This window comes from Lathyrus oleraceus, chromosome 2 (assembly GCF_024323335.1).
Source record: "Lathyrus oleraceus cultivar Zhongwan6 chromosome 2, CAAS_Psat_ZW6_1.0, whole genome shotgun sequence".
Classification (NCBI taxonomy): Eukaryota; Viridiplantae; Streptophyta; class Magnoliopsida; order Fabales; family Fabaceae; genus Lathyrus; species Lathyrus oleraceus.
Genome location: NC_066580.1, coordinates 58,279,301 through 58,351,389, shown reverse-complemented (window position 1 = coordinate 58,351,389; position 72,089 = coordinate 58,279,301).

Sequence of the window (72,089 nt, the reverse complement as noted above, 5' to 3'; positions counted from 1 at the left end):
TGGTGCATATTTGTTCTTCTGCAAGTTTGAGCTCTCACCGGAGCTAGCCGGAGAAGACGGTGGCGCTGGCCACCGTCTGGTCTCCAAATCCAATCGTGGCCATCCATTTTCATTTCCAGATTAGATCTAGGCCTCTCATTGTTATGACCTTTTAATAAGCAGCGTATTTTCCATTGACCTAGATGCATGGTGGATGCGCGCCTGAGAGCCATGTGATATGCCAGCTCAATTAATGAGCCATCATCCAACGCCTCTCCTTTTTTCTAATTTTTTATTTCTGATTTCTATTTTCTTTTATTTCTTTTAATTCCATTTTATTTCTAAAATCCATATCTGTTTCATTATTGGTCCAAAAATTATGGGACCAATTGTATTATTTCTCTTTTATTTTCTAGTTTCTAAAAATGATTTTTAATATTTTTTATTCCATCATTTGCTATTTTTTAGTAATTTTCTCTTTTCATATTATTTTTAATTCATTTTAAATAGTTTTTGATATTAAAAAAAATACAAAAATATTTTCTCAACCTCTTTAAATGATGATAGATCTATGAAAAATATTCTCATCAATTTATTAATTGATTTGAGATTTATTTGAGATTTTAGTTCAATTAGGTTATTTTTTATGCATTTTTAATTGATTTAAAATAGTTTCTGATTTCTAAAAATGCTGAAATTTTTTGTCAAACTTTGTTTGACCTTGTTGAACTTGGGATAATTCACTTGGACTTTTCAAAGTTGATTTGAAGTGAGTTTGAAGTTTGACCTTTCTTTAATATCTTAATTCAAGTTTTATTTTAAATATTAAAAATGCCAAAAATATTTTGTTTATTTCTTGACTTCTAATCTTCATTTTGCTTCTGTTTTCTATTGTTTGACCTTGATCTTCTCTATCTTTGGTCGTAGCTTGTTGATTATCTCATTCCATTTCATTTAATGCACTTTAATTCTTCATTTCTATTCTTCATCTTCTTCTTCTTCTTCTTCTTCTTCTTCTTTTTTTGATCAATGAGTTAAAGGTTGATGGTTAGCATTGATTAGGGAGGTTTAATCTTCCTTGATTCAAATCTAATTCATCTTGATTAATGATCAAGTGAATGGCTTTGCATTAAGGATAAATTGCTTTCTAAATCATGCAAAGGACCTAAATCAATACAAGATCATTTCTCATCTTCTTTTTGGCATGGCAAGTTGTTGGAGTTTGATTCACTAATCAAGACCTCTAACTTGTGTTGTTGCCTACATTATTATTGACCGGCCTCAGATAGTTGTGACTTCTGCATAAGTCCAATTACGATTGCTTAACATAGCGTTAAATTTGCCTTATGGCACACTAACTACTAACACTAACCATTAACCACTAACCATTAACATTTACTTCTTGCTCTTTACATTTATGCGATTTATTATTCTTGTACATATTATTCATTTGCTTTTCCCCCTTTGCTCACTTGAGCACATGTTTATGTTAATGCAATTTGCCTTTTGCTCACTTAAGCACATAATTGTGTATATATCATTGTGCTTGTGTTTTGTTTTGATTCTTGTGGACCAAATGCAAAGAAATGGACAAATGGACTTAGTTTCTAGGACTTTCCCTATGCAAATTGGAGTAAAAAGACCCTAATGTTGAAGATGGATTAGAAGGACCAAACCTCTAAACTCACTATAGTCCATTCTTGATTTACTTCATGGAACTTTTGATGTGTGTGCTTTTGTGCTAGGGGATCCTTTGAGAGCTCAAATTGAAGAACCATTGCCATTGTTCATCCAAAGTGAAAGATACAAGATACATTGAGGATCTCCTAAGGAGCTTGTTTGATTATGTTGATTGCTTGAGCTTACTATTATTTTTCTTGCATATTCCAAAGGATGGGAGCTACTTGGATCATCAATATGATCTCAAGAGAGGAAATCCAGTTGTGGTATTGTTTCTTATCCCTTATCTCTTGTATGATTAGGACTTTAGCCATTCTTCTTCTTCCCTCCAATCTAACCCAAGCCAAAACTTTTGTGCAAACATTTAACACTTGTTTTCAAATATTAGAAACCTAAGCCTTATGCTTTTGATTTTCAAAAATTTCTTTCATAACACTTATTTTGAATTGAACTTCTAAATCAACTTTGACCATATTTTGTAAATACTCTTCATTGGTAAATACCACTCATTCCAATACTTTTGTGGTTTCAATGGCCACTTTCTTAATCAATTTTTTTATAACCTTTAGCTATTAGGTTCGAGTTATCCTTGAGGTAGATGTAATACTCACCTATATCCTTAGTGATGGAAAATGAGTCTTCCATGCTTATTATAGGGTTAACCCCTCACTAGCATGTTGAAGCTATCCTCACATGGTGGATTTGTGGTTTTAGGTAGAGTTTTGTCCCTTGGATAACCAAAGATCTTAAGGCTTTTGGACTAATCAATTCACCAACTCATTTTGAAATTCTTACCCCGAACTACAAGGTTTTGATCCTAATATTTTTTTTAAGATGGTACGTAGGCAATGGGTTTATCCATCCAAACACAAAAATGTAAATAACTTGTGTATTCTCTTCTCATCTATTCAATCATGTTTGCACAAACAAATTTTTACAAAATACCAACCTTACAACATGAAAAGGGCTCCATAGGAGTACCTAGGATGTTTTGGGTGCTTAAAACCTTCCCATTGCATAACCAACCCCCTTACCCCGATCTCTGACATTTTTACTAGTTTTTGATTCGATAAAACTTTTAGGTTTTTGTTCGCTTTCTAACCATTCCTTTGGATAAATAGAAGTGCGGTGGCGACTCGACTTGTATGATTTACCTTGGATTTAGTCAATATCTCTAATGGTAACGAATACCCCGCTACAGGTATGATCAGCTGAATTTTATTGAAGAGAAGAGATTGACTGCCATGTGTCATGGTCGGTTATATCAACAAAGGATGAAGAAAGCTTTTGATAAAAAGGTCAGACCTCGGGTATTTAGGGAAGGTGACCTTGTGCTCAAGATGATTTTATCTTTCAAACCAGATTCTAGGGGCAAATGGACTCCTAATTATGAAGGCCCATATGTTGTCAAGAAGGCCTTTTCAGGCGTGCCTTTGATTCTTACAACTATGGATGGTGAAGAGTTCACTCGTCCTGTGAACGCAGATGCAGACAAGAAATACCTCGCCTAAAAAAGAAAAAGTAACTGCATTCTGCTGATCTTCCAGTTTTGGATAAACTTTGTTGAGCATAAGGGTTGACATCAATTCATCGTCCCCAGTAGCGGCCAAAACCACAGTGGATATCAAGGGTTGGTAGAAGGATTAGTGGTCAATTGTATTAAATGTAACCCTTTTCCATGTAAATTACCATTTTCAACTTTGTAAAGATCTATGGAGTCTTGTCATTTACAGACTACCATTCTATTAAATAAAGTTGAGCTTTTATCCAATTGTTTCCACTCTCATTTATTTCAGCCAAATAGTTTAAATTTTATTATGATCATTTTTTTTTTGAAATTAAATTTTTAATCAAAATCATTTTTATTAAACATATAAAAGCAAGAATTTTAAAGCAATTAAAAAAGAAATATCAATAGCATTTTTAAAAACAGCAAGTCCTAAGTGTGAAGCATCAATGGTTCCCGAGTAGTTAACCCTCAGTTATCTCTAGTTGAGTTAGTTGATTCAGATCCCCAGCGGATCTTGTGGACATTCCCCTACAGAGTTTGTGTATTCCTCAGCAGGGTTGGTGTTTGTTTTAATCTCCAGAAGAGTGAGGATGGTTTCCTCAGCATATTGCGTGGTTTCCTCCACCATTCGCTATCTGACCCGCTCCTAGTCAGAGTTTCCTCCTGGTTTCTGAGCAGCTATTTGCGTTTATCCTCTGCATGGTGGTCTCCCATTTAATGCAGTGTTGACCTAGAATTCCCTGCATATTCCATATTGTTTCCTTTCCTCAGTGATTCTCCTCCGGTTAGGATTGAGCTTTTGGGATCTCTCTATTCTCCGGCAGTTGTCTTCCCCTTTTGTGGATTGACTGAGGATTGTACCGATGATTCAAGTTTTGCGACACCTTTGTATCCTTTGCAATTGTTTTGTCAGCATAATCATCATATATACATATACGTATACACTCATATAATTTCATAATAGCATAATTATATCATCATATTTGCTAGTACATTATTTGAGATCCTTATTCTCTGTTATGGCGGTACTTTATCCCCATTGTAGAGTGTCGGCCCCTTAAGCAGAAAGACTTTAACCTTTCTCCTTTTCCCCACCTAGTGATTTCCATGTGGATGAGCATTGTTTTAGTTTCCTCCCTAGTTGATTATCTGGATGGAGTCGCTCCCCTTGAGTTACATCCTCATTGGGTTAAGTCTTGATTGATAGTTTCTTTCTAGATCTTGCCGAGATAGATGCTTTGGGTCCCCTAAGAGTTTATTACCCAGTAACTGGAAATATTCTTCTTAGTTTGCAGTTCGTTACTGTAAGACCCCAATTTTGACCCTAAGATCCCTTATGGCATCATAACATTGTATTTTGCAAAGCCTCAACGATCATGAGCATCTTGGTTCCCTTTGTCTTTGGGTGGGACCTCTTGTGAGTGGTTTGAGATCACCAAGCATGCTTGAATTGTATATTATTTCTTTTCTAATTTTTGTTACTAACCAAAAGTAAAAAAATATGTCACTAACATTTCTTGTTTGTAGCTTAAGCAATCACAAGGTCAAGAGTTTCAATGAGATCATTTGTGCAAAGATATGGTCAAGAGAAGATGAAAGCAAGCATGGTAATGGTTCCCAAAGCTCTCATCCATCAAATATGTCTCCCTATCATCTCAATTCATAATTTTGATCAAAGCAAGTCAAAGGGTTTGAGGTTTGTTCCTCAAGGAGACCCTAATTCATCTGTGTATCAAGTGTGCCTTGCTAATGAAGCAACCTCAGCCCATGGTCAAAAGCAATCAAGGAAAGTTCTTTAATTCAACATTTCATGCATATTTGAACTTATTTGAGTGTCCTAAATCTTCAATTCATCAAGATGTGAGTTGTGGACTTGAGAAGTTGATCAGTCAATTCATCTGACTATTTTGAAATGCACTGAGACCTAACTTTTTATGTGTTGGTCAAATGGAGATGATCCCAAAATAAATAATGTTCTTAAAGACAATATGAACAACTTTCATGTTCATCAAATTTTGATTTGAAGCTTGGAAGGTCATCTCCCATTCCAAGACATTATAGGTCATTTTGACTGAAACCCCAATTTTGGGTCAACTTCCCAAGAACATAACTCATTCATTTTTTATGATTTTGAGGTGGTATAAAATGAATTGGAAAGCTTAAGATGTATAATTCAAATGTTATGTTGAAAAAAAATTCATAATCTCAAAGGAAATACATGTGATAATGCAAAACATTGTAGGTCACTTTGGACCAAATGCATTGAAAGGCAAAAAAGTCCAACTTCAAGTGCCCATAACTTCTTCATAAAAAATCCAAATGATGCAAAATGTAAGTCCATTTTGATTGTCTTGATAAGATATACAACTTTTATGTTAAAGGTTTTTCCATTTGAGGCTTTCATCATCAAAACAGAGGGGCTTGAAGTTGGACCAATTTGACAAAATTCTCAAAGGCATGCTTTGCACTATGAACTTCATGGCCTGTTTTCATAAATTTCCACATTCCAAATGAGTTTTGGTCCAACATAACATTTGTTCCTTATGTCAAGATCTTTCCAACCATTACCCACATGCCTATGTTTCAATTTTTCAAGTGGCATTTTCGAAGAGGTGAAGTTTTAAGTTCAATTATGCATAACATGTTGAAACTCGTTGCACAAGCTTATGCATTGCCAATTACACGTCCATTTCAAGTTGTTTGGTCATCAGCATGCAAATGCAATTGAATTTGGGCCTTCTACATGATCATGCAAGCCCATGCAAGGAGAATCCACTTGCCATGCACACGAGATTTTTCACTTGCTCAGCCAATTCCATCTATAAATAGACATGCTATGATTCATAATTAAGGACCCTGAATCAACCTGAAATGCTGCAGAAATCAAAACCTAGCCACACCTAAAGGAACTAGTTCACATTTTCTTCAATTTTTCAGATCTAAAATTCAGCTGAATTTGGTTGAATCTTTAGATCTAAAGTTCCTAGACCTTCCTCATATGATCCATTGAATTTCTGTTTTGCAAAAGGAAGCAAGGAAAAGAGCTCAAATCTTCACAATCTAAGGTTATTCCTCAACTAGTGTTTTCCTCGAAACTCCCTATTCCTTGATCTATTTGCTTGGCTATTGTGTTGTCTGAAGTCCTCTCTATAGTGGCATCATTGTTGTGTGTTTAATTTTTGAAATCAAGCAAGTTCATGATGAACACCATCATGCTTCCATTTCTAATTTCTCCATTTATAGGAATCTAGAGTGAAAGTGAGTGGTACAGGAGTGATGTACATCACTTCCTCTTTCGAACAGTACCTAGATCGCCCATTTTGGTGAACAATTGCATCTCTGCAATTTTTTAGGCTCGCCGGAGCTCACCGGAGAAGACGGTGGCGCTGGCCACCGTCCCAATGCCAGATTGAATATGGACCATTGGATGTGTCTCCCACGATCTAATCCTGGCCCTTGCTTTGTTTGACCTCATTTAATCCATGATGCTTCGCGCTTGACTCATGTACATGGTGAGAGCGCATCTCACATCCGTCTGATCAGCCACGTCAATTAATGAGGCTTGATCAGACGCTTGTGGTTTTTTTTTAGTTTTTTAATTTCTGATTTTATTTCTTTAATTCCCTTTTATTTCAAAAATTCATAACTTCTTCATTTTAATTCCAAAAAATATGAGACCAATTGCATTCTTCTTCATTTAAATTCTAGTTTCTAAAATTGATTTTTAATATTTTTTATTTTGTCATTTGATATTTTTTGTGAATTTTCTCTTTTCTGGTTATTTTTAATTCATTTTAAATAGCTTTTGATATTCAAAAAATACAAAAATATTTTTCTAACCTATTTGAATGATGATGGATCTATGAAAAATATTCTCATCAATTTTTGAATTTATTAGAGATTTATTTGAGATTTTAGTTCAATTAGGTTATTTTTATTCATTTTTAATTGATTAAAAATAGTTTCTGACTTTTAAAAAGGCTGAAATTTTTTGTCAAACTTTGTTTGACCTGGTTGAACTTGGGATAAATCACTTGGACCTTTCAAGGTTGATTTGAGGTGATTTTGAAGTTTGACCCTCCTTTAATATTTTAATTCAAGTTTATTTTTGAATATTAAAAATGCCAAAAATATGTTATTCATTTCTTGACTTCCAATCTATATCTCACTTCTATTTTTGATTGTTTGACCATGATCCTCAATATCATTGGTCAACATTTGTTGATTGGTACATTTTATTTCATTTAATGCACTTTATTCTTTCCTTTCCCATTATCCATCTTCATCTCCTTCTTCTTCCTCTTTCCTTTTGATCAATGAGTTAAAGGTTGATAAGTTAGCATTGATTAGGGAGACTTAACCTTCCTTGATTCAAATCTAATTCATCTTGATCAATTGATCAAGTGAATGGCTTTGCATTAAGGATAGGTTGTTTCCTAAATCATGCAAAGGACTTAAACCAATACAAGATCAATTCTCTTTTTCTTTTGGCATGGCAAGTTGTTGGAACTTGGTTCACTAATCAAGACTTCTAACTTGTGTTGTTGCCTACATTATTATTGAACGGCCTCAGATAGTTGTGACTTCTACATAAGTTCAATTACGATTGCTTAACATAGCGCTAAATTTGCCTTATGGCACACTAACTACTAACATTAACTATTGACAATTAACATTTACTTTTTGCTATTTACTTTTATGCAATTTACTATTCTTGTACATATTATATCATTTGCTTTTTCCTTTGCTCACTTGAGCACATGTTTATGTTAATGCCATTTACCTTTTGCTCACTTGAGCACATAATTGTGTATATATATTTTGTGCTTGTGTTTTATTTTGTTTGTTGTGGACCAAATGCAAAAGAAATGGACAAATGGAGTTAGATATTAGGACCTTTCCTTATGCAAAATTTGGAGTCAAAGAGCAACTAGGCCTCATGCCTTTAGAATGCTTAAATGTCAAAGAGCAACTAGGCCTCATGCCTTTGGAATGCTTAAGGCTTGAAGATAAACGTTGAAAGGACCATACTCTAAACTCACTCTTGTCCATTCTTTGATTGTTAATAGAACCTTTTGATGTGTGTGTTTTTGTGCTAGGGATTCCAACATTGAGCCAAATTGAGGAACCATTGCCATGAGCTTCTAAGAGAGAGGGATCTTCTAAGAGTTCATTTGATTGTTGATTGCTTAAGTTTATGCTTATGTGTTTGCTTATTCCAAAGGATGGAAGCTACTTGGATCATCCATATGATCTCAAGAGAGGAACTCCCTTTGTGGTTTTGTCTCTTATCTCTTACCTCTTGTATGCTTAGGACTTTAGCCTTTCTTCTTCTTCCCCCCACTCTAACCCAAGCCAAAACTTTTGTGCAAACACTTAACACTTGTTTTCAACATTAGAAACCTAAGCCTTATGCTTTTGATTTTCAAACTTTCTTTTCATAACACTTATTTTGAATTGAACTTCTAAATCAACTTTGACCATCTTTTGTACATACTTTTCATTGGTATATACAACGCATTCAAATGTCTTTTTGTGGTTTTAATGGCCACCTTCTTAATCAAACTTTTCATAACCTTTAGCTATTAGGTTTGAGTTATCCTTGAGGTAGATGTAATACTCACCTATATCCTTAGTGATGGACAATGAGTCTTCCATGCTTATTATAGGGTTAACCCCTCACTAGCATGTTGAAGCTATCCTCACATGGTGGATTTGTGGTTGTTGGTTGAGTGTTCTCCCTTGGATAATAAAAGACCTTAAGGCTTTTGGACCAATCAATTCACCAACTCATTTTGAGATTTTTACCCCGAACTACGAGGTTTTGATCCTAATCTTCTTTAAGATGGTACGTAGGCAATGGGTTTATCCATCCAAACACAAAATGTAAATAACTTGTATATTCTTTTCTCATCTCTTCAATCATGTTTGCACAAACAAATTTTCACAAAACAGCAACCTTATAACGAGTGTGAAAAGGGCTCCCTAGGAGTACCTAGGATGTTTTGGGTGCCTAACACCTTCCCATTTCATAACCAACCCTCTTACCCAGATCTCTGACTCTTTTACTAGTTTTTGATTCGATAAAACTTTTAGGTTTTTGTTTGCTTTCTAACCATTCCTTTGGATAAATAGAAGTGCGGTGGTGACTCGACTTGTATGGTTTACCTTGGATTTATTCAATATCTCTAATGGTAATGAATACCCCGCTACAGTTACTTCTTGCCCAATACCCATCAAAAGTACCCCTGTTTTCTCCATCAGTAGAGTCCCTAGTGGATTCATTTTTCCCGGAAGTATATCCTTGATATGTTCATCCTAACCGGTGATGGATATCTTTATTCCCCTATTTGAGTTTATCCTTGATATGTTCATCATAACCGATGGCAGATACTCTCATCCTATGGTATTCTACCTAGTAAAAAGGTAGTCATAATCCCTATTTTGTTCCCTAGAGAGTTAATCATTGATATGTTCATCCTAACCAATGACGGGTTTCCTTCTCTTTGTGGTCTTCTAGCCAGTAACCAGTAGTTGTAAATCCTACTTTCCCTCAGCAGAGTCTATCCTTGATATTTTCGTCCTAACCGGTGACGGAATTTCTCTTTGTTGGTATTCTATCCAGTATTCTATAGATGTAATTCCTACTTTTTGCTCAATTAGTTTATCCTTGATATGTTCATCTTAACCGGTGACGGATAACCTCCTTGACATCCCCAGGAAAGTCTATCGTTGATATGTTCATCCTAACCGATGACAGATTTTCTTTCCTTTTGAGTCTATCGTTGATATGTTCACTCTAACCGGTGACGGATATTCTCTTCCTTAGTCTTCTGCCCAGTAACTGGTAGTTGTAAATCCTATTTCTGCTGTCTTTCCCAACAAGACTATTCTTACCCAGTAACTGGTAATGAATACTCCCTCATGGTGGTTCCCAGCGAGTCATCCTTGATATGTTCATCCTAACCGATGACGGGTGTCCTCCCTGTCAGACTTTTATTATCTCCTTACCCAGTGACAGGTAGTGGATAATAGATTTCTGCTCCTCCCGTGTGGAAGTTTATTTCTTCCCCCAGTTGAGTTGAGTGTGTATTTCCTCAGTGAAATCATTTTCCTGCACGATTCAAGTACGTCAGTTTTATCCTGATCTACTTGTTTCCCCTGCGGAAGTTTTGTTTCCCCGACTGAGTCTTTCCATTTTTTATGGAATTCCTATAATCCCCTAGAAATTTTCAAGACGTAACCTGGCCTACGCATAACCCCTTTCTCCCCTAGAGTCTTTGTCTCCCCAACGAGTTTTCCTTATGGAATGCATTATGCTCCTGCAGATATTCGGTCTCTCTGATATCTTCTCCTTTGTGGAAACATTTCCCCATAGAGAATTTGCTTCTACATTCATAGCATATGCATCATGAGGTCTCTTAGGGACCAAAATTTGTTTCTATGTTGTTATTTAAGCTCATTCTACTGAGTCGATACAAAGATTTTAACCTTCACCTCCTCAGTTAGAATGTCCTTAAATAGGGGCAGCTGTAAGACCCCAATTTTGACCCTAGGATCCCTCATGCTATCTCATCATATGCATTAGTATTGGGATCACACCTTGCCGTCCTCCTTACCCCTCTTTCATTGGGTTTATTTTGGGAGAGATCACCAAGCACCATGTGATTGTATCATACTTGTATATTATCATTTCACTAACCAAAATACCAAAAATATGTCTTTGCATTTGCCTAACTCTTTTGTAGGTAGGGCATGATCACCATTGATCTATCAAGTTCACATATAGGGTTTAAGACCCTCAAGGCTAAGAGCACAACCAAAGATTGATCCACAATGTCTCAAAGCATCATATGAGTCCCAATGATCTCTACATGTCATATTGATCAAGTATTCTTCAAGAGTTTGGAGGTGATTTGCCTTGGAAACCCTAGTTTGACTAGGTATCTTAAGTAACTTCTCCAACAAGCTACCTCATCATTTAATCAAACATCTCAAGGTACATTTAAAAATTCATAATCTTATGCATATATGATCTACCATGAGCCTATAAAGTCAAGAGAATTGAAGGTTAGCAAGATGGTTGATGAGGGTTGGCCAGATGAATTCATCTAATCAAAACTAGGTCTCCCTAGACCCTATCTCCTACAAATTTCACCATATGAAAATTATTCCAAGATAAACGTTACTCTAAATTACATTCCAAACAACTTTCATGTTAAGACCTAGAGCTAGTTTTGCTTGGAAATTCATTTTCTATGTTGAAACATTATAGGTCATTTTGTCTAAACCCTAATTTGAAAGTCAACTTCCCAAGGCCATACCTTGCTCAATTTTTAAGAGATGAAAGATTTCCAAGTTTCACAATCAAATTCAATATGTCTAATTCAACTTTGATGTTTGGAGTGGGAGCTAACTCAACTTTTATGAGCATGTGATATAAGGATACATTATATGTCATTTTTGACCTATACCATTGAACAAGTGATTTTCCTCAACTTCAAAAATGCATAACTCTATAATTATAAATCCAAATTACATGAAATTGGTGACCATTTTTAAGGTCTTTGAAAGAGATACAACTTTTATCAATACACGTTTCTCATTTGAAGCTCACATAAAAAGTTAAGCAAGGTGGAATATTGAGATATATGGCTTAACACTTAGAAAAAATTTCAACATGTTGAAATTTCCAAACTTCCACCTCAAAATTCACCAAGATCCAAGTTCCAAATGAAAAAGTGTCCAACATCAAAGTTGTTCCCCTTGATCTAAGATTTCCAAAGAACTCAATTTCATGCATTTTGGATAAGATTTGCTAGGGTTGTGCATGGTCTTAATAGGGCTGCATCATTGGAGAAAATCAAATGCCAAAAACTCCACATATCATTGCCTTGCCATTCAAGCATCATTTGAACTTCAGTACAAATGTAATTGGATCAAATTTGATTGCTTCATAGTCTTGTACACGCCCATGCAAGCTTGTGCATCACCTATCCAATTTTAGTAATTTTTCATGTGTGCAAATAACACTCTTAAATGCTATAAACACAATGCCTTGGAGCTCATTTCAGAGAGACCTTACGCGCCAGCTTTTCCCCCCAATTGAAACCCTCACAATTCAAAGGAAAACCTAAGAATTTTCAACTTGAAAACTGAGTTTGAATCTCACTGTTTGGAGATTCAAAAACTCCAGGATCCAAAGCTTTATACCATTGCCAAACCACTTCTGCAAGCTCCTCGAGTGTGATCAAATCAAGTTTAAAGCAAGCAAGATCCATTTCTGCATAAGATTGAAGGTAGTTTTCAAAAAACTTCTTCTCTTTGATTCTCACTCAATTCTCATCAATTCTCATCAATTCTCTTGGATCTTTGGTTGTCTGAAGTCCTACCAATGTAGGCAAGAAGATTGAGTTGTTTTGAGGTTAAATCGAAGCAACTCAGTTGACACACCTCAAAATTCAACTCCTCATATCTTTCTATATGTGTGGAGTTAGTTAAAATTTAGGTCAGATTCGTGCTATACGCCATTTTTCCTTTTAGATCATGTCCTCCTTTTCATTTTCTGGATGGTGATGAGTGAACCAGTCCGGTGGACCTCGCCTGAGAAGGTGACCGGAGGTCCAGCGCCGGTGGTGTGTTGGACAGGTTCCGAGCCATTGATCTCATTTAAAATGTTTTAATCTTGAATGTTGGTTGTGATTACCACACGTGTGGCGTGCTGACTAAGTTCCACCATGAAACGCGCGTTTCCATCCACTTGATCTGCCACCTCAATTAATGAGGGAGATCAACTGGTCCACGTTTTTTTGATTTTTTGATTTTAATTTTATTTCATTTGATTTTCATTAATTCATATTAATTTTAATATTGATCCAAAAAATATGAGAGTTTCACCAAAAAAATTTAAATAAATTCCTCTTTCATATTTTGAATTAAAATTATTTTTTGAATCATTATTAATATTTTTCATGATTTAATTGATTTTGTGAATATTTTTAATTGTTTAAAAATACTTTTAAGTCTCTAAAAATTCTGAAATTTTTTCTTCAAGGTCCTTTGACCTTGTTTGAACTATGATAAATCTCATGGCCATTTCTTTAGTGTTTTGATGAGGTTTTAGGAATTTGACAAACCATATTTAATTTAATGCTTTATTTTTAGTATTTTAAATTGAATAAATACCAAATAATTGTGTTGAGCTATTTTGATGGTTTGTATAAGTTTGAGTTGTGTTGTTGGACCTTGGTCAAGGTTGATTTGACTTTTCTAGGTTAAGATCATTGGATATAGGGGATTGATGGAATGTACATTCCATCTCCCAAAATGAATGAATGATCTTAATTTGGTAAAAGTCCTCCTTTGATCAATGTGAGTTTTGATATATTCCCCTCGCTCTTCATCTAATTCCCCTTCTTTATAGATCCATTTCATTTGGCCTATCATATCTCAAGGTCCTAAGGCTAGTTGATTGAAAAATCAACATAAGTATGGATGAGATTAGGCCACCCCTTTTGTATATTCTTTTTGTGTGTGGTATGTTTCATGAGCATAGTCCATTATACTATGTCTCTAACATGCATTAACACCAAAATTCTATTGCCCGACCTCAAATAGTTGTGACTTCTACATAAGTCCAATTACGATTGCTTAACATAGCGCTAAATTTTTGACACAAAAAGGCATAGCATTCTAGTTAGTGAGATTGTAAGTCTCCCCTCTTTCATGGTATTGTGTGGAAACATGGCCTTTTTTCCTTCCTTTGGAAGATGTCTTGGTTCAAGGATCCATGCTTGTGATATGTGGGTTGAGTGTTCTCCAAATAATGACTTAAAATGAAAAGCAAAGACAATACTAACTTCTAACTCATTAACGACTAACATTTAATTCCAAACCATTTACATTAATGTCATTTAATTTCAAGTCTTTATTTGCCATTATTTATACCATTCTAATTGTTTATGTTAATGTCCTTTTCACTTTATCCACTTGGACCATATTGTGTGATATATCTTGTTTGTGTATGTTTTTTTTTGCTTGTGTGGTCTTTGACCATTAATGTACATAATAAGAACAAAAACCCTAAAAAACTTTTGTATGGACTGTTGGTTTGATCTTGGACAATTGGACTTAGAATCTAGGCAACTTCCATATGCAAAAGGACTTGGCCAATGCCAACTTTCATGTAACCAAGTGCTTACAATTTGGAACTTCATCTGATACATCATTGAAGACCCCTTTGAGTTCATCTACAACATGATCATTATGAAGCTATTACTTTGAACGTTTGACTTGTGGAATTCATCTGTTACATAGGCAAATTTAAAGAAGATTATGGAGTGGCTAAATCTTGGATGTGGCTATCTTTATTTGATGACTTGATCTTCAAGTTAATATTGTATGCATTGTTTGTTGCTTGATTCTAATATCCAAGGGAATTTGGGTTTCTATATGACATTCTTGTCTATTGGATTGCTACCCATCGATCAGATCTTTTCAACTCTTAACTTTTAATTTTGTGCTTAGGATTAGTCTCTTCATCTCCTCCCCACTTCTTTAATTTCAAAATTTCTCCCTCTCTTTTTAAAAAATCTTCTTTGTTCTTACTAGTGTTTTTTTCTAAAACTTAGACATTTGCAAACTAGAAAATTTGGCCTTAAGCCATTGCATTTTTACACTCCTTTTCTTAGTCAAACTTGTAAATAGATTTAATTATACTTGACTTAAACATTCAAAAATCCAAAAATAACTAACTCATTCAAACCATTTAGGCCTTTGTGCCTTTCAAACTTAATTTTTATTAAAAGCAATGCAACCACTTTGAAATTTATACCACGAACTACGAGGTTTTGATCCCTTATTTTTCTGTTGGTACGTAGGCACAAGTCTGAAGGTCTTGTCAAACACAAAAATATAATTAATGAATTCTTTTCTCATCCCCTCATTCTATTTGTTTGTATACTTCAATTCGTACAAAATACATATGCACACAAAAAAAGGCTCCCTAGGAGTACCCATGACACTTTGGATGCTAACACCTTCCCTCTGTGTAACCACCCCCCTTACCTGTAATCTCTGACATTTTATTAGTTTTGATTTGAAAACTTCTTACTTTTTGGGTTTTATTCATACTTTTCCCTTTTCCCTTGGAAACAATAAAAGTGCGGTGGGGACTCTTGTTTTGTTGATGTCTTGCTTATCCATAGCCTAACGATCATGAATTTACCGCTACAGAGGCTACCAAGGTGTGATCCCGATGCCATTGCATATGATGAGATATCATGAGGGATCTTAGGGTCGAAATTGGGGTCTGACAGCTGCCCCTATTTAAGGACATTCTAGCTGAGGAGATGAAGGTTAAAATCTTTATATCGACTCAGTAGAATGGACTTAAATAACAACATATAGAAACAAAATTTGGTCCTTAAGAGACCTCATGATGCATATGATATGAATTTTAAAAGGAATCTCTGTGAGGAAAACATTGCCACAAAGGAAAATAATCCGGAGAGACTGAAAGTCCACAGGAGCATAATGCATTCCATAAGGAAAACTCACTGGGGAGACAAAGCCTCTGGGGATAAGAAGTTGTGAGTAGGCCAGGCTACGACTTAAAAACTGTTGGAGACACAATGAGATTCCATGAAAATAAATCAATGGAAGGACTCAACCGGGGACACATGGAAAATCTGCAGGGGAAGCGGGTAAATTAGAACAAAACTAAAATACTCCAACCATACTGGGGATTGGCGACTTCACCGGGGAAATACACACTCAAACTCAACTAGGGAATAATGAAATTCAACGCACGAGTACCGGAAGTATATTATCCATTACCAGTTACTGGATAGGAAGATAACATACCCTAATAGAGAGGCATCCGTTACCGGTTAGGGTAAACATATCAAGGATGACTCGCTGAGGAAAATAAGGTATGTTCGTTACCGGTTACTGGGTAAGAACAACCTGCTGGGGAAAGTATCAAATATGATTTACAACTACCGGTTACTGGGTAGAAGATCAATGCAAGAGAATATCCGTCACTAGTTAAGGTGAACATAACAAGGATAGACTCAAAGGAAGAATATCCGTCATCAGTTAAGATAAACATATCAAGGATAGACTGTCGGGGAATTATATTTATCAGTTACTGGATAGAATACCGAAGAGAGAGTATCCGTCACCGGTTAGGATGAACATATCAAGGATAGACTCAGAGGGAAAGATTAGGATTTACAACTACCGGTTACTAGGTAGAAGATCGACAGGAGGAGAAAACTTGTCATCGGTTAGGATGAACATATCAAGGATTAACTCTCTAGGGAATAAAAATAGGTATTACAACTACCTTTTCACTAGGTAGAAAACCAAAGGGGAGAATATTCGTCATTGGTCAAGATGAACATATCAAGGATAAACTCAAACGGAAGAATGTCCGTCATCGGTTAGGATGAACATATGACGTAAAACGAATCCACTGGGGAAAATTAAGAGGAAGTAAATTACTTATACCGGGTATTGGGTAAAATTAAGGTACTCGCAAACCGAAAAAGAATATTACCAGTTATTGGGTAATAGACTTTTGGGGGACCAAAAGTTTCCATCTAGGTAAGAGCTAGAAAGAAACGGTCAAACAAAGACTCGACCCGATGAGAATATAACTCAGGGGGAGTGGTTCCATCCAGACAATGAACTGGGGAGGAAGCTGAAATAATAATTGTCCACGAGGAAATAACTTAGTGGGGAATGAGAAAGGGTAAACTCTTTCTGCTTAAGGGGCCAACACTCTAGAATTGAGGGAGGACAGACACACCAAATTTGTACGGAGAAATAATATCAACATAGCAGAGGATCAGAAAATAAGGAATCAAATGCAATAACAATGCATAATGAAATATATGATGTATGAATGTATATGTATATATGATTGATGATTATGCTGATAAAATAATCATAAAGGATACAAATGTCACTGATCTGAGTCATCGCTACAACACTCGGCTAATTTCGACAGGATGGGAGCATCGACTGGAGAAAAAACTGAGGATGAATATAAATCATCAGTCTCGGAATATCTCAAACCCTGCTGAGGAAGGAGAAAAGATTTGCTCAGGATATGAATTATAAACTCTGTGGGGAATTTTAGGTCAACACCATACCAAATGGGAAACAACCTTGTAAAGGACCACAAAATATTGCTCAAACAATAGAGCTGACGGAGATCAAGAGTGAACTCCGCGGGGGACTTGAGGGAAATAAAACTTTGTGTTGGATCTACGCAAACCGTTGAGAATATGCACCTAGAACTCAGATAGGGAGGCGATTAACCAACTCAGCTAGGGAAACTGATTTGTCGCTGGGGAGGAAAAAGTGGCCAAACCAACTGCTTGGGGAAAACCAACAATGCTTCGTACTTCAGAGCTTATCGGTTCTTAGATTGTTGTTGATACTCCTTAAATCAATTGGTTTTAAAATTAATTGCTTTTATTATTTTAAGAAAAATGATTTTTATTATTTCAAAATTTCAAAATTATCATCATAAAAATTCAATTCTATTTAGCTGAAAAGTAAATAAGAGTAGAAACAATTGGATAAAAAGCTCTACTTTATTTAATAGAATGGTAGTCTGTAAATGACAAGACTTAATAGATCTTTACAACAGTTGAAAAAATGGTAATTTACATGGAAAATGGATACATTGAATACAATGATCACTAATCCTTCTACCAACTTCAATATCCACTGTGCTCTGGGATTTGGTTGAGGATGTTGAATCAGAGTTGACTGACTTGCTAAAGACCGTTCTCAAGATTGGAGATTGACCAAATGCAGTTACTTGCCATAGTCCCTAAATTTTGCATAGATTTCCCCAAGGTGGGGTACTCAATCTATCGAGATAAATTTTCTGTTTTTTGTCTTTAATTTTTGCCTGGATCTCCCTTTCGGGTTTTCATTCCACCGAGACACTCATTTTTGCCTAAGCCGCCCTTTCGGGTTTTCAACTCAGCGAGACGTTCTTTTATATTTAGGCGAAGTATTTCTTGACTGCATTAGAATTCAAAGGACACGTGAACTCTTCACCATCCATAGTTGTAAGAATCAAAGCACTGCTCAAAAAGGCTCTCTTAACAACATATGGGCCTTCACAATTAGGAGTCCACTTTCCCCTAGCATCAGGTTTAAAAGATAAAATCTTATTGAGCATAAGGTCACCTTCTCTGAATACACGAGGCCTGACCTTCTTATCAAAAGCTTTCTTCATTCTCTGCTGGTACAACTGACAATGGCACATGACAGTCAACCTCTTCTCTTCAATCAAATTCAGCTAATCATATCTGGTTTGGCACCATTCGTCTTCAGTCAACTTGGCTTCCATCAAGACACACAGTGATGGGATCTCAACCTCCACGGGGAGCACAACTTCCATGCCATAAGCAAGTGAGAAAGGGCTTGCCCTTGTTGAAGTGCAGATGGATGTACGGTACCCATGCAGAGCGAACATGAGCATCTCATGCCAGTCTTTGTATGTTACAACCATCTTCTAAATGATCTTCTTGATGTTCTTATTTGTAGCTTCAACAGTCCCATTCATCTTAGGTCTGTAGGGAAAAGAATTATGATGTGTAATCTTGAAGTCTTTGCAAAGAGCTTCCACCATATTATTATTCAAGTTTGATTCATTACCAGTAATGATCTTTCTCGGCACACCATAACAGCATATGATTTGATTCTTAATAAACCTCACTGCAACTTTCTTGGTTACATTTGCATACGATGCCGCTTCAACCCATTTTGTGAAGTAGTCAATAGCCACCAAAATGAAACGATGTCCGTTTGAAGCTTTAGGCTCAATCATACCAATCATATCAATTCCTCACATGGAGAAAGGCCATGGAGAGGAAATAACATTCAATAGTGTCAGAGGAACATGAATCTTATTTGCATAAATTTGACATTTGTGGCATTTCTTCACAAATTTGCAATAGTCAGATTCCATTGTCAGCCAATAGTAACCTGCTCTCAACATATTCTTAGCCATATCGTGTCTATTAGAATGAGTACCAAAGGAACCTTCATGGACTTCAGTCATCAATAAGTCTCCTTTGTGTCTATCCACGCATCTGAGCAAGACCATATCGAAGTTTCTCTTGTAAAGCACATTACCATTCAGGTAGAAGTTGTCAGCTAATCTTCTCAAAGTCTTCTTATCTTTCAAAGATTCCCCAGACGGGTAAATCAGACTTTGAAGGAAACATTTGATATCAAAATATCATGGCTTTTCGTCTTTGACTTCTTCAACAGCAAATACATGAGCTGACCTATCAAGACGCATTACAGTCAGATTAGGAACTTCATTCAAGAACTTCACCATAATCATTGAAGCCAACGTTGCAAAAACATCTGCCATCTGGTTTTCATCTCGAGGGATATGATGAAACTCAACTTTTGTAAAGAAATTTGAAATCCTCCTAGCATAGTCTCTGTATGGTATCAAACCGGGTTGATTTGTCTCCCATTCACCTTTGATCTGATTCACAACCAAAGCTGAATCACCATAGACGTCAAGATACTTGATTCTAAGATTAATGGCCTATTCAATCCCCATAATGCAAGGTTCATACTCAACCATATTATTTGTACACTTGAAAGTCAATCTAGCTATAAACGGAAAATGAGTGCCTTGAGGAGTAATAATCATTGCCTCAATCCCATTATCGTACTTATTAACAGCTCCATCAAATACCATGCCCCAACGGTAAGCAGGTTCTGGCCCTTCTTCAAGTAGTGGTTCATCACAATCTTTCATTTTCAAGTATAAAATCTCTTCATCCGGAAAATCATATTGTACTAACTGATAATCTTCAATTGGTTGGTCAGTCAAATGGTCAGCCAAGACACTATATTTTATAGATTTTTAAGATTGGTATTCAATATCATACTTAGATAACAACAGCTGCCAACGTGCAATCCTCCCAGTTAAAGTAGGCTTCTCAAAATTGTACTTGATTGGATCCATTTTGGATATTATCCAAGTAGTATGATTTAACATATACTAACGCAGACGCTTAGCAGGCCATGCCAATGCGCAACAAGTTTTTTCAAGCATAGAATACCGAGTCTCACAGTCGATGAATTTCTTACTGAGGTAGTAAATTGCATATTCTTTCTTTCCAGTTTCGTCTTGCTGACCTAGAACACAACCCATACTCTCATAAAGCATAGTCAAATACATGATCAACGGTCTTCCTTCAACAGGTGGAGATACTGTCGAAAGCTTTCTGGAAATCTTCGGTCCAATAACAAGACTGATCTTTCTGAAGAAGCTTGAATATAGGCGCACATGTGGCAGTCATATGCGATATGAATCTTGAGATGTAATTCAAGCGGCCGAGAAAACCTCTGACTTGCTTCTTAGTTTTGGGCGCATGCATTTCTTGTATTGCTTTGACCTTGGCAGGATCAACTTCAATACCCTTCTCGTTGACAATGAAGCCCAAAAACTTACCAGAACGAACACCAAAAGTGCATTTATTAGGATTCAAACGGAGTTTGTATTTCCTCAATCGCTGGAATAACTTCAACAAATGCTCAACATGCTCTTCTTCATCACTTTATTTTGCAATCATATCATCAACATAGACTTCCATTTCTCTATACATCATATCATGAAAAAGAGTGATCATAGCTCCCTGGTATGTTCTACTAGCATTCTTTAAACTGAAAGGCATCACTCTATAATAGAATGTTCCCCAAGGTGTAATGAATATGGTCTTCTCCATATCTTCGGGTGCCATCTTGATTTGATTATAATCGGAAAATCCATCTATAAACGAAAAGACTTTGAATTTAGCTGTATTGTCTACCAACATGTCAATGTGTGGCAGAGGGAAATCATCTTTCGGACTAGCTTTGTTTAAATCTCTGTAATCATCACACATGCATACTTTTCCATCTTTCTTTGGAACAGGAACAATATTGGCCACCCTCTGCGGATACTCAGTAGTAACAAGAAAACCAACATCAATATGTGTATGCACCGCTTCTTTGATCTTCACTGCCATATCAAGATGAGTCCTCCTCAACTTCTGCTTGACCGACAGGCATTCTGGTTTTTAGGGAAATTTATGCTCCACAATCTCATACTCCAAACCAGGCATGTCTTGATAGGACCAGGCAAACACATTTTAATACTCTCGAAGAAGATCAATCAACCCCTTCTTAACTCCTGGACACATCTGAGACCCAATCTTGACTTCCTTCACATCATCTGCAGAACCCAACTTGACTAGCTCAATCTGTTCTTCGAATGACTGAATGAATTTTTCCTCATGATCAAGTAAATGAGATAATTCATTAGGCACTTCTTCATCAGTCTCTTCCTCAGCCTCGAACCCCGGGAAATCAAAGTTTGGAGAGGGAGTAAGATCATTGTATTTAATGGGTTTGGGAACCAACCTGCATAATGATTTGATATTTTGATTTTAGAGGAGTGAATTGTGACCAAATATTATATAGATGGACAATTATTATTTATTTATCTATGTTTTTTGTGATTACCATTTTCAGAAAGGCAAAAAGTAAAAATAAAACATCATAAATCTGGATGAATAGAATTGCATTTTATTAATGATAATTGAAAATGCCTAACAATGTTCACTTCTCCCTTAGGCATAAGAGAAGGATTTTTCTTAAAACATGAAAACAAATTACTTAGAGTGGTGAACGATAACAGGAATATCAACAATAACCCAATTGTTGCAAGTCTTGCCATGCGTCACAAAGTTGGCTCAGTCTTCGTCTTCATCATCCTCAATCACAGCAGCTGAGTGTTATTCATTACCATGGATGAACCCTTCACTAAGGAAACTCGGTTGTACTTCTTCAGCTTTGACATTGAACGACCCTCGTTGAAATCCCAATCCGTCCATATTCTTGTTCTCGGCAACTTCAACCATGCGGCCCCACTGATCAGTGCAACCAGCCTCAATAGCTTTTTGAGCATCCTTGAAAGAAGACACGAGTTCCCCAGCTTTCTTTACCTCAGCAATAGACAAGGCTTGGAACAGAGTTCCAATCTCTTCCTCAGCTTCAACATAAGAAAAGGATAACATATGGCTCACTAAAAGCACTTTCTCCCCACCAACAATGACAAGCTTGCCGTTCTTCACAAATTTAAGCTTCTGGTGCAGAGTAGATGTCACAACTCTTGCGTCATGAATCCATGGACTTCCCAATAAACTGCTATAGGTCGGGTGGATATCCATTACTTGAAAAGTAATTTGAAAATCACTTAGACCTATCTTGACTGGAAGGTCCACTTCTCCAATGACGGTTTTGCAAGAACCATAAAACGTTTTGACAATCACGCCACTAGACATCATCGGGGGCCCTTGGTAGGAAAGTCTTATCAAAGTTGACTTTAGGAGCACATTCAAAGATGAACCAGTATTAACCAACACATTAGACATCACATCCTCCTTGAAATTCATCGAAATATGCAACGCCAAATTGTAATTTCTGCCTTCCTCATGAAGTTCTTCATCATAAAAGCTCAAGTTATTGCAAGAAGTAATGTTAGCCATAATATGGTCAAACTGATCCACAGTAACTTCGTGCTTAACATAGGCTTGCTCCAACACTTTCTACAATGCTTCTCTATGTGCTTCAGAATTCATCAACAGAGACAACACTAAAATATTTCACGGAGTTTGGAGCAGCTGCTCCACCATATTAAACTCACTCCTCTTAATAAATCTTAATATCTCATCATCATCATTAGGCTTCAGCTTGCTGGATTCACCAGACTGACACACTGGAGCACTAACTGGATTCACCACGGGCACATCCACCTTCTTACTGGCCGAAACATCCTCTACCTCCTTCGAAAAGACTGGACCGAAGACACGACTACTACGGGTCACCTTTGCGATATCATCTATATTCACCATATAATTCTCCAGAGGAAATGGAACCTCTTAACCATTCTCCACCATGGTGGCATTACACTGATAAGGCACAACTTTATCGGATGCATATGGGACATGGCTCGTTAACCATATTACCAACGGTGATACCGATCTATTGACGCTATTATTGTTGCTACTATCAAATTGAATTACTACCCGCTCAGGGGTCTCGAACATTGGCACTATCACATTCACATCATCTACCTCCCTTGACTGACAAAGTTGGATAAGCCCTTCATCCACCAACCTCTGAATATCCCTCTTGACGATGACACATCCTCGAGGGTTCACGCTGCATATCCCATAACCATCATGGTCATGCTCATAATCACTGACCAAACATATATCTCTATGAATTGTAACCAAAGACTGCCTGATATGCCGAACATCATGAACCTTATACTCTCCAGGACAACTATCTACCATGTTTACTGAAGCATTACCATGAGCGAGCAACAAATTAGCTTTCACATTCGGCGCACGATCCCCAAAGGACACCATCCTACTCTTCACAAGCTTTTGTAACTCATACTTCAACAAATAGAAGTTCTCAATATTATGGCCAGGAGCTCCTTGGTGAAAGACGTAGCGGAGTTTAGGCTTGTACCACCATGGAAGTGGCTCGGGAATTTGAGGTGGATTTCTTGGTTGGAGTAGGTTCTTGAGAATCGAAGATGGATATAGTTCGGCATATGAAATAAGAATAGGGTCAAAAGAGACCTTCTTCCTCTCGAAGTTCTATTGTTGATTATTATTATTGTTGTTGTGGTTGTTATTGTTGTTGTTCTAGTTGGTTCTTTGTTGCGGTTTGTTGATGTTGTTGTTGCTGAATTGGAATAGGTTGATTGTTGGAGTTATTGGAAAACACTGCAATTACTGATGAAACTTGATGTTGATGTTGACGCGGTTGAGGGTTTCTTCTGACATGAGGCCTCCTCTGCCTCCCCACAGATACTGAGTTGGTTTCCCCTCCCTTCCTTTTGGCAAACCCACTCCCATATTTCTTATTGGATGGCGCTTCTTCCTTAGACAGATGTCCTTCATGGACTCCCTCCTCTAACCTCATCCCCATGTTCACCATCTCGGTAAAGTCACTGGGGGTACTGGAAATCATTCGTTTGTAATAAAATGAACTTAGGGTCTTTATGAAAATCTTCGTCATCTCCTTCTCTTCTAATGGAGGATTAATCTGAGCAGCAACTTCCCTCAATCTTTGAGCATACTCTTTAAACGTTTCTTTCTCCTTATGAGACATGGACCTCAGCTGGTCTCTATCAGGCACCATATCCATATTATACCATCTCAGAGCAGCACCAATCAAACTGTCTTGAAAGTAGTGAATCAGTAACTGATCATTATCAGTTTGAGTTGACATCTTTCTTGCGTACATAACAAGGTGGCTAAGCGGGCAAGTATTTCCCTTATAGTTTTCAAAGTCAGGGACTTTGAACTTCATTGGGATCTTCACATTAGGCACTAAGCAGAATTCAGCAACACTCATCCCAAACAAGTCTTTTCCTCTTAACGTTTTAAACTCCTTGCACAACTCAAGGAACTGATCCTTCATGTCATCCATCTTTTCATAAACATATGGGCCCTCAGATAGCTCAGAATGGTAGATGGTGTCCTCAACACGAGGCAAGGTATGAACAACCGGAGGCGGCACAAACATGACCGGGCTAGATGCCGACATAGAAGCAAAGGTAGGCACAAACCCTTCAGGCATGAAATTTGGTGGCATCCCCCACGGGAATCCAGTAGGCATAGTTGGACCGGATTGAGTAGTAGCAGCAGGAATGGTTGAGGTAGCAACTGTAGTGATAAATTCATGATCATCAAGCTATGGATAAGCAAGACATCAAATAACAAGAGTCTCCATCGCGCTTTCATTGTTTCCAACGGAAAAGGGTAAAGTACGAACAAAACCCAAAAATAAGAAGTTTTTAAATCAAAACTAATAAAATGCTAGAGATTACAGGTAAGGGGGTTGGTTACACAGAGGCAAGGTGTTAGCACCCAAAGTGTCCTAGGTACTCCTAGGGAGCCCTTTCTTGTGTGCATATATAATTTGTACAAATGATGTTTGCAAGCAAATAGAATAGGGGGATGAGAAAATAATTTATTAACTATATTTTTGTGTTTGACAAGACCTTCGGACTTGTGCCTACGTACCAACATAAAATGAGGGATAAAAACCTCGTAGTTCGTGATAAAAATTTCAAAGTGGGTGCTTTGCTTTTAACAAAAATTAGGTTTGAAAGGCACAAAGGCCTAAAAATGGTTTGAATGAGTAAATTCTTTTTGGATTTTGAAAATTTTAAGTCAAGTATAGTTAAGTTTATTTACATGTTTATTTAAGAAAGGAAGTTTAAAAATGCAATGGCATAAGGCCAAAGTTTCTCGTTTGCAAAATGGTCTTAGAAAAAAACAAGTACAAACAAAGAAGTTTATTTAAAAAGGAGGGAGAGATTTTGAAATTAAATAAGTGGGAAGGAGATGAAGAGGGAGGGGAATGAATCAAAACTCAAATTGGATAAAGGAGGACTTATACCAAATTAAATATCATTCATTCATTTTGGGAGATGGAATGTACATTCCATCAATCCCCTAAATTCAATGATCTTAACTTAAGAAAGTCAAATCAACCTTGACCAAGGCCCAACAACACAAGTCAAACTTATAAAAACAATCAAAATGGCTGAACACAATTATTTGGCATTTATTCAATTTAAAAATACTAAAAATAATGCATTAAATTAAATATGGTTTGTCAAATTCCTAAAACCTCATCAAAACACCAAAGAAATGACCATGAGATTATCATAGGTCAAACAAGGTCAAAGGACCTTGGAGAAAAAATTTCAGAATTTATAGAGACTTAAAAGTATTTTTAAACAATTAAAAATAATCACAAAATCATGAATAATATTAATAATGATCCAAAAAATAATTTTAATTCAAAATATGAAAGAGGATTTAATTTAAATTTTTTTGGTGAAAGTCTCATATATTTTGGATCAATATTAAAATTAATATGAATTAATGAAAATTAAAGGAATAAAATAAAAATCAGAAAATACAAAAAAACGTGGACCACTTGATCTCACTCATTAATTGAGGTGGCAGATCAAGTGGTCATCAGCGCGCTATCCACCATGGACTTAAGTCAATGCGCTGCAGGGATGGTAATCAAAACCAACGCGTGAGATTAAAACATTTTGAATTGATCATGTGGCTCAGAACCTGTCCAACACATCACCGACGCTAAACATCCGGTCACCTTCTCAGGAGAACCTCCCCGGACTGGTTCAGTCATCACCATCACATAAATGAAAAAGGAGGACATGATCTGAAAGAAAAAATGTCGTAGAGCCCGAATGTGACCTTAATTTTAACTAACTCAAAATATATATAAAGATATGAGGAATTGAATTTTGAGGTGTGTCAACTGAGTTGCTTCGATTTGACCTCAAAGCAACTCAATCTTCTTGCCTACATTGGTAGTGTAAGACCCTAACTTTGACCCTAAGATCCCTCATGGCATCATAACATTTCATTTGCATAGCCTCAAGGATCATAAGCATTTTGGTTCCCTTTGCCCTTGGGTGGGATCTCTTGTGAGTGGTTTGAGATCACCAAGCATGCTTGAATTGTATATCATTGTTTTTCTCATTTTTTATTAACTCAAAAAGCACAAAAATATGTCACTAACATTTCTTGTTTGTAGCTTGAGCAGTCACAAGGTCTAAAGGCTTCTAGGAGATCCTTTGTGCAATGATGTGGTCAAGAGGAGATGAAAGCAAGCATGGAAATGGTTCCCAAAGATCACTTCCATCAAATATACCTCCCAAGTATCTCAATTCATCATTTTGATCAAGGCAAGCAACGGGTTTGAGGTTTGTTTCCCAAGGAAACCCTAATTCATCTGTTCATCAACTATGCCTTGCTCATGAAGCAACCTCAGCCCATGGTAAAAAAAAAATCAAGGGAAGTTCTTTAATTCATCATTCCATGAATATTTGAACTCATTTGAGTGTCCTCAATCATACATTCATCAAGATATGAGGTGTGGACTAAAGAAGTAAATCAGTCAAATCATCTAACTCTTTTGAAATGCACTGAGACCTAACTTTTTATGTTTTGGTCAAATGGAGATTACCCCAAGAGAAAAAATGTTCTTAAGGATGATATGAACAACTTTCATGTTCATTTTGATTGAAACCCTAATTTTGGGTCAACTTCCCAAGAACATAACTCATTCAGTTTTCATGATTTTAAGGTGAGACTTAATGAATTGGAAAGATTAATGTGTCTACTTCAAATGTTATGTTGAGAAAAATTCCAAAATCTGAAAATAAATACATGTGATAATGCAAAACATTATAGGTCACTTTGGGCCAAATGCATTGAAATGTGAAAAAGTCCAACTTCAAGTGCCCATAACCTCTTCATCAAAAATCCAAATTATGCAAAATTTAAGTCCAAATTGATTCTCTTGAAAATATATAAAACTTTCATGTTGAAGATTTTATCATTTGGAGCTTGCATCATATAGACAGAGGGGCTTGAACATTGGCCAATTTTGGAAATTTCACATATGTTTGTTTTGCACCCTACACTTCAAGCTCAAATTTCATTAATTTCCAAGGCTCAAATGATGTTTTGATCAACATAGCATTTGTTCCTTATGCAACAAGCTTTCCAACCATTACCCATAAGCCTATGTTTCAATTGTGGAAATATCATTTTCGAAGAGGAGAACTTTTAGTGCATTTTTGGGAAACTTGATTCAATTGCCATGCATCATCCATTAACATCCAATATGCATGTCCAATTCTTATTTGGGTGTGTATAACAATCAATTCCATTCCGAATTGGGCCCTCCATGTGCCTGTACAGGCCCATGCATGGAGGCCCTCTTCTCCAATGCACACGAGTTAGCTCATGCATTCAACCATCTTCATCTATAAATATCATGCCATAGATTCACAATTCTTCAACCTAATGGCGTCTAAACCTCCACTGAATTGAATCCACACCCATACCAAAGGAACAAATCTCATTTTTTTCTAAAAATTTCAGATCTGAATTTTGGTTTCCTCGATTGAAATTTCAGATCTAAAGTTCCTAGACCTCTTCACCTTGATCCATAGAAGCTTCTGTTTGCAAAAGAGCTCAAAGATAGTGACTCCATTCATCTCAATTTCGAGGTTTTACTCAACTGCATTTTGCTTCGAAACAGCTCATATATTGCTCCATTTGCCTTGATTGTATGTGATCTGAAATCCTCTGTATAGAGGCATCATTATTGTATTCTTAATTTTTGAAATCAAGCAAGTTCAGTTGAACACCACCAAAGTTCCATCTCTGATTTCTCTCTCAATAGGGATCTAGAGTGGAATTGAGTGGCATAGGAGTGATGTACATCACTTCACCTTTCGAACGGTACCTGGATCGTGGCTTTTCATGCATATTTTTTCCTCTGCATTTTTGAACTCTCACCGGAGCTAGCCGGAGAAGACGGTGGCGCTGGCCACCGTCCGTTTTCCAGATTAAGTCGTGGCCGTTGGATCATGCTTCCAGGTCTAATCAGATCCATTAGATGTCATGACTTTATTTAATTCATTATGTTACTCATTAACTTTGGACCATGGTGCGCGCGCAGCTCATTGCCATTGGATTCTCCACGTCATTTAATGAGATACAATCCAACGCATGTGGATTTTCCATATTTTCAATTTCTGATTTTAATTTCCATTTCATTTATAATTCTATTTCATTTTCTAAAATCCATATCTCTTTCATTATTGGTCCAAAAATTATGGGACTAATTGCATTATTTCTCTTTTAATTTCTAGTTTCTAAAAATGATTTTTAATATTTTTTATTTTATCATTTGCTATTTTTTAGTAATTTTCTCTTTTCTGGTTATTTTTAATTTATTTTAAATAGTTTTTGATATTCAAAAAATACAAAAATATTTTCTCAACCTCTTTGAATGATGATAGATCTAAGAAAAATATTCTCATCAATTTATTAATTGATTTGGGATTTATTTGAGATTTTAGGTCAATTAGGTTATTTTTATGCATTTTTAATTGATTTAAAATAGTTTCTGACTTTTGAAAATGCTGAAGATTTTTGTCAAACTTTGTTTGGCCTTGTTGAACTTGGGATAATTCACTTGGACTTTTTAAAGTTGATTTGAAGTGAGTTTGAAGTTTGACATTTCTTTAATATTTTAATTCAAGTTTTATTTTAAATATTAAAAATGCCAAAAATATTTTGTTTATTTCTTGACCTCCAATCTTCATCTTGCCTCTGTTTTCTATTGTTTGACCTTGATCTTCCCTATCTTTGGTCAACATTTGTTGATTGGTACATTCCATTTCATTTAATGCACTTAAATTCTTCATTTCTATTCTCCATCTTCTTCTTCTTTTCTTTTCTTTTTTTTATCTATGAGTTAAAGGTTGATGGTTGGCATTGATTAGGGAGGTTTAATCTTCCTTGATTCAAATCTAATTCATCTTGATCAATGATCAAGTGAGTGGCTTTGCATTAAGGATAGATTGCTTTCTAAATCATGCAAAGGACCTAAATCAATACAAGATCATTTCTCATCTTCTTTTTGGGATGGCAAGTTGTTGGAGTTTGATTCACTAATCAAGACCTCTAACTTGTGTTGTTGCCTACATTATTATTGACCGGCCTCAGATAGTTGTGACTTCTACAGAAGTCCAATTACGATTGCTTAACATAGCGCTAAATTTGCCTTATGGCCCACTAACTACTAACACTAACCATTAACCATTAACATTTAATTCTTGCTCTTTACATTTATGCAATTTACTATTCTTGTACATATTATTCATTTGCTTTTCCCCCTTTGCTCATTTGAGCACATGTTTATGTTAATGCAATTTGCCTTTTGCTCACTTCAGCACATAATTGTCTATATATCATTGTGCTTGTGTTTTGTTTTGATTGTTGTGGACCAAATGCAAAGAAATGGACAAATGGACTTAGTTTCTAGGACTTTCCCTATGCAAATTGGAGTAAAAGGACCTCAATGTTGAAGATGGCCTAGAAGGACCAAACCTCTAAACTCACTCTTGTCCATTCTTGATTTACTTCATGGAACTTTTAATGTGTGTGCTTTTGTGCTAGGGAATTCTATGAGAGCTCAAATTGAAGAACCATTGCCATGTTCATCCAAAGTGAAAGATACAAGATACATTGAGGATCTCCTAAGGAGCTTGTTTGATTGTGTTGATTGCTTGAGCTTACTATTATTTTGCTTGCATATTCCAAAGGATGGGAGCTACTTGGGTCATGAATATGATCTCAAGAGAGGAACTTCATTTGTGGTCTTGTTTCTTATCCCTTATCTCTTGTATGATTAGGACTTTAACCATTCTTCTTCTTCCCTCCACTCTAACCCAAGCCAAAACTTTTGTGCAAACATTTAACACTTATTTTTAAACATTAGAAACCTAAGCCTTATGCTTTTGATTTTCAAACTTTCTTTTCATAACACTTATTTTGAATTGAACTTCTAAGTCAACTTTGACCATATTTTGTACATACTTTTCATTGGTAAATACCACTCATTCAAATACTTTTGTGGTTTCAATGGCCACTTTCTTAATCAAAACTTTTCATAACCTTTAGCTATTAGGTTTGAGTTATCCTTGAGGTAGATGTAATACTCACCTATATCCTTAGTGATGGACAATAAGACTTACATGCTTATTATAGGGTTAACCCCTCACTAGCATGTCGAAGCTATCCTCACATGGTGGATTTGTGGCTTTAGGTTGAGTTTTCTCCTTTGGATAACAAAAGACCTTAAGGCTTTTGGACCAATCAATTCACCAACTCATTTTGAGATTTTTACCCCGAACTACGAGGTTTTAATCCTAATCTTTTTAAGATGGTACGTAGGCAATGGGTTTATCCATCCAAACACAAATTGTAAATAACTTGTATATTCTCTTCTCATCTCTTCAATCATGTTTGCACAAATAAATTTTCACAAAATACCAACCTTAAAACAAGTATGAAAAGGGCTCCCTAGGAATACCTAGGATGTTTTGGGTGCTTAAAACCTTCCCATTGCATAACCAACCCCCTTACCCCGATCTCTGACATTTTTACTAGTTTTTGATTCGATAAAACTTTTAGGTTTTTGTTCGCTTTCTAACTATTCCTTTGGATAAATAGAAGTGCGGTGGCGACTCGACTTGTATGGTTTACCTTGGATTTAGTCAATATCTCTAATGGTAACGAATACCCCGCTACAGGTAGGATTTCAGACAACCAAAGATCCAAGAGAATTGAGTTAGAATCGAAGAGAAGAAAATTTCTGGAAAATACCTTCAATGTTATGCAGAACTTGCTCTTTCTTGCTTCAATTCTTGTTTGATCTTGCTCCAATGACTTGCAAAAGTGGATTAGGAATGGAAAGAAGCTTTGGATCCTGGAGTTTTTGAATCTCCAAACAGTGAGATTCAAACTCAATTTTCAAGTGAAAATTATCAGGTTTTCCTTTGAATTGTGAGGGTTTAAAGAGAGGGGGCAAAGCTGGCGCGCAAGGATCCTTTCAAATGAGCTCAGAGGATCCATATTTATAGCAATTGGGAGTGTTATTTTCACATTTTAAGTTTCTTCCAAATATTGGCAATGTCATGCACAAGCTTACATGGGCATGTACCGGCCCATGAGGTAATCCAATTAGGTCCAAATGCATCTGAAATAAGGTTAAAATGAAGCTTGAGTGGCAAGGAAATGTTATGTGATCAATTGAACTTTGATTTCCACCAATGATGCAGGCTTGTTAAAACCATGCGCAACCCTAGCAAACTTGGTCAAAAATGAATGAATTAGGACTCTTTAGAAATCTTAGATCAAGAGGAACAACTCTTATGTTGAAAATGTTTCCATTTGGAACTTGGATCAAGGTGAATTTTTAAGTGGAAGTTTGGAAATTTCAACATGTTGAAAAATTTTCTAAGTGTCAAGTCATATACCTTAATGTTCTACCTTAATAAACGTTTTATGTGAGCTCCAAATGAGAAAGGTGTATTCATCAAAGTTGTAGATGTTTCAAAGGCCTTAAAAATAGTCACAAATTTGACATCATTTGAATTTAGAATAAGAGATTTATGCATTTTTGAAGTTGAGGAAAATCACTTGTTCAATGGTATTGGTCCAAAATGACCTATAATGTATCCTCATATCACATGCTCATAAAAGTTGATTTAGCATTCACTCCAAACATCAAAGTTAAAGTAGATATCTTGAATTTGATTGTGAAACTTGTAAATCTTTCATCTCATAAAAAATGAGCAAGTTATGGTCTTGGGAAGTTAACTTTCAAATTAGGGTTTAGACAAAATGACCTATAATGTTTCAACATAGAAATTGACTTTTCAAGCAAAATTAGCTCTAGACCTCAACATGAAAGTTGTTTGGAATGTCATTTAGAGTAACTTTACTCTTGGAATCATTTTCATATGATGAAAATTGTAGGAGATATAGTCTAGGGAGACCCAATTTTGATTAGATGAATTCATCTGGCCAACCACTATCAACCAACTTGCTAACTTGCAATTCTATTGACTTTTTAGGCTCATGGTAGATCAAATATGCATAAGATGATGAATTTTGAAGTTTCCCTTAAGAAATTTGATCAATTGGTGAAGAAGCTTGTTGAAGAAGTTACTCAAAATACCCAGACAAACTAGGGTTTCCAAGGCAAACCAACTCCAAACTCTTGAAGAATGATTGATCAAAATAGCATGTATAGATCATTAGGACTCATATATGATGCTTAGATACATTATGGATCATTCCTTGGTTGTGCTCTTAGACATGAGGGTCTCAAACCCTAGATGTGAACTTGATAGATCAATGGTGATCATGCCCTACCTACAAAAGGGTTAGGCCAATACAAAGACATATTTTTGGTATTTTGGTTAGTAAAATGATAATATACAAGTATGATACAATCACATAGTTCTTGGTGATCTCTCCCAAAATAAACCCAATGAAAGAGGTGTAAGGAGGATGCCAAGGTATGATACCAATGCTAATGCAAATGATGAGATTGCATGAGGGATCTTAGGGTCCAAATTTGGGGTCTTACAGCTGCCCCTATTTAAGGACATTCTAACTGAGGAGGCGAAGGTTAAAATATTTGTATCGACTCAGTAGGATGGGCTTAAATAACAACATGTAGAAACAAATTTTGGTCCCTAAGAGACCTCATGATGCATATGACATGAATGTAAAAGCAATTTCTCTATGGGGAAATGTTGGCACAAAAGAAAAGAAATCGGAGAGACCGAAGGTCCGCAGGAGCATAATGCATTCTGGAAGGAAAACTCACTAGGGAGATAGAGACTCTGAGGGGGTAAAATAGGTTATGCGTAGGCCAGACTATGACTTAAAAATTGTTGGGGGACTAGAAGAATTCCATAAAAATGGAAAGACTCAGCCGGGGAAACAAAAACATCTACTTGGGAAACGAGTAGATCAGGATAAAACTGTCATACTTGAATCATGTAGGAAAAGTGATTTCAGTAAGGAAATACACACTCAACTCAACTAGGGAAGAAATAAACTTCAACATAAGAGGAGAAGAAATCTATTATCGGCTACCTGTTACTGGGTAAGAAGATAATAAAAATCTGACAGAGAGTTCATCCATCACCGGTTAGGATGAACATATCAAGGATGACTCGCTGGGAAATGCCAGGAGAGAATATTCATTACCGGTTACTAGGTAAGAATAGCCATGCTGGGGAGAAACTAGAGAAAAAGGATTTACAACTACCAATTACTGGGTAGAAGACCATAGATGAGAATATCCGTCACCGATTAAAGTGTACATATCAAGGATAAACTTAAAGGAAAGAAAATCCGTCATCGGTTAATATAAACATATCAAGGATACACTTACCTGGGGATGTTAAGGAGGATATTTGTCATTAGTTAAGATGAACATATCAAGGATATACTCGCTGAACAAAAAGTAGGAATTACATCTATCGAATGCTGGATAGAATACCATCAAAGAAAAAATCCGTCATCGGTTAGGATAAACATATCAAGGATAGACTCTGCGAGGAAGGAATAGGAATTACATCTATCAATTATTGGATAGAATACCACAAAGAGGATATCTGTCACCGCTTAAGGTGAACATATCAAGGATAAACTCTTCAAAGGGGAAAAGAAAAACAGGATTTATAGCTACCGGTTACTGGGTAGAAGACCGCAAAGAGAAGGAAACTCGTCATGGGTTAAGATGAACATATCGAGGATTAACTCTCTTGGGAACAAAATAGGGATTACAACTACCTTTTTACTGGGTAGAATACCAAAGATGAGAATATCCATCACCGGTTAGGATGAACATATCAAAGATGAACTCAAAACAAGGGGAGAAAATATCCGTCATCGATTAGGATGAACATATCAAGCTTATGCTTCCTGGGGAATCATAAAAAATGAATCCACTAGGGACTCCACTGCGGAGAAAATAGGGGTACTTTTACTGGGTATTGGCCAAGAAGTAGCAAACTGCAAACTAAGAAGAATATTACCAGTTACTGGGTAATAAACTCTTAGGGGACCCAAAGCATCTATCTAGGTAAGATCTAGAAAGAAACGGTCAATCAAGACTCAACCTAATGAGGATATAACTCAAGGGGAGTGATTCCATCCAGATAATCAACTAGGGAGGACACTGAAATAATAATCATCTACGAGGAAATAACTCAGTAGGGAGAGTAGAAAGGTTAAAGTCTTTCTGCTTAAGGGGCTGACTCTCTACAATTGAGGGAGGACAGACATCAAACTCGTATGGGGATAAACTACCGCCATAACGGAGAATAAGAATCTCATTAAGGAATCAACAAAAATGATAATGAAATATATGAGTATATATGTACATGTATATGTAATGATCATGCTGTCAAAACGATTGCAAAGGATACAAAGGTGTCGCGAATTTGAATCATTGATACAATTCTCGGTCAATCCACAAAAGGGGGAGACATCTACTGGAGAAAAGAGAGATCCTCATCCCAAAGTATTAAACCTAGCCGGGGAAAGAAGAGATCTGCTGAGAAAAACCGTTATCGAGTCTGTGGGGAATTTTAGGTCCACACCATATAAAATGGGAGACAACCATGCAGAGGATAAACACAAATAGCTGCTCAGAAACCAAGAGGAAACTATGACTGGGAGCAAATTTGATGGCGATTGGTCGGGAAACCAAAGTTCTACCGCAACCATGCGAACAGTTGAGGAAACTGTTCTTAGCTGGGGAATAAACACAAATTTTGGTGAGAAATAAATATTCCGTAGGGGACTGAATAAACCAACTCTGATGGCTGTCCTACTAGGGAATATGTCACTAATTCTTTTTGTTTTGAAGCTCAAGTGATCATGTGCTCCAATGCTCCTACGAGGCTCCTAAGCTCAATGAAGTGGCTAGATGAAAATGAGAAAAAAGCATGGCAATGGTCCACAAAGCTCCTAATCATCATATATGTATCCCAAGTATCTTAATTTTCCAATTTGATCAAGATAACCCAAAGGGCTTGAGGATTGTTTTCCAAGGAAACCCTAATTCAATTGTGCTTTGATTGTGCCTTGCTCATGAAGCAACCTCAACCTATGATCAAATTCAATCAAGGTAAGTTCTTTAATTCATTATTTTATGCATATGTGAGCCTATTTGAGGCCCCTCAATCATTCATTCAGCAAGATTTGAAGTTTGGCCTTGAGAAGTTGACTAGTCAAGTCATCTGACTAAACTGAGGATCACTGAGACACAACTTGTGATGTGTTTGTAAAATGAAGATGACCCCAAGAGAAAACATGTTCTTAAGAACCATATGAAAAACTTTAATGTTCATAAGAAATCCATTTGAAACTTGGAAGGTCATCATTCATTTCAAAACATTATAGGTCATTTTGACTGAAACCCTAATTTTGGGTCAACTTCCCAAGGACCTAACTTCCTTAATTTTTATGAGTTTTAGGTGAGACCAATTGCATTGGAAATATTAACTTGTCTAATTCAAATGTTATGTTGGATAAAATTTCATAATCCTAAAAGAAACACATGTGATAATACAAAACATTATAGGTCACTTTGGACCTAAGTCATTGAATTTGAAAAATGCCCAACTTCAAGTACCCATAACTTTCTCATGAAACATCCAAATGATGCAAAATTTAAGTCTAAATTGATCATATTGAAAATATCTACAAATTTTATGTTGGAGGTTTTTCCATTTGAGGCTTGCATCATAGAAACGGAAGGGCTTGAAGATGCTTGCTTTTGGTAAAAAAGTTCAAAGGAGAACCTAGACATGTTTTGTACCCAAACCTTCACAGCAAGGTTTCATAAATTTCCAATTTCCAAATTAATTTTTTCCCAACATGACTTTTGTTCCTTATTTCAAGAGATTTCCAACCATTACTCATATTAATTTTTTGGACTTTCCATGAGTGAGTCTCGAAGAGCTTTATGTTTATGTTCATTTTTGCATTTCACATTATAACTTGGTGTGCAAGCTTGTGTAGTCCCTTGTGCACGTCCAATTCACTTCCATTTGATCTCAGCATGGATTTCCATTTATTCTTGGGCCTTACATGCGCCTGTACAGGCCCATGCAAGAAGGATTCAAACTTCATGCACACGACGGAAGCATTGCCTTGCATCACATTTTAGCTATAAATAAGTATGCATTCTCATTCAAATGGAAACCAAGTGGATATCTGAAGTGCTGCTGAATTGAAATCCAAACCCTCACTAAAGGAATTTTCAGTTTTCTATTTCTCTTTCAAGCATGAATTTCAACATCATTAGTTGATCTTCAAAGCTCGATTCCTTAACCTAGCATCCCCATCACACTTCCAGGGCAAAAGTAGATCAAGAGCTTGAAGAATTCGTGTTGTTTGAAGCTTCATTTCAGAGGTAGAACCTCAAACTTTTTTGATTCAAATCTTGCAATATAATGTGAATTCCTTTGGTTTATGATGTTTTCTGAAGTCCTCTCACATGAGGCATGCCAGTGGTGGTCTTAATTTTGCAAATCGTGCCATTTCAGTTCATGTACCATGATCTTGAAGCTCATGTTTCTCTCAAAATAGGAACTATGAGGATGATCTTCAAGCTCATGTTACAGGTGTGATGTACATCACCTCAGCTTCATTTTGATCTCCTCAGTTTTCATTTTCATTAAACTTTGATTTCCTGCGCGTGGTGGCCGGATCTTGTTGGATCGCCGAAGAAGATGGTGGTTTCCACCACCATCCCCACGTGGTAGCCTCAGAGCCATTGGATCATGTTGAAACGTTTTAATCGTGACCTTTCATTATGTTGACTCATTTAAATGCAAAGTGTAGCGCGCTTGACTCAAGTGTTTCGTGTATCCGCGCCTTAGAACCACATGATCATTGCCACGTCAATTAATGAAACCATCTGAGGGCGTTGGTTTTTTGCTATTTTTCTTATTTTCTGTTAATTCCATTTAATTCCTTTTATTTTCAAAAATTCATAAATATTTTATTTGAAGTCACAAAAATATGAGACCAATGCAAAAATTTGTCTTGAAAAATCTAGTTTCATATTTTGATTTTTAATTATTTTTGTGACTTCATTTAATATTTTTTGTGAATTATTTGCTTTTTAATAGTTTTAATTCATTTTAAAATACTTTTTGATATTTGTAAAATCCAAAAATATTTTCCTAACACCTATGGATCATGATAAGTTAATGAAAAATAGTCTCATCAATTTCTTATTTGATTTGAGATTTATTTGAGATTTTAGTTCATATTGTATTATTTTTATTATTTTTAATTGTTTTTAAATAGTTTCTGATTTCAAAAATTATTGAGAAAATTTGTCAAAGCTTGTTTGACCACGTTAGACCTATGAGAATTTAATTGGACTTATTGAAGTTGATTTGAATTAAATTTGGGGTTTGACCATATTTTGTTCATTTTATTTTACCTTTTATTTTAATTCAAAAATTACCAAAAAAATATGTTTGACTTGTTGACTTGTAATCTTCATTTCTCTTCTGTTTGGCATTGATTGATGATAACTTGGTTCACATTTGATCAATTGTATTTGATACTTGATTTCTCTTTCCATCCATTTCATCTCCATCCCATTTCTTTTTATTTTTGGCCAATGAGTTAATGTCTTATGGTTAGTCTTGACAAATGAGAGGTTTAACCTTCTTTGATCCAAACCAAACTCAACTTGATCCATACAAGGCCTTTCTCTTTTCTTTTGGCATGGCAAGTTTGTGGAGCTTGGCTTATTAGTCATGATCTCTAACTTGTGTTTAATTGCCTACAGTTTTATTGACCGGCCTCAGATAGGTGTGACTACTACATTAGTCCACTTACGATTGCTTAACATAGCACTACATTGTCTTATGACAAACTAACATGACCATACTAATTACTAACTTTAATTTGAGCATTTAATTTCATGCCCTTTACTTTGATGCACTTTATTTCTTTCTCATTTATTCATATTGCCTTTTCATTTTGCTCACTTAAGCACATATTTTATGTTTATGCCATTTTCCTTTTGCTCATTTGAGCTCATTATTGTATATAAATATATTGTTGTCTTGTGGTTGTTTTGTCTTTATTTTGTGTGAACCTAATGCAAAAAGAAGAAAGGACTTAGAATTAGGACATGCCTATGCTTAAAGGAGTTCAAGAGCAACTAGGCCACATGCCTTTAGAATGCTAAACTTGTTGAAGAGCAACTAGGCCTCATGCCTTTAGAATGCTAAATCCCAAAGTTGACTTTAAAGGACTTCCTTTCCAAAACCTATTCTTTGTCCTTTCCTTTTATTGTGTTATGTACCTTTTGATGTTTGCTCTTGTGTGATAGGGATTCCATCTTGAGATAATAAGGAGGACCATTGTCATGAGTAGCCAAGTTAAGAGAGACAAGCAAATGGAGATCCTAGGAGCTTGAATCTAAATTGTGTGATTGCTTGTGTGTGCTAAGTCCAAAGGAAAGGAGCATCTTGAATCATCTCTATGATTTCAAGAAAAGGAACTCCAAGAGTTTTATCTTCTCTCTTATCTTTGTTTGCTTTAGGACTAGCCCTTCTCTTCTTCTCCTCACTCTAACCCAAGCCAAAATCTTTTATTTCAAACTTTGACATTGTTTTTCAAACTAGAAACCTAGGCATTATGCCTTTGATTTTTCAAACTCCTTTCATCAATACTCATTGTGAATAAATCTTAATCCAATCTTGACCTCATTTTGTAAATAAACCTAACTTGTAAATATAACTCACTTCAAGTTGTTTTTGTTGTTCCAATGACCACCTTATCAAAACCTTTTTCATAAACATTAGTCATAGGTTTGAGTTATCATAGTCGTTGATGTAAGTCTCATCTTATCCTTAGTGGTTGGATTATAAGTCTTCCATACTTAATATAAGGTTAACCCCTCACTAGTATGTTGAAGCTCTCCTCACATGGTGGATTGTTGGTTTAGGTTGAGTTTTCTCCCTTTGATGACAAAAGACCTTAAGGCTTTTGATCAAATTAATTCACCAATCTTTGTAACTTTTACCCCGAACTACGAGGTTTTGATCCTACCTTTGTGATGGTATGTAGGCAATGGGTTCATCCATTCAAACAACAAAATTTGTAAATATAATCTATTCTCTTCTCATCCCTCCAATCCTTTGCACTTATTTTCACATATACCAACCTACAATAAATGTTTGCAAAAAGAGGTTCCCTTAGAGTACTAAGGATGTTTTGGGTGCGTAAAACCTTCCCATTTCATAACCAACCCCCTTACCTAGATCTCTGACATTTTTATTAGTTTTTGACTTGATAAAACTTCTTACTTGGCTTTTGTTCGATTTTTATCCTTTCCTTTGGATAAATAAAAGTGCGGTGGCGACTCGAATTATATGTTTACTTTTGGTGTAGTCAATAAACCTAAAGGTAATGAAAACCCCGCTACAGAAAAGTGGCGACTCTACTGGGGAAATCAAAGACTTTCCTAGTGGGTTTAGCTTACTTTTTGCTTATATGTGTTGTATGTTTATATTTATTTGTGGCATATTTTTTGTGCAAATTTGGGATGACTGTATTGGTTGTGATGTATGAATTGCTTGATATATTAACTGCTTGTATGCTTGGTGGTTTCTTGTGAGATGAGTTTTATACCCGAACTCGAGTGCACTTATGATAGGAGAATGGCATAGTCTTGTTGACTTGTGTGGAGTTATTCCTTAGCAAGTTGACTTGCAAGCCCATTCACTTGGTGGAGGTCTTGTTGGGATCAATAATGTCACACGAGTAGTCGTGGTTACGCATAACTCTTTCCAATATAAACCTTAGAAGCCAAGGACCTTAGATACCTAGCCCATCTTGGCCTATTTTAGGACGTAGTGCAAAAGTCGTTCAAGTGTAAGATTTGATACGATTGTTACGCGATGCTACACTCATAAGAGTCTCTCTTAAGAATATTTTTGGAGTATGAGTAGTCGTTCTATCCGATAATATCCGAAAGATGAGATGATGACTATGGGGACCTTTTTAGAACATGATTGTCAGGTTTAACCATAGTACACTCCCTTTGGGTGGTTTTTAACCGAGACTCCATGCTCGTGACTTACAACAAACCCTTGATTCGCGGTTGATCTGTGTCGCATTACGCGAAAAACCGGCGGGAAAAAGAAACAACAGAGCCGCCACCGTGCGTCATTTATCCCAAAAGAGGGAAAGGAAACGCTCGAAGTAAACCTGGAAAAGACATGGTCTCGCGACCAGAGATGCAAGGATCGAGAGTCGGTTATGCGAAGGGAAGGTATTAGCACCCCTACGCATCCGTCGTACTCGACGGGATCCACGCTCGAAAGAATAGAAGAAAGGTTGCTAGATAACTGCTCAAACACTGCAGACACGTTGGAAACGAACACAAATGAAAGACGGAAGAAGGTAACTCGGCAGGATATCGCATCCTGGGCCTACGTAGTCTGTCAGACACAGACATCAGAGTCGACGTAGTTCGGGGACAGGGGAAACGTGCTCGCTAGGATGTCGTATCCTATGCATACGTATCTTCTCTGACCGGAGAAGAATCAGAGCACTCGTAGCTCGGCTAACGCACGCCAAACAAAACACAAATAGGAAACCGAATGCCAATCGTTGGACTTACAGCAGACTCCACACCAACAGGCGAACACGGAAACCGAATGCCAATCGCTGGACTTACATCAGACTCCGAACCAACAAACACACACACAGGAAACCAACTGCCAATCGCTGGACTTACGTCAGACTCCAACAAGCAAACAAGACACAGGAAACCAACTGCCAATCGCTGGACTTACGTCAGACTCCAACACACACAAAGGGGGTGAAAAAGAAAAAGGGCGCCCGGAGAGATCAACTCATCTCCTGCCTACATACCTCATCTGGTATGAGGATCAGGGCGACGTAGTTCCCCTAAACAGGGAAAGAACTTCTAACCTAACCAGAGACAAGGGAGATAACAAGCTACTAGGGAGACTACGACTCGAGCCTAGAAGTTGTCATGCATAAGATCCCTATGTTGAGGTCTCTATCCTAACTTGCACAGGAAGCAAGTTAGCCTAAACAGCACAATAAAGCAAACACAAGCACAAGAGAGCAAGCACACACACTATATGCAAACAATTGGCTCACACAAGGCTGGGCTTTAGTCAAGGGGTCATATCAACCTCGACAAACAAGCCAACTGGAAAAGGGTGTTTTGAGCTCTTAACCCTAACATTGAGAGTTAGGGTGAAGCAGATGAAATGAGAAGTGAGGGTAAGACCTCACAGCTCTTATCCCTGGCCTAGGAGAGCTTCAGACAATGAAAGTGTGGGAGTTCATAATGTAGGAACTCTTCTCCATATGACTGACATAACAAGATCTTGGGTTCTTATTCACAATGCATCAACACCTGATGTGTGAGCAAAGTGAATGACACAACTGAATAGCAGGGGATGGATTGCACATCCCTTTTATCTGCCAATTGCCTCTTAAGAGGACTTAACCTGCTTGGCACAAAATTAAACAACCACAAACATTGCCTCTTAAGGAGGGCTTCAGACAGGTGCCTGCCAAAGTAACATGACAGGTCTTCCAGACTACATGAAGATCAAGGGATTATACCTCAGTGGTATGCCAACCACAAGCAAGCAAAGCAAAGTTCAAATGAACTTAAAGCAACTTAGGTACCTGTGGAAACATCTAAACCAATCAGTACAAAATCCAGACAAACAATCAACAGTCAATATCAGACAGACAACCCAATATGCAACACACAAGCCATAAACACAAGTGAATTGTCCTCAAAGCCTACAAAACAAACAAATGTTAGCCAATAACAACAAATGATCAAGCTCTAATGAAGGAGCAACATCAACCATGGAGATGTATACTTGAACCTGAAATTCACAACTCAATTGTAAGTAACAAACCACTAGGTCAAAGCCTAGGGTCAAAAGTGGATCAAAAATCCAAAACATAATCTCAAACTCAAAATTAATCATACTTAATCAATCAAGAAAAAGTCCTAAAAAGAACCAAATCATAATCATCAAGCAAGTTCATTTTATGTGCAAGAGAAATCAAAGACCAATTCAAGGCACACATTTGAACATTAAGAATGAAAATTCCCAATCAAAACAGAAATGATTCAAATAATTCTGGAAAAACTCATGAGCATTCAGCACATCTAACATGATCGTCACACAAAAAATCAGAAGCATTAAGGGTCATTTGGTACGGAAATCAAATTGCATAAGTTGGACAACCAAATGTGTGACACAAATTGTCACACCATGCTAACACAAGCATAAAACAGAATTGTTACATGAGAAAAATACCAAATCAATCCTCAAAGGTCTGTAAATGTGTCTAGAACCAGCATGTAAAATTTCAAGTCCATTGGATTAAAAACAAGCATTTCATGATAGTTTGAACCAAGCAATGTCATATATGCACACATGATCAATCAACCTAGAGCAAATAAATTTCCGGCCATGCATAACTTTCAAACTCATGATCATAAAAAACTAGACATCACAAGGAATATTTTGCAAAAAATTGGAGATGAATTGATGCATTTTTCAATTTGATATGATTTTATGAAGTAAGCATACAAAATGAATTTCAAAAATGAACATGGCATATGGAAATGGAGGGAATACATGAAAAATGATGAACAATTTGAAATATTGTCCTCGCTGAGGATCGAAGCCAGTCAAATTTCAAATGAGCGCGCCACATGAAATGCACGCGTTTTGCAAAAAACCCTAGCCTGCGTAAATTTGGACGGTTCAAACCGTTGCTATTTCCAGAAAACTGACGCAAATCTCCAGAACGCATGAATCTTCATCTTCTTCATGATGAAGAAGATGAACAGCGAAGAACATTCATCACCATTTTCCAGATTTTCCAGAAACGTCCAGAAATCAACAAAAAGCATATCATTCAAAAGATCTTGCCATGGTGAACACGAATCAAGCATTAATTAATCCTAAAACATAAAAATCAAAGAGAATCGTGCGTGAACATTTTTGGATCTCAAACTTCAAATGCACATAACTCAGTCAATAATGCTCCATTTCACACGATTTTTGGCTCAGAATTCTCATCAATTAAAGATCTACACAATTATGCTCATGGATTGTAGAATTATGAAGATCGAAAATCATACCTCTTGATGAGCAGAACCTTGTTTTGCACGTTCCAAGGCTTGTAATGGTCCAGATCAATTCCAGAAGTCTTGTGGAGATGTTTGATGAAGAATTGGAAGCTTAAACACGTGTGAATTCAAACTTCCTTGGATGCATTCAAACTTCCTCATCAGGGAACTCAAACTTCCTTGGATGCATTCAAGCTTGAGCATGCACGAAATTGAGCTGAAAACCACAAGATGCACGTTCAATCTCACTCAAAACCATTCCATGATCATAAATTCACCAAGAGAAATGAGGTTTATGTGAAGAATTTGGAAAAAAAAATTGAGAGAAAATTTTGATCAATTTCAAGATCTAGATCTGAAAATGTGTGTTATCAATGAAACAGTTGTGATTAACCTTTTATATCCCTTGTTAATTAAACTGAAATCACACTTAAACCAAAACTAATTGAGATTAGAAAGAAATAAGGTGCATGCACAAATTTGTATTTTCACCTCATGCATGAGATGCATGCGTGAACAGTAACATGTAGCTCACTATTTTCACTCAAAATCACATTTCAAACCCAATGGCAATGGTAGAAAGTCCATACAATACACCATTTTTAAATTTCCAATTTTCCCTCCAAAATTGACTTGGATGTGCAAATGCTCATGTGTTGGAAATTCATGCAATATGATGGTTAATTTAGAAACTTCATGACATGAGAAACATTTTGCAAAAAGAACCACCAAATTTGGAGTTTTGGTTCAAAAGATATGGTCATTTGAAGTTCCAAACACACTTTTCCATGATTTGATCATAACTCCTTAACCATTCATTAGAAATTCACGATCTTGGACTTTTTGGAAATGGGAGAGAAAGATCTTCAACTTTCATGTTGGACAAAAATTCATTTGAAGCTTCTTTGATGTTGGAAAGTTGAGTTGAAGTTGGTCCAAGAACTTGCCATTTTTGGAAACTTGCAAATTACAGGTCACTTTCCATTTTTGGAAACTTTTGATCTGGCTTCAAAATCTTCAAGGTAGATGTTTGACATGTTGAATAACCCTCTTTGGGACATGAATGAAGTGTCTGAAACCCTTTCTCCATCTCCTAGCCCTCAGTTGACTTGCAGTTGACTTTTATGGGCCTCAGATGACTTGGTCATGCACTGTGGGCTTTGGGCCTCAACCATTGGCCAAATTGCTTCAAAATGATCCTTGATTCATGTAAGCTCATTGGAACAACCCTAGGGTCTTCATCTCATGGAAAAACCCTTGCTCTCTTGCACAGATGGATTCTTCTGATCAGTTTTGACTGATGATATGCAATGGACTATGCAATGTGAATGTTATGTTAATGACCTAAAAATGAAATGAATGTACAAATGGGAGGTGCAAATTTGAGGTGCTACAGCTGCCCCTATTCAATCAACTGGGAACCTAAACGGATGAGAGCAACGGCTGTCAGACCTTCAAGGTACACAGGGATTGAATACCAAAGGACCGTAGAAATTTGCACTCTGCGGGGATCCAAGAAAAGAAAGTTCAACAACGGCAACTTCCACTAGGATCTGATATTTACCACTGGACCAGACAAGACGTTTATCAACGACTCCACTGGGGATTTTGATTTTTATCAAAGGAAGGAACCACGTCCAGACATCGAAAGATGAATGGAAAAGGATACATCCAGACGTCAACGGACGAATGGGAAAAACTCAACGTTTACCAATACCAACGGAGAGGTGACCAGACATCAAAGGATGAACTAGGAGAAAGAGATACAACCAGACGTCAACGGACGAATGGGAAAAACTCAACGTTTACCAATACCAACGGAGAGGTGACCAGACATCAACGGATGAATGGGAAAGGATACAACTAGACGTCAACGGACGAATATGAAAAACTCGACGTTTATCGATACCAACGGAGAGGTGACCAGACATCAATGGATGAACTGGGAAAGGATACAACTAGACGTCAACAGACGAATAGGAAAAACTCAACGTTTATCGACACCAACGGAGAGGTGACCAGACATCAACGGATGACTGGGAGAAGCTCGACGTTTACCGACACCAACGGAGGGGTGACCATACATCAACGGATGAATGGGAAAGGATACAACTAGACGTCAACGGACGAATAGGAAAAACTCAACGTTTATCGACACCAACAGAGAGGTGACCAGACATCAACGGATGAATTGGGAAGAAGAAGGGGTGAGGTGTTACCGGTTAGTAGGTAACAAGCTCGGGAAGAATGAATATCTAAGACCGGTGTACGGGTGAGCTATATCAATCAACCAAAAACATCTGAGGAAAACCTGAAGATGCATACTTCGACTCAGGAAAATCTGACTCCACAGGGGACCAAGGTCGCAATAGGGAGCAGACAGGAAGGAACACCAAGAATACCAGGTTGTAGGCATAAAACAGGTGACCGACCAAGGCGTGAATTGGTTTGTGTTCCAAAACACTCATCATCCTGAAGAGAGCAAAGGCAAACTTGTTAAAGGATGGACATTCGATTCCACACAGAACACGAATCTCACTCAACTGGGAAAGACAAGACTTCGACCAAAGAGCGCATGAGATATATTATCTATACCCGTCAAAACGTAGATAATATACTCACATGGAATATTATCCATAACCGGGTTGTAGGTTGACAAAGGATAAATCGACCGAAATCGTGAATTGGTGTGTGTTCCAAAACACTCATCATCCTGAAGAGAGCGAAAGCAAACTTGTTAAAGGATGGACATTCGATTCCACAAGGAATACGAATCTCACTCAACTGGGAAAGACAAGACTTCGACCAAAGAGCGCATGAGATATATTATCTATAGCCGTCAAAATGTAGATAATATACTCGCATAGAAGACTATCCATAACCGGGTTGTAGGTTGACAAAGGATAAATCGACCGAAATCGTGAATTGGTGTATGTTCCAAAACACTCATCATCCTGAAGAGAGCGAAAGCAAACTTGTTAAAGGATGGACATTCGATTCCACACGGAATACGAATCTTACTCAGCTGGGAAAGACAAGACTTCGACCAAAGAGCGCATGAGATGTATTATCTATAGCCGTCAAAACGTAGATAATATACTCGCATGGAAGATTATCCATCACCGGGTTGTAGGTTGTCAAAGGATAAACCAACCGAAGAGAAAGGCATCGGGATACCAGACTAAGTATGTAAATGACGACCAATCAAAAGGGGAAACAACAAACATCACCGGCAAACGGTGAATGAAAGAGGACCCACTGAGGATAAAATTGCTTACTCGGAGCAATTACCCACAAGGAAGGGGAAGACCCGCTGGGGATAAAGTTGCTTAATCAAAGCAAATATCCGAAAGGGGAAAGGAATATCAATACCGAAAACTGGATAATGATAACCACAAAGAGGGGATTACATCTACGGGTTAGTAGGTAGAAAACCACGGAATAGTAACCGTCATCGACTAGGATGAGCACAAGGGTTGACTCCACAACGGGGAGAAAAGAGGATTGACATCTACCGGTTAGTAAGTAGAAGACCACAAAGATATGACTTACAACTACCGGTTAATGGGTAGAAGCCAACAACTTCCGCTGAGGATAAGATGAATGAGTGCCGGTCAGTGAGCAACTATTCATTTATACCACAGGGAGGCACAAGAGACAGCCAATAGCAAGCCAATTTAGGATCGATCCAAAAAGGCAGACTGAATCAAGACTCATCCTAATGAGAAAAGAACTCAATAGGGAAAACCCATCCCATTATGTGCGTAGGGAGGGAACGGAAACAACCGTCATCCACGAGGATATAACTCAGTGGGGAGTGCAGAAGGAAATGGTAGACACTTTCTGCCTAAAGGGTCGACTCTATATGGAGAGATCATACACACCCACATCTGCTTGGGAAATTGATCCTAGCTTGCAAGATGCTACCAATTGTGGGGAGTAGCATTGCTCGGGATACCCACTCAACTAAGGAGTCACTTGTTGGGAAAACACCAACCTCTCTGCCCTACTGGGGAACCCAGTTCTGAAATCGATCCATTGGCGCGATGCTAAACTCTTCCGACAACCCATTCTCGGATGGTCACCACGGCCTAGGGCTAATTTATGTTTGCAATGCTGATGCATGAGTTTTTTTTTTTTAGCACAATGCTCCATAATCATGGAAATGCTACGCACTAATGATGCAATATGCTATGCTTATCCAAATGATGAATGCATAAAAACACGTCTCCTCCAGAGACAACACCGGGGAGCTCAAGGAACTCTGCTGAGGATTTCAATACCACGTCAATTTCCACCATGCTGGGGAAAGATAACCCTTGCTGGGGATGATCTCCACCGAACCTGATCTGCTTGGGGACTACCCTGCTAAGGGAAGCAAACAATGCTTATCTCTACTGGGGCTAATTTTCACCGAACCTGATCCGCTTAGGGACTTCGCTGGGGAAAACCAATCAAAGCTCGCCTCTACTAGGGATAACTGCCAACCCCTGAGCAGAATAAACTCTACTGGGGAATCTCACCGAACATGATCCGCTTGGGGACTTCGCTGGGTAAAACCAATCAACACAAACCTCCGCTGGGAAGACTACCCACTTCAGACTTGCTAGGGAGAAGACAATCACAACCCTACTGGGGAAATGCATTCACGACCCTGTTGAGGAAAGGCATTCACGACCCTGCTGAGGAAAGGCATTCACGACCCTGCTGGGGATTGCAATGCTTCAGACCCGACTGCTGAGGAACAAACTACTCACTGATACCTCCGTTGGGGATACGTCAACCTTCCGGCTCAGTGGGGACTGACAGCCTTCAGACTAGCTGGGGAGACACCGATCTCGAATCTGCTGTGGAGATAACACTCCCAAATCCACTGAGGAGATACGACTTATTTGACACGGAACACCCTTCGATTCGACGAACACTGGCCTTCATCATCCGACCGTAATGTCAACTTTCCACTTTTGAGGACTTCCAGACTCGTCCGGTCTTTTCTGATTCATCACCTAGTATTCTCGTCTTTTCTTTGCTTTGAGACAATCGATCTTCTCAGATCCGGGCTACTTTAATCTTCAGACTTTGAAGAGTCTTCTTGATTACCCTCTAGGATCGTCGTCGCAATTCTTTCATCTCTTCACCTTCTATCCCTTGCCCCTGATTGGACTCTGCAGGGATCTTCTGTCAAAATGTTACCCATCACAAACTGCAAGTGAATGAAGATATCTAACAGCACATGTACAAGAGATCGTTAGATAAAAGTGTGCCCCAGGCGTGTGTAGCGGCGTATTCGTCGCTATATGATCTATCGATTAAATCATAAGCTATGAGATACATTTGAAATTTCGAGTCGCCACCGCACTTTTATTTATCCAAAGGATTGGCTAAAAAGCGAACAAAAGCCTAAGAAGTTTTACACGTAGAAAACTAATAAAAAGATCAGAGAGTCTGGGTAAGGGGTAAATTACGCAATGGGAAGGTGTTAGGCACCCACTACGTCCTAGGTACTCCTAGGGAGCCCTTTTCACACTTGTTGTACTAAATTGTTATTTGTTATGACATAAATATTGTGCAAACATGATTGGGATGATGAGAAAAGAATATACATTTTTTATTGGTTTATTGGGTTCGAACGGATGAACCCGTTGCCTACGTACCTTCCATCAAAGGTAAGGATCAGAACGCCGTAGTTCGGCTAAAAGATTTCCAAAAGTTGGTGGATTCAGTTTTAAACACAAGCACTGAGGCTTTTCATTATCAATGGGAGAACACTCGACCAAAAACAACATCCACCACGCGAGGATAGCTTCGACGTACTAGAGGGGTTAGCCCTGTTTGAAGTACGGAAGTCTTACTGTCGACTCACTAAGGATAGGCAAGATTTACATCAACCACAAAGATAATTGAAGCCTATGGCTAATGCATGAAAAGATTAATGGACAAAGCCAAAACAAGTGAATGAGTGAAGTTAATTGATTGTGATTATGAAAGTGAAGTCAAAGTATGATTAAGATTGATTCAAAGAAGTATTATGAAATGGAGTTTTGAAAAAAGTCAAGGACTTAGGTCCAGGTTTTTAGTTAGAAAAACATGAAGATGTTTGCACAATATCTATGTCAAGTTTGAAAGGTAAAGTGTGAAAAGGTTTAGGACATAATGGATGATGAATGGATGAGGATGGATAGTAAAACTTCTTAGAAGGTTCACTTCTTGAAATCATATGGGAGTTGATTCAAGTGTGTCCTTTGGAATAGCAATGAATAATAACAAGCAAAGCAAAAGAAAAGCGGATATCGGATGCCAATCAATGGTCTTATACCAATCTCCTAAAACAAAATGGGATATCAGAAGCCACTCAATGGTCTTACACTAATCTCCACAGGCAAAGAAATAAAAAGCGGATACCGGATACCAATAGATGGATTTACACCAGTCTCCTAAACAGAAATGGATATCAGATGCCACTCAATGGACTTACACTAATCTCCACAGAAGAAAACAAGAATGAAACATGGAAGTCAACTGCCAATCTATCTGGACTTAGGTTAACTCCACAGTATGGTCCTAGGAAATCCAATGCCACATTACAGGGACTTACAATGGATCCTCACATATAAGAACAAAAGCAATAATATGATCACAGGAATGCAAATGCCAACTTACAGGGACTTATAATTGCAACCTCTCATACAAACAGATACAACAAACTATGATCACAGGAAAGCAGATGCCAACTTACAGGGACTTATAACTGCAACCTCACATACAACATCAAACAGATCATATTATGATCACAGGAAAGCAGATGCCAACTTACAGGGACTTATAACTGCAACCTCACATACAAACAGATACAAAATATGGATGTCAGATGCCAATCTGTCTGGGCTTACTCCAACCTCCACAGTATGGTCCTAGGAATACAAATGCCAACTTGCAGGGACTTACAGTTGTTTCCTCACATACAAACAAACAAAACAATATGTGATCATAGGAGAGAAAATGCCAACTTGCAGGGACTTACAGTTGCTTCCTCACATACAATCAAGTAAATGCATCAGGCAAAGATAAGATGAGTGGCCAAGGTGATGGTCTTATACTCACTTCCATATCATAGGAGCAATGGCCAATGGATGGTCTTACAATTGTCCTCAATGGGTAAACAGCAATGATAATGTCACAAAGACAAATGAGATGATTATGCATTGATGAGCAATTAATGATGATGAGTGCACAAAGCATGAAAGCAAACATGTGTATATGAAGCAATCAATCAATCAATCAATATCAAACAGCACACTCTATAGCCAAACAATGGGGGCTCACACAAGAGGGTTTGACTTTGGAAGTCCACTGTAATGGGTGAAGGTCGCTCTTAACCTGGCCATTGAGGGGCTCAGGTGAAGCAGATTAAAAGGAGATGAGGGGTGTGCCTCATTGCTTCTATCCCTAATCAGGGAGAGCATCAAATAATAGAAAGTGGGGGAATTCAGAAAGATGGAACTCTTTCCCCTTTATTGACTCGATTAGATCTTGGGTTTTTTATCTCAATGCTTCAACCATGTAATGGGAGCAAAGAGAGGACACACTGAATAGTGGGGGATAGATTGCTTATCCCTACCTTCCACCAATTGCCTTACTTGAAGGACTTTTCCTGCTTAGGACAAAATTAAACAAACACAGGCATTGCCTCTTAAGGAGGACTTCAGACAGTTTGCCCGGTCAAATAACAGACCGGGTCTCCAGACTACATGAAGAAGAAGTATTTATACCTCAAAGCAAATGCTAAAAAGCAAAGCAAGCAAGTTCAGAGAACTTAAGCAACTAAAGTACCTGCAAAAGTCAGACCAATTATTAAACAGCTCAACAGTCAAAATCAAAAGCAAATGGATAAACAAAAGTCAACCACAGAGGGACCAATTGTGCAAGGCACAAAGTCTCAAGCATATGAGTCACCTACAAAACAAAGGTTAGCACATTAAACAATCAAACTAAAACACATTTGAATGATCCTCAGGGCATTGGTGCTTAACCTGAAACAGATGAACTCAACATAAGCTTAGAAGACCACTAGGACTAGCCTAGGGTCAAAGATGAAAGAAAAAGTCAAGGCAGCAAGGAAAAGTCAACCCAAACCAAGTTTAAACATTCAAGAAGCATTCTCAATTGGATTCATAATTATATCATGCATCATTGTCATTTCATATGCAAAAGGATGCAAAGCATGGCAAGAGAAGCATACAAAAGTCAACAGCAAAGACTTCATTCAAAAGTCAACTCAAACAATCTCAAAAATTATGAAATAAATCACACTCAATCCTAACATCTAACATGGTATACATGTAAAATTTCAAGGCATTTGGATGAGAGGAAGGCAGTCAAGTAAAATCATGAAGTCAAACCAAATTCAAGTAAGCATGGTGAAAGTCAACAAGCATGGGTCAACTTCAAAAAATCATATCAATTTGAAAACAGAAGAGAAATGAATGAGATTAACACCAATGGAAAGCTTGAGATGTCTAGTTATCACATATGAAATTTCATGGTCATACAATAAGATTTGAGAATTTCACAAAGGATTTGGCAAAGCATAGCACAAAAAGTCAACAAATGACCAAATATGGAAGAAAATTCTCAATCAAATGGAAAACAGCAAGATTAATTCCAAGAAAATTCATACACAAACTAGACATGTGATAGATCATTCATGCAAAATTTGGGGTCAATTGGATAAGAGGAAGCATGTGAACAAAAATTGGGAAAATACATGATCATGGTATAGCACCAAATGTAACACATAACTTCAGAAAATCATAACTCTCAATCCACAAATGATAAATGCACAAACCTTATATGGAAATGAAGGTCAATGTGTCTAGTTTCACCACAAAAAATTTCAGGCTCAAAGGATATGACATGAGTATTTCACAATTGAAATGGCACAATGTATCATTTATGCACACATGTGAAGAAAATAATTATCATTTAAAATCCAGCCACTGAAAAATTAATTAAAATTCACCATAAAATACTAGACTCAATTGTGGTCATGATGGAAAAAATTTCAGGATTTTTGGAATTAAATTGAATGAGAAATAATTTATTGAAGTTGGATGAAATATGGAGGCAAGCATGAACAAAATGCATGGCATATGGGGTCAACATGAAGTCAACGGTGGCATTTGGGTAATTCTGCAGTCACTTATTGAAGTGCTGCGTTTTGGGCAAGGCAAATGAAATGTTTTCATTGGCTGTTGCCCAATGAAACAGTAAATTGCCCAATGGAATGAATTTATGGGTTTAACAAAACCCTAGGGTTTTAGCACAGCATTGGCAACTTATCTTCAAGCAATCCAACAAAACAAAATCAACTAACAGCAGCATGCAACATAACAATCATACCATAATCAAGCATCTACGACCCAACACAACAAACATGCAAGTTCTGGGCAGAGTTATAGTTCATGTAACAGCAGTAGCAACATCATCACTAACATTCAACAATCAATCGATATTTCCATAGTATGGTAACAGCATCATCATTAACCAACAACAAAACAAACAAAAACAAATGGAATTTCTGGACAGGGCAGGTTTGAACAACAGCAAGGTTTTAGCAGCATCTTCATATTCATCATCCATGTTCATCATCATACCGAAATTAAACAACCACATGGAAACCACAAATGCAACACAACCAAGATGCTCATATAACAAACAGCAATCAACATACATGAGCTAGTTTTCTGGAAAAAACAACAGGATTTATCATGGCAAGTTTCAGCAGCAGCAGGGTTTAATTAGCATGTGCTCATCAAATTCATCAACAGATCAAGTAACACGATACAATAGCATGGCCATGGAAATCAATCACACAATCACAAGCAACAACATCAACCAAACTTGTGCATACATAGAGACATGATTTCTGGAAAAAGACCAGGGTTTCAAATACAGCAGCATTGGCATTTGTAATCAACAGCAACACAGAAATCGACCAGCCATTATAACAGCATAGCATATTCATCATCAACAGTGTTCATCATCACACAGACAACTTCAAACAGGCACAATCAACAGCATGGCCAATGGAACATCATTATGCATCATTAGCAACAAACCAAACAAAATCCTGAGAAAAATCTGGACAGGGCATAAGTTTGGACAGCAGTAGTATCAATTCATTATCAGTCTACAGCATAACCAACAGCACAGCAATAACAATATGTTCATACAAATACAAGCAACAACAGCCAATGAACTTCACAATTTTTCTGGGTTCTCATGCATACTTTAGGGTTTCTACTAGCATGGCAGCTCATGTTCATCATTAACATCAACCAAAAATTATGAACAACCAAAACAGAATCAACAATAATCATGACCTATGAAAAACCATTAACATGTACATCAACTAACAACAAAACACACATAGTCATGAGTTCATGTACTGGGCAGAGTAGGGTTTCAAAACAGCATCAGGCATCATCATCTTCATGAGCTTAAGGATTCAAAACGCACAGAAACAATAAATGAGCATAGCAATATGATCCTTAAGCATCAAACATACATAGTCCAATCATAGTTTTCATGAAAACCAAAGCAACACAGCAAATCGATCAAAAACAACATTCAAGCACAAAAATGAAATTCATATTTCTCTCAGCATAGTTAACCTTTTGACATGATTCAAAGCTTTAATCAACCTACTAAATAAGACCTATATGATGTGTAGCAAGATTTGAGAAAACAATGAAGTCGAAAAATTCACCTGATTTGGAAAACCCAATGAAACAGTGCTGTTTGTATGCTTCCAGCTCAATCAGAGGTCCAATATGCTTTTGGAATGAAGAAACTTTGAAGAACCTTGGCTCACACTTGCTTGAAATCCTTCAAAACTCTAACTGCCATGTTTGTATATTTGGAAGAAAACAGAACTCAAGATGATTTTCAGCTGGTAGATGTTGCTGCAGCCGGGCTCTAGATGGTGACTAGGTCATGGAATAAACAAAGGCTGCTCGAGTTTCTTTGAATGGTTGTGCAGAATTTTGTTTTGGCCAAAATGCAAGATGAGAGTGTGAGAGGATTTTTGGTGTGTGGCTGTGAAAAACTAGGGTTGAAATGCAGAAAATGGAGCTTAAATATGGTCTGTTTTTGGTCTGCTAATGAAGTGGTAAGTTGGTTTATCTTAAATGATCACAAATGCAATTTTGCTAATTATGCATAAGTGGGGAAATGGAGGTACAAAGCTGCGCAAGTTGGGCCTGTGAAATGCTGCAGAAGGACAACATGTTTTGCTGTTTTTGGTTTGCTTTTGAATGCTGTCCTTGCTTGTACTTAATGAGACCATTTTGCACATTTTGCCAATTATGCACCTTTGCTAAAATTATGGTATAATGGTGATATGATCATGAATTTAAGCTTGGAACATGTCACAAATGTGATTTAAAACATTTTCCAATTGGCAAAAATGAGAAAAAGTCCATAAATCAAAAAGTCAACTGTGAGTCAAACTTTGATTTTAAATGAAAAAGGTCCAAAAATGCCATTTTGATTGGCAAGGTTTTAGGTCATGAAATTTATATTTTTGGAAAGAGGATGAAAAATGTGGTTTGTAGGAAAAAACCCCACCAAATTTGGCCTTATGGTTTGAGAGTTATGGCTTGTTGAAGTTCAAAAATTGGTGAAAATGATTTGATCATATCTTGACAACCACACATGGGATTTGAGAGTTTTTGGACTTTTTGAAAATGGGAAGACAAGATCTTCAACTTTCATGTTGGGCAAAAATTCATTTGGAGCTTGTATCATGATGTAAGTTTAAGATCAAGAAGTTTCCATTTTTGGCAGTTGAAATTACAGGTCCACTTTCTATTTCTGGAAAATTTCTGATTTGACTTGATTTTCTTCCATGATGAGGTTGGACATGATATATGAGGCTTGTATAAGCATGAATGAACTCCTTCAAATCAATTCTATCCATCAAATCAATGATTAAATCAACAGTTGACCAAGTTTGACTTTTCTAGGGTTTTGGATGACTGGAGCATTTCTGATGAATTCCAAACCCTGAATCCTTGAGAACTTGACTTCAAATGATGTCTCAAGTTGTATGAACCTTTGATTATTGATCATGGTGCCCAAATTCTGCAAGAATGGCCACCATCCATTGCTTTGACTGATCAATGACTGACTTTGACCTAATTGCTGATGATTGCTTCAACTGCAAGCAACAAGGTTAGACTGACAATATTTTTGTACTTTTTGGTTAATAAGCACATGAAAAGCAAAGATATACAAATGCAAAGTATGCTTGGTGATCAAGAAATCAACCCACAAGGCAACCTACCCACTAGGAGGGGACAAAGGCATGCATTGATCCTTGAGGCCATGATATGAATGTTATGGGCCATGAGGGATCTTAGGGCCCAAAATTGGGGTCTTACAGATGCCCCTATTTAAGGTCATTCTAGCCGGAGAAGTGAAGTTTAGAAATCTTCATCTCGACGCGGTAGAATGGACTTAAATAACAGTAATGAGACAAATTTTGGTCCCTAAGAGACCTCATGATGCAAATGTATGTATGCAAAAGACACAAATTCTGTGGGGAATATAATTCACACAGAAGAAAAGACGATCCATCGGAGTAGTACACTCACCAGGAACAGAGACTCTAACAAGACTCTATGGGGATAATAAAAGAAAAAGAAATGCGTGAACAATACACGACTCCAAACTGGGGAAAGACAAAACTGACATAACGTGATCAAAACACGACTCTGATTAAGGAAAACAGAAAAACAGACTGGAAAACTCACTGGGGGGTGAAGGACTCACACTGGGGAAAAGAATTCCAAAGGAAAATAAATCCATTGGAAAGACACAAGCTGACTCCTGAGGAGAAGCAAAAGAAAACTCCACTGAGGGAAGTAACAAGCAAAATGAGATGTTACCAGGCATACGGGTAACAAACCCAGGAAAATCTGACTCCACAGGGGGACCGAGGTCATAATAGGGAGCAGAAAGGAGGGAACACCAAGGATACCGGTTACTGGGTATATAATAGGTGACTGACCAAAGCGTGAATTGGATTTCACTTCCAAAACACTCATCATCCTGAAAAGAGTTAGAAAAGCAAACGTGTTTATAGGATGGATATTCAATTCCACAAGGAAAATGAATCTTACTCTGAGGGGAAAACAATCAAAAGATTGACTCAAGAGTGAACGAGATATAATATCCATTACCGTCAGAACGTGGATAGAATACTCAGATGAGACATATTATTCATTACCGGCAGACCGTGAATAATATACTCGAAAGGAAAATTATCCTGAACCGGTTACTGGGTTGTTTATAGGATAAAATCCGAAGACGCGAATTGGTTTTCACTTCCAAAACACTCATCATCCGAAAGGAGGGCTTGAAAAAGCAAATCGACTTACAGGATGGACATTCGAATCCACAACGGGAAAACGAATCTTACTCAACTGGGGACACAAACCCAAAGAGTGCATGAGATATAATATCCATTACCGGCAGACCGTGGATAGAATACTCGCATGAGATATATTATCTATTACCGTCAGAACGTAGATAATAAACTCGCATGGTAAGAAACACCAGAGATACCGGATACTGGGCATATAATAGGTGATCTACCGAAAACGTGAATTGGCTTTCACTTCCAAAACACTCATCATCCAAAACACGAATTGATTAAAGGATGGATATCCGATTCTACAAAGAATACGAATCTTGCTCAGTTGGGGAAAATCAACAAAGGATTCCAACTAAAGAGCGCATGAGATATATTATTCATTACCGGCAGACCGTGAATAATACACTCGAAAGGAAAAGACACCAGAGGTACCGGTTACTGGGTACATAATAGGTGACTAACCAAAAAGAGAGACAATCGATACCAAGCATCCGGGTAAACGAAAGACAACTCAAAGGATAAATTGCAAGCATCCGGCAATTATCCAACAACAAAGAAATATTCGACTCCGCAAAGGGAAAATAACGAATCTTACTCGACTGGGGAAACACAAAAGGTTTCGACTGAAGAGTGCATGAGATATATTATTCATTACCGGCAGACCGTGAATAATATACTCGCATGGAAGACTATCCACAACCGGTTACTGGGTTAACAAAGGATAAATCAACCGAACAGAAAGGCATCGGGATACCAAATCAGGTATATAATGATAACCAATCAAAAGGAGCAACAGACATTACCAACAAAAGGGTAAATGAAAGGCGAACTGCTGAGGATAATTTGCAAGCATCCGGCAATTATCCAAAGAAGACTAGCTGGGGATGCATTGGTAAACAACCAATGATCCGGGGAACAAATCACTAGCATACGGTGAAAAGACCCACTGGGGATAAAATTGCTAGCATACGGCAATTATCCACAAAAGACTTGCTAGGGATATAAGTGCTGATCTGAGCAACTTATACAAGCAAAAGAAAATCACCATCAAATATTGAATGAAGATAACCACAAAAATTAGGGTTTACATCTACCGAATACGGGGTAGAAGACCAAAAACTCCGCGTGGGGATAGAACAAATCACAAATCCGCACGGGAAACCAAAATAGGGTTTATAACAAACCACAAACTGCTGAAGAGCAGGAAAATAGGGTTTACAACTACCGGGTAGTAGGTAGAAAACCCAAAACTCTGGCTGGAGAATAAAAGGTGTATAACCACGGATTCTGTTAAGAAAGCCAGGAAAAGTAGGACTTACAACTGTTGGTTTGTAGGCAGAGGCCCAAAACACATTCCGCTGGGGAACAACCCACTGGGAAACACAAGATATTTGACAAATAGCCAATTCGGGAATGATCCGAAGAGACAGACTGAATCAAGACACGTCCTAATGAGGATATAACTCAAATAGGAAAGTCCATCCCAATATATGTGTTGGGAGGAAACGGAAGAAACCGTCATCCACGAGGATATATCTCAGTGGGGAACTGCAGAAGGACAGACAGACACATTTTGCTTATGGGGTTGACTCTATATGGAGAGATTTTAAACACCCAACATCTGCTTGGGGAGATCTGTAAAGAGATCTATATCACCATAGCAGGAGACACGACAAACAAAAGATATATGGCAAGAAATGCGACATGAATATCTGAATGTTTATGAATATGCATGAATATGCGTGATTTATGTTTGATGAATGCTGACAAAACAGACAATTCTAACACAAACAGGTTCAGGAACTGAACGTCCGGTATTATACTTCCAGGGAAACAACCAGCTGGAGAGCCAATCTGCGGAGATCCACATGCTGAAGAGCAAAGATCTGCGGGTACTGCTGAAGAAGCAGCGGATCAGAGATATTAGGAAACAACCCAATCAGGGTACAGAAAGTCACAACGGGCATAACAGCCACCAAGACAAATCTGTAGGGGAACAAGAGAAATCCCAAAGGTATCTGCAGGGGATCCCAGTGTCGACTGAGAAACAAAAAGTGCGTAAACACGAACTGCTGTAGAAGCAACTCCACACAACTCCACTGGGAAACAATCCACTGAGGGAGAATGATATCATCCAGATAGAATCTAACTGCATAAGCAACTCTACTGGGGAAAACTGTCAGCTACTCTCTTGGGAACAAACCACTGAGGGAGGACAGGTTAATCAAATATGTTCTGCGACGAACCACTCCATTTGGGGAGAAAATACACAGCAAACTGATCACGGCAAGTAGATTCTGCAATATAAGCCACTCTACTGGGGATCACAAACAGTCAGGAAATCAAATCCGTTCACTGGAGGCTAGAGCCATCATCCGACCATACCGGGGGTTGAAGGAGTACTCAACAGGCAAAACTGCCACAACAAACAATCTGCAGACTAAGCTGAGGAAAAGATGATTGAAATACTGGGATACCAACCCAAATCAACCACTGAGTAGGAAAATAAATCCTGCTCTGCTGAAGAGAATAACTCTGATGGAGAGATGGCAACAATTCCGCAGACGACTTCGCCGGGGAAAATGGTAAAGTACCGGGTATCAAACCACTGACTTACCGAGTCTTCAAAAGAAAACAAACGTGCTGAGGAAACAGACAAATCCTGCTGGCACACTGCATGGGGAAAAGAGGTAATAACTCCACTTGCAACTCTGGTGGGGATATTAATAACAGCTCTACTCGCGACTCCGAGGGGAGTATCAATCAATCAGTTATACTCATGACTGTGCTGAGGAGACAAATAAAGTCTGGGGCAGACGACCCACTGGAGGAAGTGTCGGGGCACCAGGATGACAAACCATCAACCGCCGAAACTTCACAAGAAAACACCCATGCTGGGGGAAAAACTGCTGCTGGAGAGAACGAAGTCTTCAACAACACTTACTTGCGACTGTACTGGGGAACAGTCCCAACAACAACCCTGCCTGAGGAACAACCTCAACAAAGATCTGAAGAAAGAAGATACCACCAAACCAGGAATATGAACCAATGTCTTACCTGTTGGGAATCATGCCACCCTCGGGAGAGCACTGAAATATTCTTGAGTATCCTTTCAATCTTGTGAATGTTCACTTTGTATAAAACAAAAATTTGAAAAATTTGATTTGTTTAAAACAATGATATTTTATCAATTTAAAACATGCAAAACATTTGTTGAATTGAAACAAATAAGAGTGCAAATAATTGGATAAAAAGCTCAAATTGATTTGATGGAATGGTAGCCTGCAAATGGCAAGACTCCATAGATCTGTACAAATTTGAAATCAGTGATATATATTGGAAGAGGGCTACATTGAACATAATGATCCTTTCTCTACCAATTTGAATCTCGATGTATCCGAAGCTTCAGTTGACGACGAATCGAGAATCTTCTGACGAAATGACGACTGTTAAACCAGAAAGTCTTGTCAGGATGCAGTTACTTGCCAAATCCCTAATTTTTGCCTAGATTGCCCTAGAGTGAGGTACTCAATCTAGCGGGATGCAAATATATTTTTTCAAGTCTCTAATTTTTGCCTGAATTACCCTTGCGGGTTCTCCACCGAGACGCTCATTTTTGCCTAAGCCGCCCTTTCGGGTTTTCAACTTAGCGAGCTATTCTGTTTTTTCATTTGTTTTTTTTTTCATTTGCATATACTTTTTTTTAGGCAAAGTATCTCTTGACTGCATCTGAATTCACAGGACGAGTGAAATCCTCCCCATCCATTGTTGTAAGCATTAAAGCACCGCCTGAAAAGGCTCTCTTAACAACATATGGACCTTCGTAGTTTGGAGTCCACTTGCCCCTGGAATCGGGCGCGAAAGACAAAACTTTCTTGAGCACAAGGTCACCTTCTCGGAACACACGAGGCTTGACCTTCTTATCGAATGCTTTCTTCATTCTCTGCTGATATAGCTGACCATGACACATGGCAGTTAAACGCTTCTCTTCGATCAAATTCAATTGGTCATAACGACTCTGAATCCATTCAGCATCAGTCAACTAGGGACTTGAGGGTATAATTTTTCTTTTTTCTTTTGGAAAAATCTTGAAAAAAAAAAAATTTCCCTGATTTTTGATTTTTTCATTTTTCTTCTTTTTTTTTTTTTTTTTTTTTTTTCACCCTCTTTTTTTTTTTTTTTTTTTTTTTTTTTGATTGCATTTGCAATGCCCCAGTTTGACTGTTTTGCTGATTTTCATGATACAGCTGAATGAGCTCCTCTTTTGGTGCTCAAGAAGGTGGGTAATCTCGTCAGGAATCCCCTTCAACATCATCTTCCTCTGCCTCAGATACAAGGACTTCAAGATTGGGAGATGGCGTTGGATCATTATGTTCGATGGGTTTAGAAATCCCTGCATAATGATTCTGGATAATGAAAAGCTTTTGATATTTAAACAAACAAATCATTTATGCAGATGAAAAATGTTGTTTTATTTGTTTTTCTATGGGTTTTTTTTGTGATCACTGATTTCATGCAAAGGCAAAAAGTGAAAACAAATGGAAAAACAAATGTTTAACAATGCATTAATTGAATGAAAACATCATTGTATTAAATGCTGCCAACAATGTCATCACTCCTCCTTTTGGCATGGGAGAAGGGTTTTGAACAAAGTGAACAAATCACGCTGACTTATGAATGACCGTAGGAACATCCACAGCGACCCAATTGTGGCAGACACCACCAGGAATGATGAAATTGTCCAGGTCCTCTGCATCCTCTTCCAAGATAGCAGCAGCTTCTTCAGGTTGATCGGCATGGATAAATCCTCCACTTGCGAACAAACCTTGCTCCTTAAGTGCCCCAGAACAGTAGCCAATGTCAGCCCGGGATTGGTTAACCAGGAATAATCCATCAACAGGAATAAATCCATCAACAGCACTAAGGCTGGCAAAATCCTCCTCGGAGTCCACAATTCTCTTGCTCTAGATGATCCATCAATCTGGCAGAGTTGGCTCTGGTATAATACCGGCAAAGTGCGTCTTCAAAATAGATGAAGATCACAGGGTCAGACCACAGGACGGGAGACCGGAACAAAACACCTGTTTATGCAAATGATGCATGAAGTGTTTATGCATATGCTTGTTTTTTATTTCAAAGGAACTCGAGGGTTTTATTTGCAAACTTTGAAATATTTAAGCATTTTGATCATACATGAAAATATCTCATCAGATATATCAGGTGAAAAAAATTTTTCCGGTTTTTTCATGTTTTTGAAAATTTTTGCAAATAAACTCCTTTGAGTTCCTTGAAAATTTTCTTTTTCCTGATGACATGAATGCGGATGAATGCGTGAATGCATGAATGCAACAAACACACTCAAGGATCAAGCAAAGCACACCAAACAAAGGTCGTGGGAAAGCTCTATGTATCCCTAATATCAATCATCCATTTTGGTGGATTTAGGTTTTCACCTTATCGACACCCAAGTTCCATTGATATTAACGGTACGTGAACCGGTTCAAACATTCTTAATATCAACCAGCCGCTTTGGTGGATTTTAGGTTTTACACCTGATCCGGGATCCATTGATATTAACAATGTTTGAACGACTCAACCACGAATCACGGGTTTGTTGAGAGTCACGAGCATGGAGTCTCGGTTAAGAACCACCCAAAGGGAGTGTACTAGGGTTTAAACCTGCCAGACATGTTCTATCAGAGGTTCCCATAGTCATCGTTCCATCTTTCGAATATTGTCGGAGGAACGAATACTCGTATTCCAAGAATATTCTCAAGAGAAACTCTTATGAGTGTAGTATCGCGTAACAATCGTATCAGAACTGACATCTGAACGACCTCCGCACTACGGTCCTAAAAATAGGCCAAGATGGGTTTGGTAAACTAAGGTCCTTGGCTTCTGCGAAACATGATTGAAAGAATAATGCCTAACCACAAATAACTTGTGTGACATTATTAGTTCAACATGACCTCCACCAAGTGAATGGGCTCGCAAGTCAACTGGCTAAGGACTACTCCACACCAGTCAACAAGACTATGCCATTCTCCTATCCTAGAGTGCACTCGAGTTCGGGTATAGAACTCATCTCACAGATCACCAAAGCAAACAACAAATGTATATCAAGCAATTCACACATTACAATCAATACATTTATCCCAAATTGTACAAAAATATGTCAGAAATGACAAATAATAACATATATCACAACAAGGGTGAAAAGTAGGCAATACCAACCAGGGATTTTATTTGTCCCCAGCAGAGTCGCCACTTTTCTGTAGCGGCGTATTCGTCGCTATATGATCTATCGATTAAATCATAAGCTATGAGATACATTTGAAATTTCGAGTCGCCACCGCACTTTTATTTATCCAAAGGATTGGCTAAAAAGCGAACAAAAGCCTAAGAAGTTTTACACGTAGAAAACTAATAAAAAGATCAGAGAGTCTGGGTAAGGGGTAAATTACGCAATGGGAAGGTGTTAGGCACCCACTACGTCCTAGGTACTCCTAGGGAGCCCTTTTCACACTTGTTGTACTAAATTGTTATTTGTTATGACATAAATATTGTGCAAACATGATTGGGATGATGAGAAAAGAATATACATTTTTTATTGGTTTATTGGGTTCGAACGGATGAACCCGTTGCCTACGTACCTTCCATCAAAGGTAAGGATCAGAACGCCGTAGTTCGGCTAAAAGATTTCCAAAAGTTGGTGGATTCAGTTTTAAACACAAGCACTGAGGCTTTTCATTATCAATGGGAGAACACTCGACCAAAAACAACATCCACCACGCGAGGATAGCTTCGACGTACTAGAGGGGTTAGCCCTGTTTGAAGTACGGAAGTCTTACTGTCGACTCACTAAGGATAGGCAAGATTTACATCAACCACAAAGATAATTGAAGCCTATGGCTAATGCATGAAAAGATTAATGGACAAAGCCAAAACAAGTGAATGAGTGAAGTTAATTGATTGTGATTATGAAAGTGAAGTCAAAGTATGATTAAGATTGATTCAAAGAAGTATTATGAAATGGAGTTTTGAAAAAAGTCAAGGACTTAGGTCCAGGTTTTTAGTTAGAAAAACATGAAGATGTTTGCACAATATCTATGTCAAGTTTGAAAGGTAAAGTGTGAAAAGGTTTAGGACATAATGGATGATGAATGGATGAGGATGGATAGTAAAACTTCTTAGAAGGTTCACTTCTTGAAATCATATGGGAGTTGATTCAAGTGTGTCCTTTGGAATAGCAATGAATAATAACAAGCAAAGCAAAAGAAAAGCGGATATCGGATGCCAATCAATGGTCTTATACCAATCTCCTAAAACAAAATGGGATATCAGAAGCCACTCAATGGTCTTACACTAATCTCCACAGGCAAAGAAATAAAAAGCGGATACCGGATACCAATAGATGGATTTACACCAGTCTCCTAAACAGAAATGGATATCAGATGCCACTCAATGGACTTACACTAATCTCCACAGAAGAAAACAAGAATGAAACATGGAAGTCAACTGCCAATCTATCTGGACTTAGGTTAACTCCACAGTATGGTCCTAGGAAATCCAATGCCACATTACAGGGACTTACAATGGATCCTCACATATAAGAACAAAAGCAACAATATGATCACAGGAATGCAAATGCCAACTTACAGGGACTTATAATTGCAACCTCTCATACAAACAGATACAACAAACTATGATCACAGGAAAGCAGATGCCAACTTACAGGGACTTATAACTGCAACCTCACATACAACATCAAACAGATCATATTATGATCACAGGAAAGCAGATGCCAACTTACAGGGACTTATAACTGCAACCTCACATACAAACAGATACAAAATATGGATGTCAGATGCCAATCTGTCTGGGCTTACTCCAACCTCCACAGTATGGTCCTAGGAATACAAATGCCAACTTGCAGGGACTTACAGTTGTTTCCTCACATACAAACAAACAAAACAATATGTGATCATAGGAGAGCAAATGCCAACTTGCAGGGACTTACAGTTGCTTCCTCACATACAATCAAGTAAATGCATCAGGCAAAGATAAGATGAGTGGCCAAGGTGATGGTCTTATACTCACTTCCATATCATAGGAGCAATGGCCAATGGATGGTCTTACAATTGTCCTCAATGGGTAAACAGCAATGATAATGTCACAAAGACAAATGAGATGATTATGCATTGATGAGCAATTAATGATGATGAGTGCACAAAGCATGAAAGCAAACATGTGTATATGAAGCAATCAATCAATCAATCAATATCAAACAGCACACTCTATAGCCAAACAATGGGGGCTCACACAAGAGGGTTTGACTTTGGAAGTCCACTGTAATGGGTGAAGGTCGCTCTTAACCTGGCCATTGAGGGGCTCAGGTGAAGCAGATTAAAAGGAGATGAGGGGTGTGCCTCATTGCTTCTATCCCTAATCAGGGAGAGCATCAAATAATAGAAAGTGGGGGAATTCAGAAAGATGGAACTCTTTCCCCTTTATTGACTCGATTAGATCTTGGGTTTTTTATCTCAATGCTTCAACCATGTAATGGGAGCAAAGAGAGGACACACTGAATAGTGGGGGATAGATTGCTTATCCCTACCTTCCACCAATTGCCTTACTTGAAGGACTTTTCCTGCTTAGGACAAAATTAAACAAACACAGGCATTGCCTCTTAAGGAGGACTTCAGACAGTTTGCCCGGTCAAATAACAGACCGGGTCTCCAGACTACATGAAGAAGAAGTATTTATACCTCAAAGCAAATGCTAAAAAGCAAAGCAAGCAAGTTCAGAGAACTTAAGCAACTAAAGTACCTGCAAAAGTCAGACCAATTATTAAACAGCTCAACAGTCAAAATCAAAAGCAAATGGATAAACAAAAGTCAACCACAGAGGGACCAATTGTGCAAGGCACAAAGTCTCAAGCATATGAGTCACCTACAAAACAAAGGTTAGCACATTAAACAATCAAACTAAAACACATTTGAATGATCCTCAGGGCATTGGTGCTTAACCTGAAACAGATGAACTCAACATAAGCTTAGAAGACCACTAGGACTAGCCTAGGGTCAAAGATGAAAGAAAAAGTCAAGGCAGCAAGGAAAAGTCAACCCAAACCAAGTTTAAACATTCAAGAAGCATTCTCAATTGGATTCATAATTATATCATGCATCATTGTCATTTCATATGCAAAAGGATGCAAAGCATGGCAAGAGAAGCATACAAAAGTCAACAGCAAAGACTTCATTCAAAAGTCAACTCAAACAATCTCAAAAATTATGAAATAAATCACACTCAATCCTAACATCTAACATGGTATACATGTAAAATTTCAAGGCATTTGGATGAGAGGAAGGCAGTCAAGTAAAATCATGAAGTCAAACCAAATTCAAGTAAGCATGGTGAAAGTCAACAAGCATGGGTCAACTTCAAAAAATCATATCAATTTGAAAACAGAAGAGAAATGAATGAGATTAACACCAATGGAAAGCTTGAGATGTCTAGTTATCACATATGAAATTTCATGGTCATACAATAAGATTTGAGAATTTCACAAAGGATTTGGCAAAGCATAGCACAAAAAGTCAACAAATGACCAAATATGGAAGAAAATTCTCAATCAAATGGAAAACAGCAAGATTAATTCCAAGAAAATTTATACACAAACTAGACATGTGATAGATCATTCATGCAAAATTTGGGGTCAATTGGATAAGAGGAAGCATGTGAACAAAAATTGGGAAAATACATGATCATGGTATAGCACCAAATGTAACACATAACTTCAGAAAATCATAACTCTCAATCCACAAATGATAAATGCACAAACCTTATATGGAAATGAAGGTCAATGTGTCTAGTTTCACCACAAAAAATTTCAGGCTCAAAGGATATGACATGAGTATTTCACAATTGAAATGGCACAATGTATCATTTATGCACACATGTGAAGAAAATAATTATCATTTAAAATCCAGCCACTGAAAAATTAATTAAAATTCACCATAAAATACTAGACTCAATTGTGGTCATGATGGAAAAAATTTCAGGATTTTTGGAATTAAATTGAATGAGAAATAATTTATTGAAGTTGGATGAAATATGGAGGCAAGCATGAACAAAATGCATGGCATATGGGGTCAACATGAAGTCAACGGTGGCATTTGGGTAATTCTGCAGTCACTTATTGAAGTGCTGCGTTTTGGGCAAGGCAAATGAAATGTTTTCATTGGCTGTTGCCCAATGAAACAGTAAATTGCCCAATGGAATGAATTTCTGGGTTTAACAAAACCCTAGGGTTTTAGCACAGCATTGGCAACTTATCTTCAAGCAATCCAACAAAACAAAATCAACTAACAGCAGCATGCAACATAACAATCATACCATAATCAAGCATCTACGACCCAACACAACAAACATGCAAGTTCTGGGCAGAGTTATAGTTCATGTAACAGCAGTAGCAACATCATCACTAACATTCAACAATCAATCGATATTTCCATAGTATGGTAACAGCATCATCATTAACCAACAACAAAACAAACAAAAACAAATGGAATTTCTGGACAGGGCAGGTTTGAACAACAGCAAGGTTTTAGCAGCATCTTCATATTCATCATCCATGTTCATCATCATACCGAAATTAAACAACCACATGGAAACCACAAATGCAACACAACCAAGATGCTCATATAACAAACAGCAATCAACATACATGAGCTAGTTTTCTGGAAAAAACAACAGGATTTATCATGGCAAGTTTCAGCAGCAGCAGGGTTTAATTAGCATGTGCTCATCAAATTCATCAACAGATCAAGTAACACGATACAATAGCATGGCCATGGAAATCAATCACACAATCACAAGCAACAACATCAACCAAACTTGTGCATACATAGAGACATGATTTCTGGAAAAAGACCAGGGTTTCAAATACAGCAGCATTGGCATTTGTAATCAACAGCAACACAGAAATCGACCAGCCATTATAACAGCATAGCATATTCATCATCAACAGTGTTCATCATCACACAGACAACTTCAAACAGGCACAATCAACAGCATGGCCAATGGAACATCATTATGCATCATTAGCAACAAACCAAACAAAATCCTGAGAAAAATCTGGACAGGGCATAAGTTTGGACAGCAGTAGTATCAATTCATTATCAGTCTACAGCATAACCAACAGCACAGCAATAACAATATGTTCATACAAATACAAGCAACAACAGCCAATGAACTTCACAATTTTTCTGGGTTCTCATGCATACTTTAGGGTTTCTACTAGCATGGCAGCTCATGTTCATCATTAACATCAACCAAAAATTATGAACAACCAAAACAGAATCAACAATAATCATGACCTATGAAAAACCATTAACATGTACATCAACTAACAACAAAACACACATAGTCATGAGTTCATGTACTGGGCAGAGTAGGGTTTCAAAACAGCATCAGGCATCATCATCTTCATGAGCTTAAGGATTCAAAACGCACAGAAACAATAAATGAGCATAGCAATATGATCCTTAAGCATCAAACATACATAGTCCAATCATAGTTTTCATGAAAACCAAAGCAACACAGCAAATCGATCAAAAACAACATTCAAGCACAAAAATGAAATTCATATTTCTCTCAGCATAGTTAACCTTTTGACATGATTCAAAGCTTTAATCAACCTACTAAATAAGACCTATATGATGTGTAGCAAGATTTGAGAAAACAATGAAGTCGAAAAATTCACCTGATTTGGAAAACCCAATGAAACAGTGCTGTTTGTATGCTTCCAGCTCAATCAGAGGTCCAATATGCTTTTGGAATGAAGAAACTTTGAAGAACCTTGGCTCACACTTGCTTGAAATCCTTCAAAACTCTAACTGCCATGTTTGTATATTTGGAAGAAAACAGAACTCAAGATGATTTTCAGCTGGTAGATGTTGCTGCAGCCGGGCTCTAGATGGTGACTAGGTCATGGAATAAACAAAGGCTGCTCGAGTTTCTTTGAATGGTTGTGCAGAATTTTGTTTTGGCCAAAATGCAAGATGAGAGTGTGAGAGGATTTTTGGTGTGTGGCTGTGAAAAACTAGGGTTGAAATGCAGAAAATGGAGCTTAAATATGGTCTGTTTTTGGTCTGCTAATGAAGTGGTAAGTTAGTTTATCTTAAATGATCACAAATGCAATTTTGCTAATTATGCATAAGTGGGGAAATGGAGGTACAAAGCTGCGCAAGTTGGGCCTGTGAAATGCTGCAGAAGGACAACATGTTTTGCTGTTTTTGGTTTGCTTTTGAATGCTGTCCTTGCTTGTACTTAATGAGACCATTTTGCACATTTTGCCAATTATGCACCTTTGCTAAAATTATGGTATAATGGTGATATGATCATGAATTTAAGCTTGGAACATGTCACAAATGTGATTTAAAACATTTTCCAATTGGCAAAAATGAGAAAAAGTCCATAAATCAAAAAGTCAACTGTGAGTCAAACTTTGATTTTAAATGAAAAAGGTCCAAAAATGCCATTTTGATTGGCAAGGTTTTAGGTCATGAAATTTATATTTTTGGAAAGAGGATGAAAAATGTGGTTTGTAGGAAAAAACCCCACCAAATTTGGCCTTATGGTTTGAGAGTTATGGCTTGTTGAAGTTCAAAAATTGGTGAAAATGATTTGATCATATCTTGACAACCACACATGGGATTTGAGAGTTTTTGGACTTTTTGAAAATGGGAAGACAAGATCTTCAACTTTCATGTTGGGCAAAAATTCATTTGGAGCTTGTATCATGATGTAAGTTTAAGATCAAGAAGTTTCCATTTTTGGCAGTTGAAATTACAGGTCCACTTTCTATTTCTGGAAAATTTCTGATTTGACTTGATTTTCTTCCATGATGAGGTTGGACATGATATATGAGGCTTGTATAAGCATGAATGAACTCCTTCAAATCAATTCTATCCATCAAATCAATGATTAAATCAACAGTTGACCAAGTTTGACTTTTCTAGGGTTTTGGATGACTGGAGCATTTCTGATGAATTCCAAACCCTGAATCCTTGAGAACTTGACTTCAAATGATGTCTCAAGTTGTATGAACCTTTGATTATTGATCATGGTGCCCAAATTCTGCAAGAATGGCCACCATCCATTGCTTTGACTGATCAATGACTGACTTTGACCTAATTGCTGATGATTGCTTCAACTGCAAGCAACAAGGTTAGACTGACAATATTTTTGTACTTTTTGGTTAATAAGCACATGAAAAGCAAAGATATACAAATGCAAAGTATGCTTGGTGATCAAGAAATCAACCCACAAGGCAACCTACCCACTAGGAGGGGACAAAGGCATGCATTGATCCTTGAGGCCATGATATGAATGTTATGGGCCATGAGGGATCTTAGGGCCCAAAATTGGGGTCTTACAGCGTGCCAACATTTCAACACCTAGGTCACTCAAACTTCCGAATAAGATTTCCAGATTCCAATCTTATAAGCATGCGTCGGAAGGGACCTCTATGTTTCAAAATGCAAATATTCTTATAAAAAATAAACGGATGTTTTCGCAATCAAAGCGGTAATGAAGACAAAAACAAAGTTATTTGACTGAACATGCATTTATTGACTGAAAAAAGGTGGCTCAAAACCGAGCAACACACAGGAAGCAATCCCTGAAAAGAGGTGATCGCGCACAAAAGGAAAAATCTATCCTAATGGCAATGTGAAATCGTGATCTCATCGGGTTCCAACTCGGTTACACCCCATATGTCTTCAAGACTTTCCGCACTTTCTGTCTTCTGAACAAGACGCTTCCGATCGATCTCTGTCGGGGATTATCCATCTAATATCCAAAGCACAAACGATCATGCTAGACGCAATTGTTCGTTTCATTCCCTCTTTTGCCTGGACCGCCCTTTCGGGTTTTCAGTCCACCGGGATACCCTTTTTGCCCAAGTCGCCCTTGTGGGGTTTTCGACTTGTCGGGTGTACGATTTTTTCTTTTTTTATCCCTAACTTTTGCCCGAACCTTTTCCTTCTTTTTTTTTTGGTTCGCCGGGGTGCCCTTTTTTGCCTGGACTTTTTAGTCTTTTTGTCCAGCGGGTCTCTTTTACGAAGTATCTTCTAACTACGTCCGCATTCACAAGGGATGGAAAATCTGCGTCATCCGTGGTTGTTGACAACAAAGCTCTGCCAGAAAACGCCTTCTTGACCACGAATGGGCATTCATAACTGTATATCCACTTGCCCCTACAATCGTTGAGGAGGAAGGATCCTTTTCAACACCACCTCTCCTACGTGGGATGCACGAGGTCGCACCTTTCGGTTAAGAGCACGTTTCGTTCGCTGGGTGCAACTGCCCACGACAAATAACTGTCAACCCCTTTTCCTCAATCAGGCTCAACGCGTCATACCGAGTCCTTATCCACTCAGCCTTTTCCAATTTTACGCCCACCAGGACTCTCCACAATGGGATCTAGACTTCAGTAAGTAATACCACTTCTATCCCATACACGAGCGAGCGCGGCGTTGCCCCAGTAGACGTACGCACCGAAGATCGATACCCAGGATACAAGCTTCGTACACAGCCACCATTGTTGGTGCATTCAAATGTTATCCGGGCAACAAAAGGAATGTGGGATCTTTTCGGCGTAACCAAAACGGCACTAACTCATCCACATTAACCTCCCCCCATCAGACATCAGAATCCGTTCGGATTCAGGGTCAGGCCCCTCCTCCG